General features: G+C 42.1%; 1 protein-coding gene across 4 annotated transcripts; it reads left to right on the top strand.

Moving 5' to 3' along the window:
- Nucleotides 1-16,075: 16,075 nt before the first annotated feature.
- On the top strand, nt 16,076-51,581 carry LOC103720162 (transglycosylase). 4 transcript variants are annotated; one of them, XM_026809642.4, is made up of 14 exons: nt 16,076-16,269; nt 17,219-17,423; nt 21,765-21,815; nt 24,677-24,807; nt 24,909-25,025; nt 25,202-25,324; nt 40,951-41,015; nt 43,779-43,948; nt 47,454-47,507; nt 48,837-48,946; nt 49,180-49,293; nt 49,622-49,747; nt 49,986-50,052; nt 51,275-51,390. In XM_026809642.4, the coding sequence occupies exons 2-13, from the start codon at nt 17,247-17,249 to the stop codon at nt 50,011-50,013; spliced, it is 1,266 nt and encodes a 421-aa protein (XP_026665443.4). In that variant the 5' UTR covers nt 16,076-16,269; nt 17,219-17,246; the 3' UTR covers nt 50,014-50,052; nt 51,275-51,390. The 4 variants fall into 4 exon arrangements, with proteins under 4 accessions (XP_026665443.4, XP_008807971.4, XP_089785248.1 ...); XM_008809749.6 differs by having other exon boundaries at nt 16,077-16,269; nt 51,230-51,581; XM_089929121.1 differs by lacking the exon at nt 16,076-16,269 and adding an exon at nt 16,290-16,327 and having other exon boundaries at nt 51,230-51,581.
- Nucleotides 51,582-68,571: the final 16,990 nt, after the last annotated feature.

Below are 68,571 nucleotides of genomic sequence, written 5' to 3'. Positions count from 1 at the left end.
TGATTATCATCTCTCCTCCTCCAATCTCCTCTGACTTGACCGTCGGAGGGCCATCACCACCCTGGTGGTGGTGCAAGGCTTGTTTGCAGGTTCCTTGGCGGAAGGTGGAGCGCAACCAGCACCAACCAAGACAACTCAGGCGGAACCCCGTTCACACCGTCGTGTCAATCGTTCTCGGTTTGGACCACCAGCAACAGTTGGCGCTAGAGGAAGGGACGAATCTCAGAACGATCGTAATGGCACGGCGAGGTGGTCGCGGAGCTTCCAATGCTTCCGGTCGCGGAGCCTCTCGCGCCTCTGGCCGGGAGGCTGCTGCGTCCCCAACACACTCTCAGCAGCATTCCACCGCTTCTCCTCCCATTCAGACGGTCGAACCTGCTCAGTTCGACCAGCTAGCCCAGCAGGTTCGCACCCTCGCGGAGGCAGTGCAGAATCTGCAGGGTGTGATCTCTCGGGTGCCGCAGCGGGCTCAGGAGCCGCTGCTCCCCGAGCACTCGCCTCTTCCTCACAACCCGCGCTCCTTCCTCTCCCATGGAGAGGAGCGCCGGCGCGGGGAGGATTCTCGAGTGCGGTCCATTCTGCCAGGACCTTCTCATCGGAGCTGCGCGGGGTACGAGAGGCGGACCCGGGCGCGTTCTCAGACACCCCAGTCCTCGAGGGGCCCGCACTCCAGTCGGTCCCCCTCGCGCCGCTCCTTGTCTCCCACCCACCGGTCGCGCTCCCTGGACCGGCGGGTGGACGATCTCCACAGACAGCTCCAGGTCCTGAAGGGCCACTCCAAAGATCCCTTCGCCGACTTGGAAATCTCCTCCCAGCCGGCGCTTGCCTCAAGGATCCTGCGAACCCTAAACCCGCCGGGGTTCAAAATGCCGGCGATCGAACCCTACGACGGGGCGGCGGACCCACGGGACCACGTGGAGAGTTTCAGGACTCTTATGCTCCTCCATGGAGCATCGGATCCTCTCCTCTGCAAGGCCTTCCCGGCGACCCTCCGCGGCCCGGCAAGGGCGTGGTTCGCCGGCCTGGAGGCTAATTCCATCCAGTCCTTCCACCAGTTCACCCGTCTCTTCATCAGCCATTTCGCCGTCAGTAGCCGGCGAAGACTGGTCTCCGACTCCCTCTTCGATGTCCGGCAGAACGAGGGAGAGAGCCTGCGGGATTATCTCACCCGCTTCAACAAGGCAACACTGGAGGTCCGGAATTTGAGCCAGGAGGTGGCTCTCTCAGCCCTGAAGCGAGGCTTCCGGAAGGGCAGACTCACCTTCTCCCTGGACAAACGCCTGCCGCGGAGCTTCCCGGAGCTGTTGTCTCGGGCAAACCAGTATGCAGACGCCGAGGAGGCAGCCTCCCACCGGAACAAGGAGGCCGCCGAGGCCCCTCTAAAGCCCGGGAAGAAAAGGCGAAAAGAGGCACCCCAGAGGAGGAGCCCGACGCCTCAACGCCGGCGCAGAAGCCCGTCACCAGCAAGGAACCACGGCGCCACACGCCCTCGTTCTCCGCACCGACGCTTCAACCGGTACACCCCACTCCTGGCCCCCCGGGCCCAGATCCTCATGGAGGTCAAGGGGCGGGAGGACCTCCCGGTCCCGAGGCAGATGAAGAAGATCCCTGGGAGGAAGCCTTCTCGGGCGTACTGTGAGTACCACCGAGACCACGGCCACGATACCGAAGACTGCTTCCAGCTTCGGGACGAGATCGAGGCTCTCATTCGCCGAGGGCGTCTCGGTCGATATGTAAACGACCGACGTCCCCCCGCAGACCCGCGTCCAGCCGACCCGGCCCCTCAGGAGCCTCGGGAGCAGAATCGACCCGTTGCGGGAGTGATCCACACCATCACTGGGGGCTGCTCTCGGCCCGTGAGGAACGCAGGGGGCTCGGCGGAAGTATCAGGAGTGGCCGTCGCGAAGAGGCAGCGGGTCGGAAATGTAATCACTTTTTGTGATGAAGATGTAAAGGGGGTTCAGACTCCCCACGATGACGCCATGGTGATCTCTCTCACTATGGCGGACTATGATGTAAGGCGTGTTCTTGTGGATAGTGGAAGCTCAGCTGATATTTTGTATTACGAGGCCTTCCAAAAGATGGGCTTTTCCCGACAATTGTTGCACAAAACATCCACCCCCCTCATAGGATTCACTGGAGACGCTATCTCGGCCGAAGGTGTCATCGAGCTGCCTGTGACTGCGGGCATTGCACCCGCAGAAGCCACGGTGCGGCTCGGGTTCTTGGTCGTCCGTGTCCCCTCGGCCTACAACGCTATCCTCGGACGACCCGGACTGAACGCCCTTCGCGCGGTGGTTTCTACCTACCATTTGCTCATGCGGTTCCCCACAGCGGCCGGGATTGGAGAGGTCCGAGGTGACCAGCCGACCGCACGGCAGTGTTTCCTAGCAACTCTCAAAGGGAAGAAGCCCATGGAGGCCCTAAGCGTCGAGTCACTTGACGCCAGAGACGAAGTGGCCTTGCGGCACGGGGAGCCGGCCGAGGGCGTAATCGAAGTTCCCCTCGAAGAAGGCCGCCCGGACCGCACGGTCCGGGTCGGTGCCAACCTCGACTTGGAAGCTCGGCTCCGGTTAGTGGAATTCCTCCGAGCCAATGCAGATGTGTTTGCCTGGTCGGCGGCCGATGTACCTGGGATCGACCCGGAGGTCGTTTCTCACGCCCTCAACGTCGACCCGACCCGCCGACCAGTAAAGCAAAAGAAGAGACACTGTGCCCCGGATCGGATCCGGGTGGTCGACCAGGAGGTAGACAAACTCTTGGAGGCAGGTTTCATAAGAGAGGTGAGCTACCCCGAGTGGCTGGCAAACGTCGTACTTGTCCGAAAGGCGAGCGGGAAGTGGAGGATGTGCGTCGACTACACCGACCTGAACAAGGCGTGCCCCAAGGATAGCTTTCCGCTTCCACGGATAGACCAACTGGTCGACGCGACTTCCGGATATCAGCTACTGTCTTTTATGGACGCCTTCTCCGGCTACAACCAAATAATGATGGCTCCACAGGACGAGGAGAAAACTGCCTTCATAACAGACCGGGGGCTGTACTGTTACAAGGTAATGCCCTTCGGTCTGAAGAACGCTGGCGCCACTTACCAGCGCCTCGTCAATAAAATCTTCAAGGAGCAGATCGGCCGGAATATGGAGGTGTACGTGGACGATATGCTGGTAAAAAGCCGCCATGCAGACCAGCACATTGCAGATCTGGAGGAGACTTTCACCACCTTGCGAAAGTTTCGCATGAAGCTAAACCCAGCGAAGTGCGCTTTTGGTGCTTCGGCCGGGAGGTTCCTCGGTTTCATTGTCAACCAGCGCGGGATCGAGGCCAACCCGGACAAGATCAAAGCCATCCAAGATATGTCCCCTCCGACCAAAGTGAAGGAGGTTCAGGAGCTCGCTGGAAGGGTCGCCGCGCTCGGACGATTTGTGGCAAAGTCGGCCGAACGCTGCCAACCATTCTTCAAGGTGTTGAAGCGCCCAAAAGACTTCCTCTGGACGGCCGAATGTCATGCGGCGTTCGACCAGCTCAAGGAGTACATGGCGTCTCCTCCCCTGCTGTCCAAGCCGCAAGAGGGGGAGATGCTCTACCTTTACCTGGCGGTCTCCCCAACCGCAGTCAGCGCAGTACTGGTTCGGGAAGAGGCAAGACTTCAGAAGCCTGTATACTACATCAGCCGAGTCCTCCGGGATGCCGAGACGCGGTACACGAAGGCTGAGAAGATCGCCTTCGCGCTGCTGACTGCGACCAGGAGGCTTCGCCCCTATTTCCAGGCTCATTCTGCCACCCTTTTGACCGATCAACCACTGCGGCAGATTCTCAGCAATCCAGAGAATGCGGGACGGCTGGTGAAGTGGGCAGTAGAACTTGGTGAGTTCGACATCCGCTACCAGCCCCGACCAGCCATCAAGGCCCAGGTGCTCGCGGACTTTCTCGCTGAGTGCACTGTGCAGGAGGCGGAACCTAAGCCGCCGGAGACACCCAGCCTCGATCTCCCGATCTGGACGCTCCACATTGACGGGTCGTCGAACCCTGAAGGTGGAGGGGCTGGGCTGGTCCTCACCAATCCCGATGGAGTGATAGCCGAGTATGCCTTGAGGTTCGGATTTCCAGTGACCAACAATGAGGCGGAGTACGAGGCCCTAGTCGCGGGACTCAAACTCGCCAAGGAGCTCGGCATCCGGCGTCTGAAAGTCTTCACCGACTCCCAGCTGGTGGTCGGGCAGGTTCGAGGGGAGTTCGAGGCGCGGAGCCCGACCATGCAGAGCTACGTCCGGAAGGTGCAAACACTCATTCCCGACCTCGGCAGTGTTGACATTCAGCAGGTCCCGAGGAGCGAAAATGCCAGGGCCGACAGGTTGTCCCGCCTAGTGGACGCAGACGCGCACAACTTGTCGAGGGCAATCTACCTGGAGACCCTGGATGCCCCGAGCATTGACGGGGCTGGAGCGGTGATGGCAATTGATCCGGAGCCGTCTTGGATGGACCCGCTCGTCGCCTACCTCGCCGAAGGAATCCTCCCTGAAGACGAAGATCAGGCCCGGCGGCTTGTAAAGAAGTCCGCCCACTACGTACTTTATGAAGGGAGGCTGTATCGGACCTCGTTTACCGCCCCCCTCTTAAGGTGCCTCCGCCCCGCGGAAGCGGCCTACGCCCTCGGCGAAGTCCACGAAGGCATCTGCGGATCGCACTTGGGGGCTAGGTCCTTGGCGCATAAGATCATGAGGCAAGGCTACTATTGGCCGACCTTGTTGGAGGACTCGAAGGACCACGTGCGGAAATGCGACGCCTGCCAGCGCCACGCCAACGTCCAGAGAGTCCCCTCTGTCCCCTTGGCGCCAATCACCGCGCCCTGGCCCTTCGCACAGTGGGGAATGGATATCCTCGGACCATTCCCCGTCGCTTCGGCCCAGCGGAAATTTTTGATTGTCGCCATCGACTACTTCACCAAGTGGGTGGAGGCAGAGCCACTGGCCACCATCACGGAGGCACAAGTCCGGAAGTTCGTGAAGAAGAACATCATTGTCCGATTTGGAGTACCTCGGGTCCTCATCTCGGATAACGGTCGACAGTTTGATAACAAGCACTTCCGGGACTTCTGCGAGGAATTCGGGATCGAGCATCGGTTCACATCCGTGTCGCATCCCCAAACCAACGGCGAGGCCGAGGTCACAAATCGGACAATCCTCCAAGGTATCAAAGCGCGGATCGGCCGGACGGGGCAAGCTTGGGTCGAGGAACTCGAGAATGTCCTTTGGGCGTATCGGACCACACAACGGACTCCTACTGGAGAGACGCCTTTCAGCCTAACCTATGGCACGGAAGCCGTTGCCCCCGTGGAGCTCGGACTCCCCTCGCCTCGGGTGGCCGCGCACCGACCCGAGGCCAATTCAGAGCAACTCCGAGGGAACTTGGATCTCTTGGAAGAGGCAAGGGAAATGGCTCAGGTACGGATGGCAATGTATCAGCAGAGGGTGGCCCGATATTACAACTCCAAAGTCCGACCGAAGCTTTTCAGAATTGGAGATCTGGTGCTGAGGTGAGCTAAGGCATCTCAACCTACGGAAGGTGGGAAGCTAGCGCCAAATTGGGAAGGCCCGTATAAAGTTCGTTGGGTAAACCGACCTGGCTCCTACCAGTTGGAAGCCCTAGATGGCCGAGGAATTCCAAGGGGCTGGAATTCCGCTAACCTGCGGATGTATTACCAGTAGAACAACAAGGCCAGAAAGACAATTTAAAAAGGTGCAATACTTTTCATTTCAATAATTTCTGGTTACAGTGGCGTGCTCGTGTGATTACAAGGAATTCCCAGAGGGGAATTAGGGAGTAAAGAAAGTAAAGAAGAGGTGGGGACCCAAACCCTCAACCCAGGGCGGCTGCAGTCCCACCAGAAGTGGGTGCTTCTAACCGGAGGCGCCATCCAGCACCTCACCAAAAAGAGGAGGAGCCGCCGCAGAAGAAGCTCCCGCTGCCCCCAGGGGAACGCCGCCTCCAAAGGATATTCCCATCTTCCCCAGTGGTAGGGAAGAGAAGGGATTCAAGGGGGAAGAGTATATGGAGGCGCGGTCCCGGATTGAGCGTCCGGCGCAGAGCTCAACCGGGAGGCTGAACTTCAAGGAGGGGAGATGTGATCCCGGATGAAACGCCTAGAGCGGAGTTCCGCCGGGGAGACCCTCCTTGTTGATCCCAGATGAAACGGCTAGTTGGCTGAAGTTGTAAGGGGAGCGCCTCCCCTTTCCTTCGACAGGAGTCTCTCAGTCATATGCCAAGGAGGAGGTCCGCGATCCATGGCAACCTGCAGCTCCGGCTTGGCAAATTCCATCGTACCTGCACCTGTATTTATAGCCAAGCTGCGGCCCCCTGGTAGTTCCGATACGGGTGGCTCCAATAAATGCAGGCGCACTGAATCCGGAGCCGTTCCGGCTCCCGAGGCGTATCTCCCCGCGATTTCCTAAGCGTCATTCTCCTTAAATCGCATTCTTTGTGCAGGACGATCCGGGTGACGTATACCCCTAGGTCCACGTGTCTCCGCTCGCGCCCAGGCCGCATCCTCCTCGAAGAACCCGCGTATCGCGGCCGCTCAACTAACACTCCTCACCAGCAGCAACTGGCGATCCGATTTCCCAGGTAACGCATTAATTAGCGTTTAATACCCTTCTCGTGTTCCCCCCAGGCAACGCTTGGAGGAGAGGAGAAACACGGTCGCGGCTGGGCACAGAGAAACCCCGATGGGCGGCGAGCGACAAGTGGCCGACCAACGAGTGGAATGTCCCGAGGCTCGGCCCTCGGATGCCTGGCTAACCCGATGATCATCCCGGGAGCAGACTAGCCGGAAGCCCCGACCGGTCGCCTCGGCTTGCGCCAGCCTTGGCCGACCAACGAGCGGAATTTCCCTGAGGCTTGACAACCCTCAGATGCCTGGCTAACCCGATGATCATCCCGGGAGCAGACTAGCCGGAAGCCCCGACCGGTCGCCTCGGCTTGCGCCAGCCTTGGCCGACCAACGAGCGGAATTTCCCTGAGGCTTGACAACCCTCAGATGCCTGGCTAACCCGATGATCATCCCGGGAGCAGACTAGCCGGAAGCCCCGACCGGTCGCCTCGGCTTGCGCCAGCCTTGGCCGACCAACGAGCGGAATTTCCCTGAGGCTTGACAACCCTCAGATGCCTGGCTAACCCGATGATCATCCCGGGAGCAGACTAGCCGGAAGCCCCGACCGGTCGCCTCGGCTTGCGCCAGCCTAGGCCGACCAACGAGTGGAATCTCCCGAGGCTCGGCCCTCGGATGCCTGGCTAACCCGATGATCATCCCGGGAGCAGACTAGCCGGAAGCCCCGACCGGTCGCCTCGGCTTGCGCCAGCCTTGGCCGACCAATGAGCGGAATTTCCCTGAGGCTTGACAACCCTCAGATGCCTGGCTAACCCGATGATCATCCCGGGAGCAGACTAGCCGGAAGCCCCGACCGGTCGCCTCGGCTTGCGCCAGCCTTGGCCGACCAACGAGCGGAATTTCCCTGAGGCTTGACAACCCTCAGATGCCTGGCTAACCCGATGATCATCCCGGGAGCAGACTAGCCGGAAGCCCCGACCGGTCGCCTCGGCTTGCGCCAGCCTAGGCCGACCAACGAGTGGAATCTCCCGAGGCTCGGCCCTCGGATGCCTGGCTAACCCGATGATCATCCCGGGAGCAGACTAGCCGGAAGCCCCGACCGGTCGCCTCGGCTTGCGCCAGCCTTGGCCGACCAACGAGCGGAATTTCCCTGAGGCTTGACAACCCTCAGATGCCTGGCTAACCCGATGATCATCCCGGGAGCAGACTAGCCGGAAGCCCCGACCGGTCGCTTCGGCTTGCGCCAGCCTTGGCCGACCAGCGAGCGGAAGAATTTCCTGAGGCCTAACCCTCGGATGCCTGGCTTAGCGCCGGAAGAATTTCCTGAGGACTAACCCTCGGATGCCTGGCTTAGCGCCGGAAGAATTTCCTGAGGCCTAACCCTCGGATGCCTGGCCTAGCGCCGGAAGAATTTCCTGAGGCCTAACCCTCGGATGCCTGGCTTAGCGCCGGAAGAATTTCCTGAGGACTAACCCTCGGATGCCTGGCCTAGCGCCGGAAGAGTTTCCTGAGGCCTAACCCTCGGATGCCTGGCTCAGCGCCGGAAGAGTTTCCTGAGGCCTAACCCTCGGATGCCTGGCTTAGCGCCGGAAGAATTTCCTGAGGCCTAACCCTCGGATGCCTGGCTTAGCGCCGGAAGAGTTTCCTGAGGCCTAACCCTCGGATGCCTGGCCTAGCGCCGGAAGAGTTTCCTGAGGCCTAACCCTCGGATGCCTGGCTCAGCGCCGGAAGAGTTTCCTGAGGCCTAACCCTCGGATGCCTGGCTTAGCGCCGGAAGAATTTCCTGAGGCCTAACCCTCGGATGCCTGGCTTAGCGCCGGAAGAATTTCCTGAGGCCTAACCCTCGGATGCCTGGCTTAGCGCCGGAAGAGTTTCCTGAGGTTTAACCCTCGGATGCCTGGCCTAGCGCCGGAAGAACTTCGGGAATCAAAAGTCAGCAAGAAGCAACCAAGAGCTAAAAAAAAAAAAAAAGAAAAAAAAAGAGGACGAGGGCGAGATGAAGAAATATTCAACGTGCATTAATTTTCAGGGCCGAGGCCCATACAATTGGGCAAAACGCCGACATACAAAAATAAAAAAGACAATGAAAGGTACAAGAGGTCAGCTTGGAGGAACTCCCGGGTCGGGAACGCCGGGCTCGTCCGCGGGAGGTAGGGAAGCAGCAGGAGAACCAGCAGGCGATGGCGCCGGAGAGGAGTCCAGGAGGGAGATCTCGCTCAGGTCAACTTCGGGATACTTAGCCGACACCCTTGCCAGGCCCTCCTCGAAGCCCAAGGTGAAGGCTTCGGCCCCCGCGTCCGACGCGTCATGGACAAACTCGTCAGACTGGCGATAGGTCCGCACTGCCTCCGACATATCATGGGCGAACTCGGCGGACTGGCGATAAGCCTCTACCGCCTGACGCCCGATTTCCGCCCTCTTCTCGGCCAGCTCCGCCTCAGCTCGCTCCATAATCTGAGCCTTGGCCTCCAAGACCTTCGCCACAATCCGGCCTTCGGCCTCAGAGGAGACCCTCAGCAGATCAGCCTGAGCCTCTTTATGCTTCACCTCGGTAGCAACCCGAGCGGCCTCGGCTTCCTTCAGGCGCGAACGGAGCTCTTGGACGTCCGTGCATGACTTCTCCAGGGCCGACTCCAGTTCGCCTAGTTTGGCTTCAAAAGAGCGGATTCGGTCGCAGGCGTTGTCGGCAGACCGCTGGGCCTTCTCCCACCGCTCTCGATAGTCCGCGATCTTCCGGGACTGCTTTTCAGCCCGTTCCTCCGCCTTCTTGACCCTGCTTTCGAGGCCCGAGGCGGCTTTGAGTTGCTCCCGAGCCTCTGACAGTTGCTCCTCCAGGGCGGCGAAGCCGAGTGCCCGCTCTTCGGCCTCCCGGAGCCTCGCCTCGAGGTCCCCGGTCGTCCTGCCTGCCGCAGCCCGGCCTCCCTCTTCCATTGCTTTCAGCCGGTCCTCGGCCTTCGCCAAAAGCCCCGCCTGTTCCTTGTAGCACTCCTCCAGACGGATCATGTACTGGGCGAGCTAAGAAATAGGAAAAATAAGGGAGTCAGGCGGAGAACAACAAAGCCAATAAATGGTGAAAGACGGCCAGAAGAACACTCACCGACATGAGACAGACGCAGCTGGCGGCCCCAACGTCAGAGACATCCAACTCCCGGACCCGCCGACGGTCCTTCTCCAGCAACACTGTTTCGATGAGATTTCGGGCGCCATCGGTAGTGAAGGCAGACCCCGATTTCTCCCCGGAGCCGGATGGTGGTTCTGCAGCCTTACCCTTATCCATCGCCTGGGGAAGAGTCCGGCTGATCGCGCTCGGGGCGGGGGTCGCCCCAGGAATTGATAGGGTCCCGCTCGGCCGGGGCCTCGGCGCGTCCCTCCTCGAGTCATCAGGAGCCGACCGAGTCGAAGGCCGGGTCGGGGACCGATCACGTCCGACCCGTCCGTCTTGAGCAGGCTCAGGTGGCACCTCCGGAGTAGCGGCAACCTTACCACCGGAGGGCTGATACAGCGTCAGCTGCCGGTCGGTGCCCACGACATCTCCCTGACCGGTGGGCCCGGACTCGTCGGTCGGCATCGGAGGTATCTCCTTACGGGACTTCTTCGCCGGTGGGGCCCCGCTCGGAAGAGCTCGTTTCCTCCTCCGGACTGCTTCCAGCAGGGACGCCCTACCAACAGCCTTCGACTTCACCGACCGCATGACGTCGTCGACCTCTGCAAGAAGGACGGGATGGTCAGGGACTGAGAAACCGAAAGGAAGAAGGAACGAAAGAGAAGAAAAGAGCTAAAGAAACGATGGCGGACTCACGGTCGGTGGGGACCGAGCTCAAACCGACGTTCACCAAGGTATCCTCAGAAATAAGGCGGCCCACCGGGGGAAGCTGGCCCTCGGCGACCAACCCCTTCAAGGCGGCGACGCCCTCGGATTCCTCCCTCGACAACTTCGACAGGCCAATTGGGGACTTCACCGGCGTCCCCCAGATTGCCCTGATTTCCCAGGAGGGGTCTGCATCAACGAAAAAGAAGCGCTCCTTCCAGTGGTGAATGGAGGTAGGACCCTCCTTGACAAGGCCGCACCCTCGCCGCGCTGCGAAGCACCACCACCCTTTGTCCTGGGGGTGGCCGCTCAGGCCGTAGAGCTCCCAGAAAACGTTCAAGGTGGCGGGAATCGCATGCAAGCGACAGAGAACCTGGAAGACCGTCAGAGCACGCCACGAGTTCGGCACCAGTTGCGTCGGTGCCATTCCTAAACCCCGGAGCACCTGTAAGACTAGGTCTGAAGGGGGAAAGCGGAACCCGGCCTGGAGGATGCCCTCATTGATGGCGATCTTCCCTCGAGGAGGATGAGACATCCTCTCCTCAGGCCCTGGGAGCGTGACATTGCAGGCCTCGGGAAGGTGGTACCGAGCCACAAATCCGTCTAAGTCCTCGGCGACCAGTTTTGACTTGATGCTATCTGCTCCCACTTCGCCCATCCCTAATGGCCAATCTACGGTCAGGACGGGGTCAAGAAGGAGGGAAAGGCCGGAACGACTGGGGTGCACTAGTACAAAAAGAAAAAGTATGAAGAGCTCAAAGTAGAAGAGTGGGAAACTCACTTGAAGAGGAGGAAGAACGGCTCCGAGAGCGTCAAAGGAAAAGCAAGCGAACGTTTCGGCGGCAACAATGGTAGCGCAAAGGAGAAACTCGAAAATGTCCGTAAAGAAGAAGACGGACGGGGGAGGGCCCCCGATTAAATAGGCGAAAGGGCAAGTGACACCTCGATGACGCCAGAAGACGCCTGGCCGCCGAAGGGTCGCTCGCACCCCAAAGGCGAATCGACACCATTAAGGAAGGATGTCCGCCGAAATCCTCAGGTTGCCAGGTCAGCAGCAACCGCCATACGCCATAAAGAAGGCGGGAAGCTTGAAGCGCGCGCGCCTCTCCGAAGGATGGCGGCAATCTCGAAACATCACTCCCTTCACCTGTTCCCCTTCTGGTTCCAGGCTCGGAAGCGGGGGGCTACTGTTATGGGGGAATTGAGCCGCCATGCCCCACGTGATCGGCACGCGTATCCAGGAAAGCTACAGCTGCCCTATGATCCAGCACTCCGACCCCGAGTCGGACCTCCTCGGCTCCGCAGCCCGACCCCGGGTCGGCTGCCCTATGATCCAGCACTCCGACCCCGAGTCGGACCTCCTCGGCTTCGCAGCCCGACCCCGGGTCGGCTGCCCTATGATCCAGCATTCCGACCCCGAGTCGGAGATCTTTTGATAACGACAGGCTATTCTCCAGAGGCACGCCGCGGCCTCCTGCTCCACTACTCCCTGCAACGGCTGTACCCGATGCTGCCCACGATCTCCTGTATCAACCGTACAAAGCGGAGCTCCACTACGCCCTGCCATGACCGTACCCAGCGCTGCTCCACGACGCCCCGTAACGGCCATGTCAGTGGCCATTCTATCGTGCCCCACGACGACAAACCCCCCTGAGAGACCTCCCAGCCAGGTATATATGCGGCTGGGGGGAGAAGGGGGGGGTAAGCAATACCTCCCAGAGCACTCTCTCCCACTTGTGATTATCATCTCTCCTCCTCCAATCTCCTCTGACTTGACCGTCGGAGGGCCATCACCACCCTGGTGGTGGTGCAAGGCTTGTTTGCAGGTTCCTTGGCGGAAGGTGGAGCGCAACCAGCACCAACCAAGACAACTCAGGCGGAACCCCGTTCACACCGTCGTGTCAATCGTTCTCGGTTTGGACCACCAGCAACAATATGTATATATATATATATACATATATGTATATATGTATATATATATGTATATATATGTATATATGTATATATATATGTATATATATATATATATATATGTATATACATATGTATGTATATGCGTGTGTGTGTATATATATATATATATGTGTGTGTGTACATATATATATATATACATATATATATATATATATATCTATAATATATATATATATGTATATATATACATATGTATATGTATGTACATACATACATATGTATATGTATGTACATACATACATATGTATATGTATGTACATACATATGTATGTATATGTATGTACATACATATGTATGTATATGTATGTACATACATATGTATGTATATGTATGTACATACATATGTATGTATATGTATGTACATACATATGTATGTATATGTATGTACATACATATGTATGTATATGTATGTATGTACATACATATGTATGTATATGTATGTATGTACATACATATGTATGTATACATATGTATGTATATACATATGTATGTATACATATGTATATATATATATATATATATATATATGTATGTATGTGTGTGTGTGTGTGTGTGTGTGTGTGTGTGTGTGTGTGTATGCAAATAGTGATCCTTGAAGGTTAAATTACACAAAAAGCCATCTTTATAGGAATTTACATATATGCGCGTGTGCGTGTGTAAATTTTAATTTTTTATTAAAAAAAGCCTTTTCCATTCGTTACTGAACTAACCTCCTACAATTGGGAATATAGATAGTATTTAGTTAGAGAATAAAAGAAGGGAAAAAATTGGAATAAGCTTTGTGCCTATCAAATAGCTTTTATAATATATGCATAAGTATGGAATAATTAGATTGGCAGATATTTTTTATGCCGAGCATATTTCAAAGTCGTTATCATAAGCCACTCCTGGTACAAGAACATTGTCTATGCATATTTTTGTAGATATTAAAAAAAAAAAAAGCTTTTGCATAGAAGTTATCTTTTAAGTTGTAGCCAACAAATAAAATGATAACCCATTGCATAATTATTCCACTAAGCATGAGTTTTCCTATTCATGTTTTCAAACCAACATACTTTTCAAGTTCAAAAGCCCTTATAGATGAATTTTAATCATAATGCCACTAGTAAAAGAGAAGAATTGGTTCCCAACTTCACATCTCTCTCCTTCTTCTCTATTTCCCACAATTACATGGATCACATGTGTCCGGTTTAGTAGTAAAAATTATAAGATATTATACTTTTTGAGAACTGCGCCCAAACCAAATCTCTGATCGAGCTTTAAGAAAAAGGGCCTTGTAATTAATAGTTCATAACATTTGTTTACTCTATGAAAGCTAGTGGCTTCATTTCTCCTAGTTTTATTTCTCAAACGCTAATATTGTTTTCACTCAAGTCAAGTTGCAAATGAGTAACATAGAGAAAGTCGAATCAAATCGAACCAAATATTCCTAACCCCAACTAGATATGTAAAAGCCTTGGCCAAGTAAGAGATGGTTTTTAGAAGCGGACAATACCTTCTGTGGGGACGCAGTCTTCTTTTTCTGTTCTAGTTCAGTGGGGGCTAAGGTTTGAGGTCGGAGGAACTGCGACATCAACAATGGCGCGCCAGATAAGGACCCATGACCTCGGCACAGACCTTCCCACTGTGGGAGCTGATGTTGTAGGAATAAAGGGTCTCGGACTTAGTCTCACATCGACTAAATAGCGAAAAGGTCTGTGTCTTAAATGGAGGGCTCGATTATCCTTTCCTCAGGAGACGCCTTTTAAAGGACAAAATCGTGAGGGTGGCGCCCTCCAGCGAGCCCACTGGGCCCAGAGCTACCGATCTCCAAAGCGGACAATACTTTCCGTGGGGATGCAGTTTTTTTTTTCTGTTCTAGTAGTGGAGGCTAAGATCTGAGATTGGAGGAACTCGACCACAACACAAATAAATATCTTTCCTCCGACCTCAACACAAATAAATATCTAGAATGAAATATCATATATTATAGTTGTCTCAAACTAATGCAACTTTTGAAAGACTAAACCCGGGCTCGAGCTTAGCGGACAGCAAACCAACAAAAGGAAAAGACCCCAGCGATACCGACAACTGAACCCCCTCACCTTGCCTGCTTACTTCTCTCGGTCTAAACGGGCCCCCGTGAGGACGACGACGACAGGAGGTCTCGTCATCGACGTTGCCATCCAATCAAGGGCCCCTCTCGCACATTTTCACAAACATCAATTAAATAAATTCAGGTTGGGTTCCTTGGAGTTTTAATCAAGAAAAAAATAAATTTTTTCATCTCCAACAGGTAGTTGTTTTAAATATTTTAAAATATCAGATCATAACTCTTTCCCATGGTTTCCAAAAAAAACACATCGCATCTTTTTGGTATCTTCCAATCCCTTTCTCATACTCTGTCTAGAGTTTCTGCTACGGATAGGGTTTTTTTTAATAATAATATATTTTTACTATAATTTAAAATTATTATATGAGTAATAATATGATAATAATATGATTAATAAAATATTACAATATAATATATCATAAATATAATATATTAATATCGATATAATATAATATATAATATTGATATACCATATTAATGGTATACCGATATACCAATTTTTTCGGCTGAACTGAGAGATATTTTTATTCTCAATTTTCAACCCAAGATCTCTACCTTGTGGTGATTTTGGATTTCCGACCTGAAGGATGGATATCCAATCACTGAATTAGGCGATGATTTGAGGAATGGGGATAATTTAGAATCACTGTCACGAAGAATTACTCTGGTGCAACCAAATATGGTAATCTTATCACCTCCATGCACATCATCCTTGATCTTTAAATGATCATCCTATTTTTAAATATATATTAAAAATCAATAAATTTTAATATTTATATTAAGCGACATAAGGTCTCACATCATTTTAACTACTTATTTTTAAACTTATTCAATGCTAGATTAGAAATCACTAAAACAAATGATTTTCTACTTATAAGTATTTTTAGTGATACAGATCAGGACTAATGGCATTAATCTTCAATTTGGACATTCTATTATTGATTTAAAAATCAAGAAGAGGAAATAATCTCTCTTCCAAAGATGAGTAAGGTCAACATCTAATTATTTTTTTTATTATTTAGCTTTATTAATTAAACGTATATTTTTTATTATCACTATTCCACCACTATTATTGTCGTCTATCACTATTGCCACAACCACCCTGCCTCCTTCGCCATTTATTCAGCATATTGTTGGCATCATCTCTCTACTATTGCCACCCATACTGTTGCTGCAATCATTGTTGTCTTCACCATATTATTGACACCCCTCGCTGTCATCATTATTGTCGTTGCCTGCACCACACCACCACCGCTATCATCATTGGTTTCCCCGCTATAACAACTATCATTATCTTTGCTATTATTATTATTATTATTGTTATATATTTTAAAAATATTTGATTATACTAAACATACCAATATTTCTAAAATATAAAAAATAATTTTTTTTATATTTTTTTAATTTTGAAATTAGAAAACTGAAGGTGGATGCAGAGTCGTCTTGCCTTTGGATGGCTGTAGCCCCAGACCGTTCATCAGCGGGCCCCCTGGGTCCGCTCGCATCGAACATCCCTCTCAGCCACCGTGGAGCAGCAGAACAACCTCGGCGGCCTCCGGTCTCCCTCCTTTTAAGTTTACGCCAGCAGCAAGGAGCCCATCGATCATGCTCCTCCCCGGCCCAAAACTTGCCACGTGTCTCCCAACGTTCAAAACTCTCATGTCTATACATCCCTTTCTCCGCCCATTCGCCTGCGATCTCTCAACTGCCTCCCAACCTTCTCTCTCTCTCTCTCTCTCTCTCTCTCCAATACATCGCTGACGCCATCGACCCCCCTTATCTCCCCCCGGGGTATGAGATCCTCTCTCTCTGTCCTTTCTTTTCGCTACTACTTGAAATCTTTCGATTTGTATGAATCTCTATCTCCGATTTTCTTGGACTTTTTAGGGTTCTGCATCATTTGAATTTCATATGCAATCATGCATTTTATCGGGACATGATGATCATTTCCTTTCAAACTTTATGCAAACAAGCAATTATAATCATCGATTCTTTCATATAGTTGGTTATTTTAGTACTTGCCAAGCCACATTAATCGTTTGTCCACCAAAATTTCGCACTCAGATTTCTCTATTTGTTGCCTCAAGAGCGTTTCTTGATCGTCACATTAGGGTTTGTTACGTGCGAACCTGTTTAAAAATTCATACACGTTATTCTTTCGTTGTGTTTTTTTAAATTTCTTTGATGAGTGACTTAAAGTGTGTAACTTGTATTTTAGGGAGATGATTTTAGGGCTTAACTGTGTTTGACCGTCGCAGTTGTTGGATTCTGCTTTTGTCGTTATGTTGGTCATGTAATGACTGCTGGCGTCGTTCTTTGTCCGTTTTGCATCGGTTGGTAGGTTGGCAGTACTGGGCAAAACCTGTGGTTAGGGGGCACTAAGCTCGGCTCATTTGTTACTCAAGGAAGCCCTTATTTTCTGAATTTTGATCTGCGCACCAGATGCTCTTGAATTGTCACTCATTTGTCCGAACTATTTCTTGGACATCAATTACCTACTGTTCTAGGATTCTGATGTCTCTATAAGTGCCTCCTGTGGCAAGCTTTACACCCCCCCCCCCCCCCCCCCACTGAAGTATCTGAATTCATCATGCTTGCTCATTTTGTTTCATTTAAATAACATAACCATTCCTCATATCCTTATGTTTATCTGTGCGTCTGTACCATTTGAAATTTTTGATAGCTGTTGTATACTTGTTTACTGTCTTTACACATTATCTGTTTGCTCTTCTGCTACTAGGTTATCAGAATATCCTGATAATCTTAGAATGTCTGTGAGCTACAAATATTGGGATGATTGTGTGGAGCCAGAGGATATGGAATCAATGTGGATGGATGCTGAGGTGAGAAAAGAATGGAACGACGTTGGAGAAATGATGGGACAGAAAGTTCACCTCTCACGGGATCCAGACGGTGAGCCTTATGTCACGCAAGTGGAAATGAAGGTGAGTAATAATTCTATGTTAAATAATGGTACACTCAGATACCAAAATTATGCATCGCTAAGTTAACACCATTTGATGTACAGAGTTTGTAATGAGGCCATTCAACAGTATAAACATGTGTTCATCTTCAACTTTTTTAACACCTTGCTTGTTTTTATTTAGCGATGCTAGAGGTTTGATTTTAAACTTACTATCTGTTTCTTTACTGTAGTATTAAAAAATTTTTAAATAGATGCAACGTATATCTATGGCTGTCTGGCTCACTACTGGATTGGGAACTTCAAACACTTTGTAGTCTTCAGTTATGTCATTGATTGATTAGGAAGCTTGTAGGAGAATTTTATGAGAAATATGTAGGGTAAATATCATTGTTCTTTTTTTGCAAAAGTTAAGTCCAATGCCTCTCAGTAGATTCAAGATTTTAGCTAAGATGCTATCTTATAAAATTATCAAATCATGCGGTACCGATAACCATCAAGCTATTATTGTCCACTTGGGCCTGTACTTTTTTCCTTATGCAATTATACTTTTCTTCATACCCTGTTGGCTACTTTTTCTTCTCCTTATTTTACTATATAGTTCTGTACATCCTGTAAACTGGATAATAGTTACTCTTTGCTTTCCTTCTGCTTCTATTATTGGTTTAGTGCATTTTCATGTAATTTGTCCCATTCTTATCTGAGTGATTGATTCTTAACCGGAAAATAAACATTGTTTCCTGACTGCTGTTTGATGTTTTTTCCCACTTTACTAGATGTACACAATCATCTTCTTAATTATCATTGCTTTAACATTTTGATTGCCACTTAATTTTTAGCCATCACTTAATTTTGTAAATGATATTGTTTCTGTTTCAAGTTTGGGGATGACTAATTGTCTCATAGTTTTGTACATTTCTTCTCACTTAAGGTCCCATTCCTCAGCTTTTTACCCTTTACTGCTCGAGTAGAATGTTATTGTTGATCAGAAGCATTATCACATTCTTGAAGTGGCTCGGTTCATCAATGGTACTTCTGTCTTCAGTTTGTTCTGAGCTGAGATCATTCATATGCCATGTACATAATAAACTGTAGATGCTTTCTCTGTCCTCACTGGCACCACTCTCAGTTAGTGCTCTCTATATATATTCTTATTTTAATTTTTGAGTCTTTGGGCGCATGCGGTTCATTCATATTTGCACCTGTAAATGCAAAACGTTTGTTTCTTGTTTTATTACATGTTCCTGTTTGCGCTTTAATTGCAAAAATAAGGGTTATTTGGTTATGTTTACTCATAAGCACAGAACAAGGGTATCAAACATCATGTCATTTTCTTTGATCACCTTCCCCATCTTGCTGACAGTGGTCTGCCACTTCTATATGTTCTGTAGTCTCACATTTCTTGATATTTGCCCTCTTCTCGTTTCTTCTCATGTTGATCTGATTGAAACTCCCCTATTCATCTTGCTACTGCTAAGTCCTGTGTCATTCTTCTTCTTTTATTTGTGCTTATGGTTTACTATATCCTGTAGCTGTGTTAGCCACATCCTTTGGTTCTTCCATCATGCCTTCAACTGTTGATCTTCTTACTTTGGTTGCACCATGACTTTTGTCAACTTGATAGGCTAGTGTCTCTTGCTATTAACAACTTCCTCTATAGTTCTTTAGAAAGAACTATGAATTTATTTTCAGGTTGCAATTATCTCAAAGAGGCAATAAGCTATATTTGTGGAGGCTGATGTGCAATAGGATCCCCAATTACGGGCTTCTAATTTTTGTTGTTCTGTCTATAAGATCCATACCTGATTTGATGGTTCCTTGGAGTGTAATACAGGCTTTTGGACACTCACGGTCTCAAGAGCATGACAATTTTCTCTTTTGAGAAGAAAGGGTATGAAGTATGACATTTGTTACAAAATGACATTCATTTTCCTTGCCAAGATGTTGCCATAATAACCTAATTGTTGTGGCATAGTTATCAATGGGCACGTTGTCAACTAAACATGAAAAATAGATTTGTCCATAGGGATCTTTAGAAGGTTAGCTCATGCAACCTTCTCCAATTCTTTTCATGCAGATCTTTCCGGAGGCCTTTTTTGCTGCTTTTTTTTTTGTAATATGCATGACCAGGTTCTGTTTGTTCACACCTATCCTGGATGAACTGTCCATGGGTTGCTCTTCTTCAGCCGATCATTCATGCTTTTAAATTCAACCCATCGATAAGAACCTTTGAGATAAAGGATCTCAGCCACTTTGAGGTAAAGGACTGTGGCCATCTCCACTACTTATGTTGGTGTTCTTGTTTACCTCACTACAATCATTGCTTGCGATTGCCAATGCAGTGCACCTTGTTAGTCCGATTGTCATTGCCCTTGATATTTCTTGCTGTTTGACAATTATTCATATGATACTGTAATGTTTGCTCATGTGCACTGGCATTCCCTTCCATTTTCTACCTTCAGGTGGACATTGATGTTGGTTACCAAGCATGTCAGAGATTGTTGCTTTATCACTGGTTATTGTATCTTTCTTGAAGGACCAAGAAGCATGATATTGTTTTATGTTTGGCTGCAGAGATAGAGTACATTTCTGAGATCATTTGCCTTTCATATCTTTCATGGAGAGTGGAGGCATATGGACTGGCATCACTTTACCAAGGGATGCAAGCAGCCAGATGACTACTCAGGCCTGATATTGTCTTGTTTCAATATGTCCTTATTTGGATTTTGGATATGCTTGGCCTATGTCTGCTCCGTGTGCATCTCTTCTTCCACTCCATTCTTCTGTTTAACCAGAGTTTGTCTACAATACCAAAAATACGGTACCAAAAATATGGTGTTTCACCGGTCACCATCCCCAAATAGTTGGGAAAAGGGCGGTGGTTATGATTATGGTATTTCACTAGTTGGCCAAGGACATCAAGGTCTATTGTGACTGGCCATCATCACTGAACTGCCCAGACACTCTAAGGGCTCGTTTGGTTCGTGGGAAGCATTTTTCCTCCTAGGAATATGATTCCTGGGAAGAAGATTCCTGGGAAGAAGATTCCTAGGAAGAGAATGTCTGGGAATGTACTTTTGGCATATTTGGTTAAACATAGGAAAGCGACAGATTTTCAGAGTGCTTATGCTTGGTTGAACATCCACTTTTCTGAAAAAGTTATGTGTAACTCCTATTATACTCTTAATAAAAATTAGGTCCTTAATGCCTCTTTAATGCTGAAGGGCCTCTTTGGGAAAAAATAAAGACGGAGTGATTTTCACCTCATGGGAAAGTAACTTTCTCATGTTTCTAATGGGAAAGACTTTTCCATGAAATGTGGGAATCATATTCCCGTGGGAATACATCTTTTCCATCTCTCTCCTTTGAAAACTCTAACCAAACAAGAGGCATCTCATTACTTTCTCGTTGACCACACTTTTCCCCCTTCTTTTCCCGTGAACCAAACGAGCCCTAAGGATCATGCATATCTTTCAGGGCTTTAGTTCTTCATGAGGACCCCACCTGCATTTCTCATTCAAAATCCTTGTGTATGATCCATTGATAAATTCAGTGCTGTTGGATATGTAAATCATTTATCTACAGGTATTGCCTCATGCTAGATTGTATTATTTTTTCACTATATGAAATTCTTATTGTCATATTGTGTTGGTAATTGTGTATATATTTTGGGCTTGCTTTAATGAGGGGTTTATTCTGCATTTTCTTGATTGGTTCCCAAGTTATCCATGTGATTGTGACTGTTGGGTATGCTTCTCCTTCAAGAGATTTCTTCTCTTGGCTGCTTGTTTTAAGTCCATTGTTTGTGGAGCCTTCAATAGTCCGAGGTTATCCCGTTGTGGTTTCGTGGGAGAAAGAAATTGCCTTATTTCTCCATCTAAAAATCCTGATACGGTGCATTTGGAGATGCATTATCTCTTGGATTTAGTATAAATTGAAGAGGAGACTTGTTTGGAAGAGAATTTTCCTGCATTTTCTTTATTATTATTATTTTTTTGTATTTTATATTGATGAATCCTTGAAGCTTTGCTATGTTTTCCCTTGTTTAGTAAGTTTCTATTGATACAAAAGAAGGGAAAGAATAAAAAGAAAGATTGAAAATGAGAAGCCTACATGAATTAGTAAAGTTATTGTTGTGACAGTGGTGCCAAGTTGTGCCTGTTTATGAGATTAGAGATTGAAGAGTTGAAGTATTCATTATAACAATATTGCTAACAATGTCATAGTTTATATGGAACATCGAAGATTTAAAGGAAACTAATTCACTAGCAAATAATCCTCATTGACAACTCTTTGATGCCTGTAGTCACTTCTAATATTCACATTTTTTTATCTTAATTAATAGGATATTTTGTCTTTTCAGGCTGTGGCTAAAATTGTGGTCCATCGGCACTTCAATTCACAACTAGACCCGGTATTGTGTATATCTTTTTTTTGGTGGTCTGTAAAATGTAGTGCTTCTATGATTTGCTATCTTTTGCCAACTGTAGCATCATATGCATTTTAATCAATTTTGCTTTCCTTCACGACAATGCATGTCCATATCTGCTGATGATGGTTTTTCTTGGTTTTCAATATCTGCTCAAAAATGTATAGCTTACTGATACTTCCAGAGATTGATGTTGCATTCTTCTACTTCAGATTTCTTCTTGTCGTATGGTTCTCTATTTCTACTCCAACACAACTTTTTCTTCATTTATGTTTCAATATGTCAGACACCCCATGTGGGTAACATCATTTCTCTTTTCTTGTTTCCTTATAAATGAATAAGAAAACATTATACTGATGAATCAACCATCTTTTCTCAGACCTTTGCTGTCATGGCGTAATTAGTTTGATTTCAAATTGAAAAATGTTTGGAGAAAAGAAATCCTTATTTAAATTGCAAAAAAAAGCATGATTATTTAGTGAAATCTGAAGCAGCAATTTGATACCTAACCACATAAAGAGAATATTCCTATCTACGTTGCATTACTTATTACATCATTAAATTCAGCATAGATTATATGTCTGTAGTATATGCTTATTAGGCTAAATTCAAAGAAGCAACAAAATCTTGGAGTAGGAATGGTAGACTAAGTGGAAAATCAAGTATGATGTGATTGATCTAGTCATAAGAAGCCAAATTGCTATTAATTTAATTGCCATATGGTTATTGTAGTAGAGTAACCAAAGTGCACGTGGCAGTAGAGTAAGTGACTTTGTATGTCCGATAATCTTTATATTGTTTTAAGCCATGGCATGATATTCAACCTCGGTGCAGGTTCAGGTGGTTATACATTGTTTTTTTAGCTCTTTTAGAATACCATGTGGTCCTTTAACTCTTTTAGTATACTATGTAGTCTACCAAGAAGATATCGGCTTTTGTATGACCATGGATCTGATTAATAATCCAATTAGCTTGTTAAATGCATTGAACTTTAGTAGGAAGGAGTGTAAGAAGCAAGCAGATAATGATGAAGGTAATAAGGCATGTGATATATGGTAAAAGAGTGGTTAACTATGGGAATATTGGTATGTGGTAGACTAGCTTATCATGCAGATTCCATGACTGATATTTGGGAGAGATTGACTATTTATGTCAACTGCTGGTTACTTGAGTTAAAATTTGGTAGTGGTTGCAGTAACGATGCAGGTGCAAGAGAGGGCACATTGGGCTTTTCGAATATTTGACTTAAGGGAGTATTTGGGAAGTGGGTGGAAGACTGAGGATTTTAACTAAGGAGTTTTTGAAGCATAGTTTAGGTTCTTGCTATTAAGGCAAAGCTTATGATACTAGGTGGATCCTGGAGGATCTCATCATTGGTGTCTCTAAGCTTTAGATAAATCGTTTAGCATTTGTATAAAAACCCACCATATTTTATAATTTGCGCCGTTGGGCTGCTTTAATTTTTTTCAAATATCCAGGTTGATTTTTCTTTTTGATGGACAAAGTTGACCATGATTTTTTCTTAGTTTCACCTTCAATTTTTGTTCTCCACATGGAGCTTTTAGATTTCTTACATGATGACAATATAGGTAAGTTGTATACTAGAGCTTAACTGTGTACCATAATGATTTACCAATGGTTAACCTATCCTTCAGAAAAAAATGTTGACCTTGGATAGCTTGGCCACTAAATAACAACAAGTGGAAAGAAAAAGAGACAAGGAAAGAGAAAGCAAGGGAACCTCACTCTTTGTTCCATAACCACTGCCATTTCACTTGTGGTGCTGTCTTCCACTGTCATTCCATTGCTAGAAAGCATGAAATGGGAGTCAGATGGGACTAGATTCCATGTCAATATCTTTCTCACTAACATCTACCATCCCTGATACAAATGTAACCATCTCCATGGTATGTATCCCTCATCCTTCTCGTTATTATCTACCGATTTCTCTGCCATTCTATTTCTGGAACAAGAAAGAGGTGGGGAGTCGAGATATGTTCTAATTCATCTCCATCTTATCTCCATTCACTACGAAAGCCATCTCTCCCCACCACATAATTTCTGAAAAATGGAAGGAGAACTAAAACATTTTTTGCTGTTGCCACTAAATTATCAAAGAGAGAAGCAGTAAGGCGACCTTGGTAGATTTGATTGTTCTAATTCATCTCCATCTTATCTCCATCCGCTATGAATGCTATCTCTTGCCATCACATCATTGCCGGAAAATGGAATATGAGTTACAGCGTTATTTGCTGTTGCCACTTTGTTATCAGAGTGGGCGAAGCAGTATGGTGACCTTGGTGGATTTGCTTGTTGATGCCACCACCTTAGTAGAAGGAAAAAGATGAGAGTGCGGTACCAGGAAGGGTTTCATGATATTCTCTTTATTATCCCTATCCATCATTATGCAGAACCATGGTGGGTTGCCGCCTGGTGCCACCACTGCCATTTCATTAACAGAGAGAAAGGAACGAGAACACTTTCGTTGCCACTTTTGGAACTCACCTAAGCCCTCAAAATTGAGATTAGATATTCTAAACTCAGTGATACACTGAAAACAATCGCCTAGAACAACAGAATAAAGGCTCCAAGCTGAAAGTAAAGTCTAATAAACTGAAAAAAGATTGGATTAAAGTAATTTGATGTTTTAAAATCCCAATTACAGCACTTCAGCTGACCGTGATTAATAATCTAAGCAATTTATTCAGATAATTTTAGTTGTGTGACATGGAAAATTATCTATCTATCTATATATATTTTATGTTATATCTTTTTGTTATTTGTTAATCACTAACTATATTTTTGTTTTGTTTTCTTGAACTTTTAATTCTTACCATCTGTCACAGGATATGATTTGTGCTATTGCTGAAATTTCAAGTGGCAGACAAATTGTTGCACAGCAGTATGATCAGAAGAATAAGGAGATAAGAATCGGGATCATGCAGGTTGTTCCGGAAATTGCAGAATGGCTAGTAAGGTGTTACATTGTCAAATATCATGGCCCAAGTAGTATAGTTGAACTATTTCATATGTGGAATTCATGTAATTTTCTTGGTGGATAACTGGCAACTTTTGCAGGGAATTGGGCTACAGGAATTTTAATATTGAGGGAAACCCAGCTCTGCTCTACAGGCCTTTTATAAATGTATACTTTGGTGCGGCTTATATAAAGTGGCTGTCCTGTTGTGATGGGAAGTATGTTTATGATCATAATTTGTTATTAAAAAAGCTCTAACACAATTGCTTATGAATTTGATTGGTGTCTTTTGCATAGTACCATACTAGATAATGATGCATATTTCATTTAGTTGATTTCTTTTATATTTTAATACGTCAAGTAAAATATCTGACATTGAAACTGGTATTTACAGAGAAAGAAGTGAAGAATTTGTTATTAGATCTTACAAAGGGGGCATAAAGAAGGCAAGTCACAAATCAACAAGGGACTACTTCCAACGCTATCTATCTGTCAGAGAGAGTTTGACACCCAAGAGGTTTCTGTGACTCACTGAGCCCTTAATTTAGCACAAACACAGAAAAATTATACATATTGCTCTAATAGCACTCTAGTTCTATCATTGGTGAAAAAAATGTGTGCTAACTTTATGTAATGTAGTTTTCTTGCTGAACAAGGATTTTTTCCCATTTAACAGATGTTTGAACTTCCAATTGACATTAACTTTAATTATCCTTAACTTCTTTTGATAATGTATATAGTAATGAAGTATTATGAACTTGTTCCACTAATTTGTGAAGATTAGGAACCCCTCCCTCTTTGTGAAATTGTGGTTACAAGACTTTTCCCAAGCTTTGAATCTTGTGTTTATTATGTTATGGAGTATCAAGATTATCATCTAGTGGACAATCAATAAGAGGGAAACACATACTTTTAGTTTCTCCCATGGTTCGCACACTGATCCGTACCACCCGGTACCGGATGTATGATGGAAACCCCCAAAAACCGCACAGCCATGGCACTCAGCTAGGCGAGGTCTAGACAACATTCTGGGACCCAATCGGACAACTAGTGAGCCTAGAGGTTGACCAAGCCTTAGGCGGCCAAAAGGGCGCAGGACCAGCCCGCGCGCTAGAATACGCCCCATCAGCACAACGGGCGCCAACTGAGCAAGGCAGAGGCCGAGCGCGCTACGCATCAGTGTCTGCGCGCCCGACTAGCCGAGCGCGCTACGCATCAGTGTCTGCGCGCCCGACTAGCCGAGCGCGCTATGCGCCAGTGTCTGCGCACTCGACCAGCCGAGCGCGCTATGCACCAGTGTCTACGCGCTCGACTAGCCGAGCGCGCCAGCCAAGCGAGGCAACAGCCGCACGCTCTACGCACCAATGCTTGCGTGCCCGGCCAGCCACGCGTACCAACTAAACGAGGCAACAGCCGAGCGCACAACTCACAAGCTTCTGCACGTCCAACCAACCGAGCGCGCCCTTGCGCGCGCTTTTACCCAAGCATACAACCCACAAGCCTTGGCATGCTCATCCAGCCGCGCGCGCAAGGGCGCGCACTCATGTCCGACCCCAACGGGCAATACTTTCCTACTACCCCAGCAGGACATCCGGCCAAAGCTCACACCGAGGGTTCCAAAGTACTGAGGAACATTGCAAATGAATCTGGCCCGAGCCAAATCGCTCCGTGGCCTTGGCCGCGTGCGAGGGCTCATGGCTGTGTGCGAGGGCCCGTGGTCGTGGCCTTGCGCGGGCGCACCGCCGTAGCGGCCTTCTACTAATCCAGCAAGGCATCCGTCCAAAGCCCACCCCAAGGGTTCCAAAGTCTGAGGAGCATTGCAAATTGATTTGGCTGAGCAGTGGCCTTGGCCGTGCGCGGGCGCCCGTGGCCATGTGTTGGAGGGCGGCTCTCGGCCCCGAGTCGCCACACCAAACCTTGCACCTTGGCTCCTTGCGGATGCCTTAGAAATGTAGGAATACAGGCCAAACGGGTAACGCCGTGGTGGATCGAGCTTGTGCCGCGGTGTGCCAAGCTCTTAAGTGACCGTGGGAACCAAGGCAAGGGGAGGGCCTACTGGCTGCAGCTTGACCCGACCCTTGACTTGAGAAGAAGACAATCACTCACAAGAAGATATGTAGAGGAAAGTTTAAAGGATTGATTCTATTCCCAAATGAAGCTACAAGCATAAATCTAGAGGAAACTATGATTGGTCTTCCCTAGCCCAAGTCCAAGAGCAAGCTCAAGGACCGAATACAATAGGGCAAAGCCCTCCCAAGCCTAAAGCCGAAAATACAAGACTCTCAAGATGACAAAAGACCCCTAAAGATGTCCCTTTATGGCTTATTTATAGCCTTACAAGTCTTCATATGGATGCCCAAAGGGATGGCTAAGGCATGGCTTCATAGGGCCTAGGCATGGCCAAGGCCTAGGTGAAATGTGGCACAAGGCTGCAGCCTTGGCATGGTGGCTGCAACATTGGCCCTTGGCTAGGCTGTCGCATGGGTTGGCAGCATGGCTGGCAAGGCTGTCATGGCTGGCAGCAGGCATGGCTGGGCTGGCATGGCCTTTGGCAAGGCTGTGGCAGGGCTGCTGCAGGGCTGGCAGGGCATTGCTGCAGGGCTAGGCAGCAGGCTGGGCAAGGCATGGCTGTGGCAAGGCCTTGGCAGGCGGCTGGGGCAGCTGGCTGGTTGGCAGCAGACTGGACAGGGCGCTGGGCACGGCAGCAGGGCGGCCAGGGGCTGAGCACAGGCTGGCAGGGCGCCTGGGTGCGTGACAGGGGTGTGGCTGGGCGTTGGGGCGCGGCAGGGCACGACAGGAGGCGCTGGGGCACGGCAGGGGGCACGCTAGGGCGCTGGCAGGGCGCCTGAGAGCATGGTAGGCCGTCTGGGCATGCGGCAGGGGGCGCTGGGGCGTGGCAGGATGCGGCAGGGGCGCTGGCAGGGCGCGGCAGGGGCGCTGAGGCGCGGCAAGGTGCGGGCGGCGGGCGCAGGCGGCGTGCGCAGGCCACTGTCGGGCGGGCGCGGTCTTCGGCGAGGTTCGCTGGCCCAAACCTCGTCCGGTGCGCTGGCAGGGGCTTGGCGCGCGTGGGCTTGCCGAAGCGCGGCAAGGTGCGGGTGGCGGGCGCAGGCGGCGCGCGCAGGCTGCTGTCGGGCGGGCGCGGTCTTCGGCGAGGTTCGCTGGCCCGAACCTCGCCCGGTGCGCTGGCAGGGGCTTGGCGCGCGTGCAGGCTGCTGTCTGGTGGGCGCGCGTAGGCCGATGTCGGCGGGCGTGGCCTGCGGCGAGGTTCGCTGGTCCAAACCTCGCCCGGTCGTGCTGGTGCGGCCACGCGGCGCGCAGGCGGGCGCGCGGGCGGGGCCTAGCGCGGGCTGCGGCGAGGTTCACTGGGGTGAACCTCGCCCGGGGCGCTGGGCACGGGCGCGCACGGTCGGGCGGGCGTGCGCGGGCTGGTTGGTGCGCAGCACTGTAGCAGGCGAGGTTGGGCATGTTGAACCTACCTGGTGCACTGTAGCTGGCGAGGTTCCTGTCTCTTCTCCTGGGTGCGCCTGGCACTGTAGCTGGCGAGGTTCTTCACCCAGAACCTCGCTCAAAGCACTGTAGCTTGCGAGGTTGGCCTGGCCAAGCCAGGCCCTGCGGTGGCCGTGGGCGCGTGCTGTCTTGGGTGCGGTCGCCGTGGGTGCCCGGCACAAATGTCAAGCATGTGTGCCCACGGTCTTGCTGATGATGCCCCCTCTCTAGGCCAACCTTGGGTATGCGTGCGGTGGGCTCGGCCGAGGTTGGGCGTGCTCGGCCAAGGCTTGTCATGTATGGGTACGGTGCGCGCGGGCGATGTCGGGCACGCGGCGGGCGCGGACGACCGCAAATACATGGTGGCTAGCGCAGGCGTCGTCGTGCGCGCGGCGGGCCGAATGTGGAGGTGCTTGGCCAAGGTTCGGCCAAGTGTGAAGATGCTCGGCCGAGGCTTGGCCAAGCGTGAAGGGGCTTGGCCAAGGCTCGGCCATCCCTCCGAGCAAGTAATTGGCTCGATCCTTGATCTTGGTCTTGGTAGGACCCTCATTCGGTAGCTTCCGGGCCCGGACCTCTCCTTGGTGGTGGGATCCAACGGTGGTGTATATGGGGGGTCTGCAACACCATGGCCATGCACGGGCGCGCCGCAGCAGCGGCCCCCTACTATACCAGTAGGGCATCCACCCAAATCTCACCCCAAGGGTTCAAAAGACTGAGGAGCATTGCAAAGAACCTCGTCTGGGTGCGCGGCCCGGTCAACCAGATTTTGCGAGTCAACTGCAGCCAACCCACCAACTACAGCCAATTGCAGCCAACCCACCAACTACAACCAACTGCAGCCAATCGCAGCCAAGGGCAATTGCATTCCAGTAACTGTATCTAACCTTTTAGTTTATAAATATTCTTGAAGGGCAGAAGTGCGGAAATCCATCCAGATTGTGAAGAAAATTGTGGAGAGTCCACTTGTGTAATTCGGCCTTAGGGCTTGGGCTAGGGAGAATCACATCAAGTTCTCACTAGATTAGGCTAGACAGAGGAATGTCTACCTCTGCTAGATTGGGCTATAAGGGATTCCTTCCGAGTCCTTAGTAGATTGAGCTAGTGCGGAAACCTTGTATACCCCACTAGATTTATTTCTTTGTACTTGTACTTGTATTCTTCATTTTAGTTCAAATGAGTAGCCACTGTGCAATCAATTTTGATCCATCCGACTATGTGTTCCAACTAATTTGGGCGTAGGAATTTGCTGCCACTTCCAATTCCTACGAGCAAACCCTTGGCGTTTACCTTCCAATCGGTCCACGGCAGCATTGCAACTCAGCAAGAAGCCAAGAGGCAAGGGAAGGCAATGGTGTGGGGCTTGGGGACTGAGAGCGCCCCCCATTAGTGTACCATATCCTGTTGGTACTATATTGAGGTTCGATACAATGTAGGGGCTGAACTGGCCTGTTCCGGGTGGAACCAATTGGTTCCGCATTTTTTTTTTCTTGTATCGCCCTGTACCAAACGATTTTGGGCCATAGTCTTTTATAACTTTATACTATTTTTTGATGCCCTTTACTGCATTAATTTTTGGAGAGCAATATTTGATAAAGGAGATTTATTGGCATGTGATGACATCTTTATTTATGTCTATAGATACTGAAAGACCTATAGTGTGTGGCAACAACATTATTCTTTAATGGTGATAGTTCTTTGCTGTTTTAAAGGCTGAACTTTAGCAAACAATTCCTTTTGTAAAGTTTGTTAGCATTTATCTTTTTGGACATCAAGGTGGTCAAGAGTTAGATGGGTATCGTTGATAGTTAATGCTTAATATTCCTAAATTAAGAACTATTTGACCCTTCTTTTGAATATCTATATGTAGTTGGACTTGGATCCTCACTAGTAGAACCTAGGTTTGCAAGACCAGTATCGGGTGCTATACTAGCTAGGAGCCAAGTCAGTATGGTACGGTGCCATATCATACCTACATATGGTACGCTGTGAAGGGTTCTATCATGCTATAATGGGCAGCGGAAGCTAGGAATTTTAAAAATTTCTTAATAAAGTCCCTATGCATGAAACCCTTTTAAGCCTAGATCACCTTAATGATTACAATCAAATGATATAAAATAAATGCAGAATTAGTAGAATACCTCAAACGCTAATCCAAAGTATACAATCTCCACGAGGCGTCCAAGTGTCCGCCCTCCAATGGTGATCCACACGAAAACTTGATCAAGACTTTAGCTCCAAAGACTTTTGATCCTTAATGCAGAATTCTTCTAAAGAACTCTAATGGCTTGCTTTCCTTTCTTTCTATTTTCCTTTAGCCTTCTAAAATCACTTCTAATCCTTTTGTCCTAAAGAAGACCACCTTGTCTTGGCTTAGGACACACTAGAAGCAATGCTAGAAAGAAAGAAACTAATGTAAGAAAGAAAGAAGAGAGGAGTGGGGTGGAATTGGAATGATGAAACCCATGGAGTGCTAACCTATTTATAATAGGTGTAGGGATGCATCTCCAAGGGATGCATCCCATCCACACATCCTCTCATGAAAGGGCATCATCTAAAGGGCCATATCAAATAAGAGGAGGTGCAGATCAAGTGAGGAGGTGTATCAAATGATATGTCCTTTCATGTGGTGCCATATTTTGACCAAGTCAACATCACATGCTAATCACATGTCCATCACGCCTCACCTCTTGATCTTTCATGATGATGATCCAAGGGCTCCAATGCAAGGCGCCATTCACTTGACCCATTATGTCTTCATCCAATGGTGGGATTAAGATCCAATGGTCAATTATGGTAGCCATCCTCTAACCCAATCCAATTGGGTTAAACCAACTCTCCATTATGTCTTCATCCAACGGTAGATCAAGATCTAACGGTCTAGATTGAATGATTTATTAAATCTAATCCAATTAGACTCAAACCAAGCCAATTAGGTGCCAACTCTTGGCTAACCCATATTAGAATATGATCTAATCAAATTAGATCAATTAAGAATCAGATTCGAATCCAATTCGAATCAGATTCGAATCCAATTCGAATCAGGAGCTAAGGTTTGCAACACCTGCTAGGATGTTTATCTTGCAAACATGATCTAATCCAATTAGACCCTTGATAAGTTTTCTTGTGTGTGACCCATTGGGTTCCATATTTAGCCAGCAATAGGTGTGAGTGCGAGTTGACCCAACTTGATTAGAACTCTTCTAATCGATTTAAGTCCAAACTGCACGAACCCGAACTTAACAATTAGAATCCTTTCTAATTGGTGATCGAATTAAACTCTTTAATTTGATCAAACCTATAAAACAAGATTGACGTCTAGCAACGTATCATGTCTACCCAGAAAATATGGAATTTGGTGGAAATACCAAAAATACCCTTCAGTGGCAAGTTACCATGCAATTCAATCCTTTAATCAAACTGCATCCCAAATATGTATATGAGTATGAATATATATCAAACTCAATTTCATATTCATATTTTTCTCAATCTTTTAATGATAATTCAAATAATGAAACATTAGAAACTCTTTCTAATTTTCATTCTGCTTTGATCAAAGGCTTCCTGAATTATCATATGATTAGAATAAATAGGATGCTATCTTCTCTTACTAGAAGTGATTAATTCCTTGTTGACCTACTCATAATCTTCGTACACAATTCACCATATCCAGAAGACCTCGTACATAACTTATTGTCATGAATGAGTGTAAACCAAAATATGGGTTCATGTGTACAAGATACCATGGTGATCTCAGGTCATAGGATCAGTTGCACAACTCCCACTAAGAGAATCATCTTTTGACATGTAAGTAAGACTTCATAAGATTTCTCTTTGTAGGTCAATTCAGTGAACTCATTCCTCTAATGAGCACCCACATCTTTGTATTAGTATCTCCACACAAATGATTGTGAGATCAATCATCCTCTGCATCGAGCATACATAAGACATGCCAGTCTTTCCGGTAATCATTGATCCCCGACTCAATGTACCAATGACTGAGAATATTTAAGATTAGGATTTTAGGATTTTAAGTCTCACTAGTATGATCTCATCATAGTCTTAAAAACATTGCCCTAATCTAAGGAGTTTATCATAAATATAATCAACAGCATATGATAAAACATAACGCCTTTATTCATATTTAAATGTCATGTACATGATTTGGACAAATCAAAAGAAAAAACCTTTCGCAATACATATTGCGATTGGCTTGTAGGGCATCTACTCTTTCAATCTCCCACTTGCACTAAAGCCAATCGCTCTTATATTTTATCCCCATACAATCGAGGTGGCGATCGAACTGCTGTTGTGGTAGAGCTTTAGTGAACGGGTCTGCTAAGTTGTTCTTTGTGTCTACTCGTTCAATGACTATGTCTTGTCTCTCGACGATCTCTCGAACGAGGTGGAAGCGTCTTAGAATGTGCTTGGATTTGTGATGAGATCTTGGTTCCTTTGCTTGAGCAACAGCTCCAGTGTTGTCACAATAAACTAAAACTGGTCCAGCAATCTCAGGAACTACTCCCAACTCAGCGATGAACTTCTTCATCCAGACAGCTTCCTTAGCGGCTTCACTTACAGCGATGTATTCTGCCTCAGTAGTTGAGTCAGCTACAGTTTGCTGCTTGGAACTCTTCCAGCTCACTGCACCACCATTTAGGGTAAAGACATACCCTGAAGTGGACTTACTATCATCTGGATCTGATTGAAAACTAGAATCGGAAAATCCTTCTAGTTTCAACTCAGATCCTCCATAAACTAGAAAAATATCTTTAGTCCTTCTTAAGTACTTAAGAATATTTTTCACAGCTATCCAATGATTTTCTCCTGGATCAGCCTGGAATCTGCTTGTTATGCCTAAGGCATAAGCAACATCAGGCCTAGTACATAGCATAGCATACATAATTGATCCTACTGCCGAAGCTGAATTCTATTCCTCTCTTCAGATGTCTTAGGAGACATCTTCTTAGAGAGACGTATGCCATGACTCATAGGTAAGTAACCTCTTTTACTTCCTTCCATGCTGAATCTTTTCAGCACACGATCTATGTACTTAGATTGGGACAAGCCTAGCATCCTTTTAGATCTATCTCTATAGATCTTTATACCAAGTATATAGGATGCTTCTCCCAAGTCTTTCATGGAAAAGCTTTTTGATAGCCAAGTCTTGACCGATTGTAACATTGGAATATCATTTCCAATGATTAGTATGTCATCTACATACAATATTAAGAAGACAACGACACTCCCACTAGTCTTCTTGTACACACATGGTTCATCCACATTTTTGATAAAACCAAACTCTTTGACTGTTGTATCAAAACGGATGTTCCAACTCCTCGATGCTTGCTTTAATCCATAAATGGATCTCTTAAGCTTGCATACTTGATTTGCTCTCCCACTTGAGACAAATCCTTCTGGCTGTGTCATGTAAACCTCTTCCTCAAGATAACCATTAAGGAAGGCGGTTTTGACATCCATCTGCCAAATTTCATAATCATAGTATGCAGCTATTGCAAGCAAAATCCGAATAGATTTAAGCATGGCAACTGGTGAAAAAGTTTCATCATAGTCAATTTCTTGCTTTTGCCTGAAACCTTTTGCCACCAATCTAGCCTTGTAGGTTTCTACTTGGCCATCTGCTCCAATCTTCTTCTTATAGACCCATTTGCAACCTATAGGGTTTACACCTTCTGGTGCATCAACCAAAGTCCATACTTGGTTGGTATACATAGAGTCTATTTCGGATTTCATAGCTTCTAACCATTTGTTAGAGTCATTACTCATGATAGCTTCCGAATAGGTCAGAGGATCATCATTTTCGACGATGTGGGCTTCATCATTCTCAATGATAAACCCATACCTCTTAGGTGCATTTCGCACTCTATCTGACCTTTGGAGAGGAGATGTATGTTGTGGTTGTACTTCATCAATGGGTACATCTGGTTGAAGAATTTCTTGTGTTTCTATTTGTAGGTCTTGAACTTCATTAAGTTCAATTCTTCTTTCACTGCCCTTTTCTAAGATAAATTCTTTTTCTAAGAAAGTGACATGCCTACTAACAAATACCTTTTGTTCAGTAGGGTGATAGAAGAGATATCCAATACTTTCTTTGGAATAACCTATAAATGTACATTTATCTGATCTAGCACTTAGCTTATGTCCAAAATTTCTTTTGACATATGCTTGGCAGCCCCATATTTTAAAATATTTAAGATTGGGCTTTCTACCTCTCCATATCTCATATGGAGTACTAGATACAGATTTTGAAGGTATCCTGTTTAACACATATGTAGCAGTTTCTAAGGCATAACCCCAGAAGGAAATAGGAAGATCTGTAAAGCACATTATGGATCTTACCATATCTAATAGAGTACGATTCCTCCGTTCAGCTACACCATTTAGTTGTGGCGTATACGGAGGTGTCCATTCAGAGAGAATACCCTTTTCTTTAAAATGATTTAAAAATTCACTAGAAAGGTATTCACCTCCTCGATCAGATCGAAGGATTTTAATACACTTTACGGTTTGTTTTTCAACCATACTTTGATACTCTTTAAACTTATCAAAGGCTTCGGATTTATGTTTCATAAGATACACAAATCCGAACCTTGATAAATCATCAGTGAATGTGATGAAGTAAGAGTATCCACCTCTAGCTGGAGTTATCATAGGACCACATACATCTGTATGTATAAGTCCTAATAACTCACTTGCCCTTTCTCCATGTCCAGTGAATGGAGACTTGGTCATTTTTCCCATAAGACAAGATTCACAAGTTCCTAATGATTCATAATCATAAGGATCAAAGAACTCTTCTTTGTATAACTTGTTGATTCTTGATTCACTTATGTGACCAAGTCGGCAATGCCAAAGGAGGGTATTATTCACTTTCTCTCTCTTTTTTTTATTGCTTTTATTAATATGAAAGACATTGTCATTAAGTAATAAAACTAGAAGACCATTTTCCATAATGCCATTGCAAAGATGCTTATTAGAAAAATAAATAGAGCAACCATTGCCCTTTCCATTAATTTCAAAACATTTCTTTAACAACAAAGGAATGGAAATTACATTTCTAATAATTTTGGGCATATAATAACAATCTTCTAATTGTAGGAGCTTTTCCGAAGGCAATTCCAAGTTGTAGGTTCCAACAGCTTCAGCCTGGATGGACTCTCCTCCAGCGCCATATAGCTCGAAGTCACCTTTCTTCAAAATTTTAATTTTCTGTAGTCCATGCAAAGATTTGCAAATGTGAAAACCACAGCCGGTATCCAATACCCATGAATTTGAATTTGAAGAACTTAATGACAAGTTGGCATGTAACATAAACATACCTTTTGATGCAACTCTTGCATCGGTCTTCATACTTGCAAGAAAACTCTTGCAATTCCTTTTCCAGTGGCCAGCTTTGCCGCAATGAAAACAGATACTTGATCCGGAGTTTTTCTTTCCTTTTTTCTTTTTGATGCTACTCTTGGGGTTCAATCGTTTCTTAGAACCCTTATTTCCCGATTTCCTCATAGAGGTGCTATTTATAAGAAGGAGTGGACCTTTTTCCTTCTTAATATGCCCTTCAGCTGTTTTGAGCATATTTAACAGCTCGGGCAGGGAGGTGTTCAGCTTGTTCATGTGAAAATTCACAACAAACTGAGAGAATGAATCAGGCAGTGATTGCAGGATCAAATCCTGACTGAGCTCACTATCCATAGCAAAACCTAATTGACTTAATCTGGTGATCAAGTCTATAACCATAAGAACATGGTTTTGCACTGGAGTTCCTTCATTCATTCTAGCACGGAACAACTGCTTAGATATCTCATACCTAGTAGTCCTGCTTTGTTCTCCATACAACTCTTTTAAATTGAGAAGTATGGATTGAGTGTCCATGCCTTCATGTTGCCTCTGTAATTCATTGTTCATAGAGGCAAGTATGATACATTTGACAGTCACACTGTCATTTTTCCACATCTTATGTGTGGCAACCTCCTCTTCTGTAGCATCATCCCCTAGATCTCCAAGATCAGGGGTTTCAAGTATATAGGAAATTTTCTCCTGAGTGAGTACTATCTTTAAATTCCTCAACCAGTCCACATAGTTTGGTCCGGTCAACTTGTTGGCATCTAAGATGCCTCTTAGTGAAAGTGAAGAAGCCATTTAATAATTCTACATATGCAAGAACAAAACTAATATAAGCAGACCAATCATGATGACATGTTTACAACTAGATAAGGACTTTAATCTAATTTGTCTCCTACTATTTTTATCAAATATCATAGCCCTCTCCTATGATAAACGTGAAAATATAATTTTTCTTAGTAGGGTTGAGATCCTAATTCATCATAAAAAGCCTTGTGTTTACACAACAAACTCTTATGAGTTCAAAGGTAGGAAACTCTTTCCAATTGCATCTCATGCAATTCTCAACTTTATCTTGTCCTCTTAAAATACTTATTGCCTTATGTTAGCACAACAAACAATAATATTTTAGTTAAGTCAAACCCTTCATTTCCATATAGTCATATTCGAATAATATTGCCTTTGTGGTTGCACAACAAGGCAATATATTAAAATATGCCATAAGCATCTTAATGCACCAAGACAGTATAACATCAGTCCCCATTGCAAGTCTTGTGTTAGCACAACAAACTAGCATGGATCTTGACATAATAATATCGAGGCATGAAGGAAGGCTATCAATAGTGTTATATCAATATTAAGCTTATCCATAATAGGCAATCAAACAATTGGCCAGGTAAACAGGTGGGAGGCTCCCCTTACTCAGAGAGTAAGGTCCTAATTAAGTAACCACCTTTAGTGCTTTCCTTAGACACCAATTAGATTAATTGTTCTAGAATGGGTTAGCTCAAAGTTTTTCAACACTATGACTTAATATAATTTTTATTGAGGGCTTACTAGTCTCTAGCACATTCTTTAATTGTAACATATATTTAACATGTCTAAAATAAACTATTATGCATCATGGCTATCTCATAGCATGTATAAATCATAAGCAATTAATTAATATGCTTCAACATATTTTCATATGGAAAATTTCATATCATGATATTTTATTACATAACATATCATATATGAATCATATATTTCAGCATTTCATTAAGCATATGACATTACTATCTCATAGTAAATTAATAATCATACATCATGCATTATTATTTGATTGAACCAATTAAGGATGGCTCTGATACCACTGAAGGGTTCTATCATGCTATAAGGGGCAGCGGAAGCTAGGAATTTTAAAAATTTCTTAATAAAGTCCCTATGCATGAAACCCTTTTAAGCCTAGATCACCTTAATGATTACAATCAAATGATATAAAATAAATGCAGAATTAGTAGAATACCTCAAACGCTAATCCAAAGTATACAATCTCCACGAGGCGTCCAAGTGTCCGCCCTCCAATGGTGATCCACACGAAAACTTGATCAAGACTTTAGCTCCAAAGACTTTTGATCCTTAATGCAGAATTCTTCTAAAGAACTCTAATGGCTTGCTTTCCTTTCTTTCTATTTTTCTTTAGCCTTCTAAAATCACTTCTAATCCTTTTGTCCTAAAGAAGACCACCTTGTCTTGGCTTAGGACACACTAGAAGCAATGCTAGAAAGAAAGAAACTAATGTAAGAAAGAAAGAAGAGAGGAGTGGGGTGGAATTGGAATGATGAAACCCATGGAGTGCTAACCTATTTATAATAGGTGTAGGGATGCATCTCCAAGGGATGCATCCCATCCACACATCCTCTCATGAAAGGGCATCATCTAAAGGGCCATATCAAATAAGAGGAGGTGCAGATCAAGTGAGGAGGTGTATCAAATGATATGTCCTTTCATGTGGTGCCATATTTTGACCAAGTCAACATCACATGCTAATCACATTTCCATCACGCCTCACCTCTTGATCTTTCATGATGATGATCCAAGGGCTCCAATGCAAGGCGCCATTCACTTGACCCATTATGTCTTCATCCAATGGTGGGATTAAGATCCAATGGTCAATTATGGTAGCCATCCTCTAACCCAATCCAATTGGGTTAAACCAACTCTCCATTATGTCTTCATCCAACGGTAGATCAAGATCTAACGGTCTAGATTGAATGATTTATTAAATCTAATCCAATTAGACTCAAACCAAGCCAATTAGGTACCAACTCTTGGCTAACCTATATTAGAATATGATCTAATCAAATTAGATCAATTAAGAATCAGATTCGAATCCAATTCGAATCAGATTCGAATCCAATTCGAATCAGGAGCTAAGGTTTGCAACACCTGCTAGGATGTTTATCTTGCAAACATGATCTAATCCAATTAGACCCTTGATAAGTTTTCTTGTGTGTGACCCATTGGGTTCCATATTTAGCCAGCAATAGGTGTGAGTGCGAGTTGACCCAACTTGATTAGAACTCTTCTAATCGATTTAAGTCCAAACTGCGCGAACCCGAACTTAACAATTAGAATCCTTTCTAATTGGTGATCGAATTAAACTCTTTAATTTGATCAAACCTATAAAACAAGATTGACGTCTAGCAACGTATCATGTCTACCCAGAAAATATGGAATTTGGTAGAAATACCAAAAATACCCTTCAGTGGCAAGTTACCATGCAATTCAATTCTTTAATCAAACTGCATCCCAAATATGTATATGAGTATGAATATATGTCAAACTCAATTTCATATTCATATTTTTCTCAATCTTTTAATGATAATTCAAATAATAAAACATTAGAAACTCTTTCTAATTTTCATTCTGCTTTGATCAAAGGCTTCCTGAATTATCATATGATTAGAATAAATAGGATGCTATCTTCTCTTACTAGAAGTGATTAATTCCTTGTTGACCTACTCATAATCTTCGTACACAATTCACCATATCCAGAAGACCTCGTACATAACTTATTGTCATGAATGAGTGTAAACCAAAATATGGGTTCATGTGTACAAGATACCATGGTGATCTCAGGTCATAGGATCAGTTGCACGACTCCCACTAAGAGAATCATCTTTTGACATGTAAGTAAGACTTCATAAGATTTCTCTTTGTAGGTCAATTCAGTGAACTCATTCCTCTAATGAGCACCCACATCTTTGTATTAGTGTCTCCACACAAATGATTGTGAGATCAATCATCCTCTGCATCGAGCATACATAAGACATGCCAGTCTTTCCGGTAATCATTGATCCCCGACTCAATGTACCAATGACTGGGAATATTTAAGATTAGGATTTTAGGATTTTAAGTCTCACTAGTATGATCTCATCATAGTCTTAAAAACATTGCCCTAATCTAAGGAGTTGATCATAAATATAATCAACAGCATATGATAAAACATAACGCCTTTATTCATATTTAAATGTCATGTACATGATTTGGACAAATCAAAAGAAAAACCCTTTCGCAATACATATTGCGATTGGCTTGTAGGGCATCTACTCTTTCACGCTGGTAAGGTGCCAATACCCTTATCAAGAGAGAGAGGAGGAAGGAGGTAGGGAAAGGAGATTGGTGGAGTGACTAGGTGGGTGTTCAGTGAGGGTGATCAATTGGGGTAATCGATAAGGGTCTTCGTGATGGCAATGGACTAAGGCATTCGACAAAGATCAATGGAGGAGCTACTCAAGGACTCATGACGAGGGGAATTGTATGTTACGATACTGGTTCGACTGTTATGAACTAGATAGAACCGAGTGCTTTCGCAACTAGTTCATGTAAGGCAGTAGTCTCTGGTCTTGCAGTTGGGGAGGGGCTGGTTGCGATCCAGACTGAGTGAAACTGACTGCTTCTGCTTGGTTTAGATCGGATTTGATGGGTTCTAGCTCCACCCCAAACCAAAGCTGGACATTGATCCGATTGTGCATTGGTTCGGTCCGGTATGCCCGAACCAGCTATTTGGATCAATATTACAAATCCTGAGTAGAACAATCCTTTATAACCTTATACCATTTTTTGATGCCCCTTACTCCATTAATTTTTGGAGAGCAATATTTGTTAAGGGATATCATTTTAAAAATAGAAATTTATTAGCATGCAACAAACATCTTTATTTATGACCATAGAAATGGGAAGACCTCTAGTGTGTGGCAACAACATTATTCCAAATCCATCATGCCTTAATGGTGATAGTTTCTAGCAAATTTGTAGCCTAGAACACTATGATCTGGATAATGATCGTTCAAAAATTTCTCACCTCTAGACCCCCACAAAGTAGCTTTCCAAAACCCATGAACAATGTTTACCTTATTGTTATGTGGCATGAACAAATGATCCATGGGCTTCACCGAGACTTGGCAAACACGTTGGCTGAAATCTGGCTATTTGAGTCCAAGGACAATTTGATATCTCTATACAACTACAGACTGTTTTCTTTGAATTGCTGTAATCCTTGTGCTCAAATAGGATTAGCTATGATACATGTTTTCAATCTTAAGCAGGCTTAGTTTAAAATACATCTTAAATATAATGTCTGAGACTCCGAGTAGCAACCACATGTTTAACGTTGCATGCTCGAGTCTGAATTGTAAATATTAGAAGATACTAATGATATGCTCTTAAGTCTTAATTATTTTATGTGATAGCAAGTATTGTTTTATAAGTCTGAAAGTGTTCAGAATCACTTAATATATCCTCTCTTTTTTGCAGAGAACAAGGAATGTATGATAACAATTCCTTTTCTCGGGAGACTTTGAGTACTCGTACAATTGCAGGTTGTGTATTTCCCACTATTGTAATAACCCTTACAGATTTACCACTAGAATCTTTAGTTGTTGACATTTATGCAAAATTTATTTTGGCCCATCCACTACCATGAATGTAATCTTTTCTTGATTGGGATGGAAGTTAAAAAGAAGAAAATCTTATGCTCCAATATTAAATTTGTCATTCTTAGCTAGCCCTTTTAGTTGCTAGTTTTAGATAGCTGTTTTAATCATTTGAAAAGGAAAATCTCGGAAGAATATTACCGAATAATTTGTTGCTGAAGCAGTGCCGTAAGTGTTCAACCTATATGACAAATTGATGTTTTATTTAAGACATCAATCGAAGCGGACTGGCTTCATTCTACAATAAGCTTTAATAGAAAAGAAAGGCATATGCTTGAACGTAAGGGTCCAAATTCTGAATCGAACTTGATGCGTAGATATAGGAGTTAATATCATTGTCTATCACGGCATTAAGCCAATAGATACAATTGTGAGTTTCACCTGATGTGCATGTCACTGCACCTAGGATGCATGTGTTCCTGCACGCGCACACACACCCACTCTCTGTGGTCTGTAGAGTCCACACATGTGCTAATTCAAAAGATAAATGAGTACATCAATTAGCGATACACTAATCATATAATTGCTGTAATGTATATACAATTTAATAGGCTATTGCTTCCTCCCCCTTCCCTCTCAAGCTAAATGTTAATCATATATTGACTGAAGTTGCACAAGAGTTATGCTAATAGGGAGTGCCCAAGGTAGTATAGTAACCAAAGAACAATTTAAGTTCGATCTGGAGCTACCGAGGTACTGGATTTTTGGAAGGAAATAAGGTAATGCTCATGTTTGCACAACAAAGGAGGTTTATGAGCAGAAGAATGCACCTATACGGCTGATGGGTCAGAGCAGTGAAGGTGTAATTCTGATGACAAGTGAAGTCTGCATGTGATGGCTTCAATTAATCGATCAACCTTGAACTCGGCACTTGATTCCAGAGGTGATTGGAGAAAAGGTTCCAACCATTTTGAAAAAACTTAAGCTGCATTGTTAATGTCTAAGGAACTAATGACTAGGAGGTCCATCAGAGCAATGACTTTGGCACCAGAGAAATACAAATTTTAATAAGGTAAGATGATGGTCAAATGAGCTCTCTGAGAAAACTAAGAATGGCTGAATGAAGTGATAAAGCAACATTGTAAGCTTGTGACGTTAAGGATCTGTAGGTTGGTGTTAATTATGTGAGACCAGCGAGGAAAGCAAGCAAGACAAGTGGGAGATGTCTCTTGAAATGTGCTAATGCCAAATTAAGGAGACAAAAGCTAAGATTTATATAGTTTCCATCTAAAAGGGCTGGAGAAGATTTAGGACAAGCAAATAAGTTGGGTCCCATGGATTTATATTCGACTCATAAAGTCTATAAAGCAAGTCAGGGAGGGCCTCAATCACAAAATTAGGCGATTTGGTCCTGAAAATTTACTAAAACCACTATGTGCAATTAGTTTAACATGCAAGGTCTAATGGAAAATTTACATGCCTAATGCAGTCCCATATAGAAAAGAGAAAAAAGAAACTGAATCCTGAATCTTGCAAAAGAAGCCTACAATGCAAAAAAACAATAAACATGCCCAGTATATATTGTAAAAGTTGACTCGTTAGGATCAAGGAATGACCCATATCTGTTACCATAATTTTTGGAACTATTGAACGGGTTCCCTTGTTCATGGAAAAGGAAAGGCTTTGTCTTTGGAGAGATGTGGCAGAGCTTCCAGTAAGGTCCAAGATGTGAATTAGGTCTAATTAGATGGAATTAAGCAGACAAAATGGTAAGGGAATTGGTTATAATATCTTATGTTAGACTCTAAAACCCTTGGAGGCCTGCAAAGGGTGAATAGGTGGTCAAAACAACCTTTTTTTTTGTGGTAAAAAACTATTGAGTGACTAATGGAGGAAAGAATGCCAGAGCATGTGCCTCAAAGCATTAGTCTAGCTGATAAAAGGACTTAATGATGTCTCACTTCTTGAATGAACATCTAATGATTGGAGACCAGATTTTGAAAGCACATGCTGCATAGAAGCCCTAAAGATAAAGTGACCTTTTCTGGTGGTTCGTGGTGATTGGTTCCTAGTAGTAAATGTTTATAGTGGAGTTCTTCATCACCTTATTTTACTAGCACTCTTCTCTGTCTTTTTCCTTTTTTCCCTTTATAGTAACATTGGCCTTGCTAGAATTAACTTGTTCGATAGTTACTGTTAAGCTCTAGTACGATTGCAGGCTTGGCTCTGCACCATTTATGTTGTCCTATATCTTATTATCTAAGTAAATTGTTTATACAATGAACCCAGCTGTTATCTCAACTCCTCTTGTATCTTGACTTGTTATTCCCTCCATGTGCATGCCTCAGGCTGTATAGTTGTAAGCTTGATATTCATTGTTTACATATTCTGTAGTAAATTAAGAAGTGGTTAATTAAAGATATGACTTCTAAAAACCAATAAATTTGTTCTAATGATAAAGAATCAAGTAGCATCAAGCTTTATGAACTTGTGCAAGCTGCTATGCAATCTGCTGTGCCAGTATTGGAATGCAATGGAGGTTAAAACCGACAATTGCATAGCACATGAGTGAGACATCATGAAGAATAATTCCTATACTAGTCTCATTTATAAATCAGATTTTGTATTTTTGAATCCCTTCAATTTTTATTAATCATTTGAGAGAAATTTTCTTTTAACATCATATCATTTTTTTCGATATGGAGTCAGGTGAAGAATGGAGTTATTGGGACTCAAGAGTATCTCCTCCGGACATGGAAGAACTGTGGAATAATCCTAATGTTCTAATGGAGTGGTCAAAATCTGGCGAGAGGCGCGGCAAAGTACGTTTTTCACATAACAGGGAAAATAAACCGTATCTTTCTCGAGTTGAGGTGAAGGTATGATTAAACATAAAGAAACAGATTCTTGATCAGTTTGTAGGGTACATTACATTGCTATACTCTTTAGTTCCAATAATGTATTCTCCATGATATCACTTTTATTTTTGCATATCTATCAAGCAACATTGTCCTATGGTTACCAAGTGTATCCAAATTGGTTTATCAATGCCTTTTCCCATTGTATGCATGTTCATGATTTTTTTTTTAATTTTTTTTTAAGTGAAGGAGAATATGCTGGAGGTTGTTATAGTGTTGCACATGTAAACTGACCACTATATTTCAGTATGGTTGATCAGTCAGTATTCCCAAAACAAGCACTAGGGGTGACATTTTTTACATATGCAATCTGGTGTATAACATATGCATATAGTTACCATGCCAGAGCATTAATGTACCAATTAACACCCAGTGCTCTTTTCTTTCTCACAGTCTCACCTTCCTACAAGTCACAGCTTTCCCTGCTGACATACTGATGTAGAGTGTGTATCTTCATCCTCCTAATCCTTCTCCCTCTCTTCTTCAGATGTTTGAGATGAGGGGGAACTGTGCACCCAGACTTTAGATCTATGAACTATAGTTATTGTTTACTCTTATTATAGTCATCCCTTTTAGTTTCTTAGGTTTTGTCAATTTTAATTTGGGAATATTGAAGAGCCAAGGTTTTTACTACCCTTTGGATCTCTTAGATTTATGATGCTTTTTGAAGACTTTAGGGTTGCAAAATTTGTTCACCTAGGTCTTTGTTAGATGTTGTTGAAGTTTTTTGGATTGAATGCAAATATGCCAATTTTGTTTGTTGATGTGACATGTTCTAAATTGATCTTTCTTTTATTTTTTAGACTTTACTTTTAGTAATTTTCTTAGTGAACTAAATGGCTATGAGCTTTTTAGTCAGCTGTAACTTGTATGAAGAATTATTTATTCCTTTTCTCTTTATAGTTTAAAGGAGCAAGTTGCGTATTTTATTGATATATACTAATCTAAAAATGTTGCTGTGCAAAAGTTTTTGAATTACAACATATATTATTTAGCAATTTGATATGTTTGCAGACTACAATTGATAATGGACTTTTGCTAGATTGAGAGGTTGGTTGTTTCATCTTTGCATTCTTGTTCATGTTGGAATTATAAGTTAGACATGCAATTCCAAACACGACCTTGTTGCATGTGCCTTGATTTTACCTATTTAATGAACGAGTTGGATTCATGTCTGAGTTGTTGACCTATTTGTTAAATAGATTTTATATTCAAGTACTTGCATCTTAATGCTACCTGATTAAACACATTGCCACACTAGTTGTAGTGGTCAGAAGGGGCCGAGGTTGCAGCAGCAACATGAACAAGGAGTTCTTTGGTCATGGTTAATTCTATTTTGGTATATGCGATACTAGTTGACTTGAACTGGGGGCTTGGACTTGACTTGAACCCAGTCATACCGAGCGGAATTGAGTGGTTCTGCTCGGTTCAGATCACTTCCCACTGAGTCCTAAACCGAACTTGCAAACCAACCCAGTTTTGCACCAGTTTGATATGGTATTGCCCCCAATTGGGCGGTTCAAGTCGGTTTTACGAGTCTTGAATTCAGCAATACATTAGGGTTTAGTGTTGGAAATGAGTTGGCTTGTGGTCGTAGCCCAATCCAGGTAAACTTGATCTGACTTTCTAGTAGGTCAATCTTTTCTAACTTGAACCATTGTGGGTTAGCAGGCTGAGCCAGATTGGGAGCCTAGAGCTTTTGGGTAGAGGTGAAGGATGTTCTTAGGTTATGGTTTTACCATATCACTATTAGTCCTAGCCATACATTCAAATGTATGGTCAGAATTCTCAATATATCATATATATAAGATATACTTACTGCAGTATCTTGATATATTATATATTTTCATGCTTAGAGCTAGGCATTGGGCTGCTCAAAACCAAGGCCAAAATTTTGGCCTTAAATTTTTAGGCCTAGACCCAACCATAACCCTAATCTTGGCTTGGGCCAATTTCTATCCTTATGGGTTTGTCTTGAATGGTGGTTCAAAGACCCAATGAGTGTGGAATAAAAAAATAAGCTTCATATAGTTTGAGAAAGAATTAGACAAGATTGTTGATGATTGCATTATAATGGTAGGAAAATTGGAAAATTTGGTAAGGCAATAGTAAACTGTGCAATATTGCATGATTTAGATTGTTGGGCAAGAGAGAGTTGAGGCACATGAACGTGATAGAGATCAGAATGGTCAGATATGCCTGATGTAAAACTAAAATGGTTCAGACTAGAAATGAACATCAATGAAATGCAGTAGGACAACTTGAGATAGTGTTTTATTGTCTAGTTTAAATGTGATGATCATGGAGATTGAAGAGCTAAGGAGACTGTGTAAGTAGAGGGGCTTGGATTAGTGTTGCACCCGAGCCACTTAAGTTGTGACTGGAGTATTTGAAGGGCTTTTGTTGAGAGATCGATATTTTAATTTTTAAAAGGTTCGGGTCAAATTGAGTCATAATATCAGACTTAACAAAAGTATTGATATTTGCATGTACAACAGAACTATGTTAATTCTACTAATCATGAAAGAAACATGGTAATCAGTATAAGTAATATTTTTCTTTTCCTTGAATTTTTTTTATTGAGATTGTGACACTTCCAGTTTGCATTCTAGTGTATTTTAGAAAATGTGTACCTACATGCGCACATATGCATGTACACATATTTGCTTGCAAACAATGGAAGTAGGTTTCCATAGCTATATAGAGCTGCTTTTGCTTGCCTTCATATAATTAAATTCTCCACCATCAACTGGACAATCAAAGAGTAGTTCATGTCTTAAGCAAAGTTTATTTACTTTGGATGATATATGCCAAACAAGATCTAATACAAACCACAAATTGTAAGTGCTCTAAAATATTTTTTTCATCAAAAAAGGAAGGTTTAAAATTTTCTTTTCTTGACATATAATGATTTGCAATGCTGACTCCAAGTAACCGGGACGAGGCATGTTGGTTATGTTACACAACTGGTTCATGCTCTGACATCCACCGGGACAGGCACATATACATAGAAACATGCCATTAGCATAAAGAAACAGTCTTCCCATTTATGCGACAATATTATGGATCTAGGTAAGAATGACTCGCTTTGAGAATATTACAAGAGTGTTTTTTTTGGGGGGTAAAATACAACGAGTGTCTTTAAACCTGGCTTCACCTGTCAACTTATGTAGAATTCCTGGTCAGGCAATTTAGGCAGGAAAATGACCACATTGTTCCTTGAAAGTTAAAAAGATCAGCTGTCTCTGGTTCAATATTTATCTTTATAACCACATTGATTTCTGCCCATTGAGCTAAATGTTATTTTATTTTTTAAGTTTGTAAGATGCTGCATGAACACTTCCGCAGAATCACCAAGTTGGTAAAACTCCTTCTCTAATGATGATCACATGTCATTAGCATCTTATATATAACTCTACTACAGACCTTGCCTTGAAATTTTATTTATATGAACTCCATTTTGTAGGCTGTTGCAGAAATCATTATTTCACGGTATTTCAGTTCAAGAGGAGTACAATCTGTAAGTTATTTATTTCTGTGTGAAAAAATGATTTTTGTTCTGGAAGTGGATTGATTTTCTTACTTCATGTTTCAATATCTTGTTTTAAATGTGTCCTTTGGAATTACCCATATCAGCAAATGTTTGTTTTGGTCTCGGTAGCATGTTTACTGTCAATATAAGTGACAAGAAGGAAAGGATAAATAAATGATAGATTAGCTTGTGGGTCAGGAATCATCAACAAACCCTAACTTATGTATTTTGGTTCTGGTTTATAAACCCTAGCCTAGCCAAATGATTTTAGTTTGATCTCGTTTTTGGCTTTGCACAGCTTTTTTACAGCATACATTTTTTGTCATTCTTTTCCATTAATTCTCTGAGAGCAATATATATGGTATTTCTCTAAACAAGATTCCATTCTTAGCTGTTCCTTGTCTCTGATCTGTTGTTGTAGTATTATATTTCTATCCTATTGCTCTCTTCCAAGAAAATGAGTCTTCCTATCTTTAATCTCAACCTAACAAAGTTTTGGTTATGGAAATAAACTTGTTTAGTTATTCAACAATTTTCTTAATTAGTTGCTTTCTAATTACAATACAGTAAATTTTCTTTTACATAATAGGGACTATAATTATTGCTTTCAAAATTGCAATACACTTTTCTTTATTTTTATAATTTCCGATGTTTTCTCTAATTTTCTACATTTAACTAAACTTTTCTCTAAGAATATTTCATTTATTTCATTTTATAACTAATTTAAGCAAGAAAAAAAACCATGTGAGCATATTCTATTATGTTCGGTTTTAATAATCCATAAAAACAAGAAAAGATCCATCTAGATAAAAAACTCATTTTATTTCCCTATTACATTTTAATATTATTTTATGCTCAAAATAAAAAAAAATTTAAATGAGAAAAAAAATTAAAGGAATACATAATGCTTTCTAATTAATAAAACACACATCAAGATTGCATCTTGCCTACTATAATAACAAAGGTTTGACAAAAATAATATAAATTACATCATTAGAGGCTGAGATAAATGTTGTATTGAATAATATTAAACATCTATACTTGTTAAATGAGAAAAAATCTAGACATATCAATTTTTCTTAGTTTTGGCTGAAACTGCCAAAACCGTCAAAATTCAGCCTGAACTGACCAAACATGTAAACAATCTCAGCCAAAACCGATCCATTATAGCTGAAACAGGTGTTTTTGGCCGAAACTTTGAATCTTGAATTTCCGTCATATATGCGATGCTAGTATTTTCTGAAAACCTTGGCTTTTGATTAACCTGTTGTTTGTATATGTATAGTTTTGTGTTTCTAACAATTCTTCTCTGCACAGACAGCTTTAGCTGCCCTTGCTGAGGTAGTTGGCATGCGCTTTGTGAATGGTGTACGTGCACGTACAGGTTTAATGGGAATTGACTATGCTACTGCTGCTTGGCTATACAAGTTAGTCCATAATCTGTTCCAATCCTTTTATGTTACAAATAGAAATTCGTGTAGAAATTATTGTCATACTAAAGTGTGATATCCTCTATCTCTAAGATTTTTCTGATTTTTCATTCTTTGTTTTGTCATTTGCTTTTAGATTGCCATGTTGTAATTGAATTTTTCTGAAGCATTTTTGTCTGAAGATCTACATTTGCTTGACATTGCCATCTTTTGGCTTTTCTCTCATGCAGGGATCTTGGCTATAGGGCATATGAAGTCAAATCTGTGGATGACCTATACAATCCATTTGTGTCTATGTACTTTGGTGCAGCCTACCTGTCCTGGTTGTCAGAATACGAAGGGAGGTAAGTGCCTAATAATACGAAGGAGAAGTTTGGCCATGGCTAAGATTATCTCCCTTGTTATCTGGTAATGATGAGTACTGGGATATGACTAGTTAGAAAAGAATATGTACCATTAGATTTGGATGTTCCTGGGCCCTCTCCATGTTCATCATCTTATCATGATTGGAGAAAGCATTTGGTGATTATGCTTTAATTGTATGTGCAAAGCTGGCATGTATCTTTTGTTCAAGTAAAATTCTTTTGTTCTAGTAAAATTCATATTTATTATGTTACTATCATTTCATTACATTTTCTTTTCACTTTTTCTGTACCCAATCTTGTAATACAGGCAAAGAAGTCACAATTTTATTATTCAAGCTTATCTGGGAGGTCCGGAGAAGGTTAATCTTCAGGAAACAGGCCCATTTTGGACCAAGTTTCAGGAGGCCTTAAGCTACTATGATGACCCAAAAAAGTAGGTACATTGGCCTTTTGTATTCTAGATACCAAATTGTTTTTCTACTTTTTGAAAATGGTTCTAGACTTTTAGCCATCCACATGAATTTTTATTCTGGATTATATGCCACTCTTAAACATTGCCTTCTGTCTCAGAAGTGCTGTCACTTGGTTCAGGCAGAATTTGGGCTTCCACATTTGTCACCAATAGCTCCTATTCTATTTGTCTGCTAATCCATCGACCTGTTCCTCTGCAGGGATTCTGGGAGTTGCTACATTTTATGAGACATCTGGTTGTTGTTTCTACTGTAAATTGGGCAGAGGGTATGTGATTTAGTTACACTTAAAATTTTCTTCATACCTGAACATGCTTCTTTAAGCTTGATTTATACTAGCTAATGCAGTTCTTATTATCCCTTGCTGCTGATATAATTGACTTGGTGGAGTCTGGAGTGTTTATTTTCCTTTTTTTGTCACTCATATGTTGTAAAGACGTGTATTGCATAAATAATGATATTTTTCTCAAGACATACATTGAATGGTAGAGAAATTATAATGCATAAGAATCCTGTGTGCTGTCCTGGTGAATGGCTGATCCGTGCTTGTGTGAGCAAATATATTCGCAATTCCTTTGTGTTTGGTCCCACTCGTTTAGAAAACATGATAGTCATATTCCAAATCCACCTAATCATTTTAGTGAAAGCATGTTCTTGACCAAAAGGCTTTTGGATCAAGCTTGCATATTTTCTTGAAGAAAAGACTAATCTCGCATAAATGTAGTTTAGCATCTGTGCATTTTGTAGGTAAATGTGTTTGAGATGGAAGTTCCAGAAACTTGTAGAATGAGAAGTATATGGTGTTAACCTCCAACTAGTTCGTTTAGTAAAGTTGCTGAGAATTATTCAGGGGAACGGGCTAAGTAGGACACCTGATCAATTTTTGAATAGATTTATATGGAAAAATGTCAGTCATCTCCTTTCTGCTCACCACGATATGCATCATTAACATGCTCGAATCCCCATGAGTCCCCCTGGCCACATTGTGTGATGTGTTTGAGATCAATGCCAGAATTCTTGATCAAGATGGCTGATCCAAATCCAATTCGAACTAGAATATACATGATGACCGCTTGGACAGATTCAGTTATGCCTGTTGCAAGGGGAAAATATAATTACAATGATCAACGTTACCTTAAAAACTTAAAGCACCTTTAAGGTCATATGATGTCTAAGGACTTGTTTCATAAATGATTAAATTGAAAAAAACCTTTGAATGGTCTAATCTTGGAAATCAGCAACTTGCTACTAGTAAGGGATAGCAAAGGTGTGGATCATTTGATCAGGGTCGTCCATATGCTGTATTATAGAGGACTGTGTATAGCATTTCTATTTTCCAGGCCCATTGGAACCCTATCCAAATTATGTATTTACTTCTCCAATAAATCCAAGTCAAAAATATTTACCTGATTAGAATTTTGATCCTTTTTTTCTTTTATTGTCAGAATTGTACTGTGGAAATTCACAAATTGGCTGACTTGAGGTTGCAGGATCAAAAATTGAGGGCCCCTCTCACTCTTTCCCTTGGAGAGAGGGATACGGTTTTATTGGGTGCCAGTGCCCGATTTCTCGAAGAATGTTTATTGCTAGTTAGTACAGCTCTCTCTCTCTCTCTCTCTCTCTCTCTCTCTCTCTCTCTCTCTCTCTCGTTGCCTCAAAACCAATGAAGTTGTCTGTTTTTTCTGTTGTAAAATATAGTTGAAATAAAACCAATTGTACAGGCTTACACAATATGCTTCTTATGATTTATTAACCTTTATCATCAATTAAAGAAATTTTCTTTATTGTGATAGAAAATTCTTTTGCCTCCAAGAAAAAAAGGTATGGCGATCTCTACACTCACTAGGATATTACTGCTTATAAAAACAGTGGTTGATAAATAGTGAGAACTAAGACTACGTAAAGAATTTATTACTTTTTTTTTTTGAAAAAGAATGCTGTACAAACATGGAACTACTTTCTGTAGGAAGCATTCCAAAGTTCTCACTTCTCAGACTCTTGAGATAAAACAATATCAGCGGCGTTGGATCGGAACCGTCAAGTTTGTAGTAAATCTAGGTTTTGAATTAAATAGTTAGGGACATCTATCTCAAGGCCCTCTCACATTCTATATGAATTATTTAATTGAACCTGTAGTGATTAGAGTTATCATACGATAGATCTAATGCACCTCTCCATTCATTGCCTGACACTGCATTTGCCCTTTTGTTGTCTCAAAACCACAGGAACGATGCTGACTAAATACCACTGTTTTGGAAGTTACCACATAGCTTCAAAATTTATTTCAGAATTAGCTCTACAGTGACTTCACTCCTAGATGTTTGGTTAATGGTGGGTTAAGTGAAATAAAATCTCCTTCTTTACCAACAATAAAAGATCCTTTACTGCACTTACATTTCAACAGTGGTCTTGTTATTTTAAAAATAAATTCGATACTTAAAAATAAATAAAGGTATTTTTATTAATAAACTTCTTTGCTCTACAGTGTGAAGTAATATAATCGAGAGTAGAGTTAGCACTTGTTCCCTTTTGTATGGTCCAATCATCATGCAGCATCCATTCAAGTGGGATGCACATCAGATGATTGGTTTCTGAATAAAAACCATGGACCAACACGAAGAGATTTTTGAATCGGACAATGCTATGGGGTGCCATGGAATTGTTGATAAATAAATGCTGAGTTGCCAAGCCAACAAATGGTCCTAAAGAACTTGCAGGGTCTGAAAAATATTTTTGGGTGTGCTACCTTGGGCCCCAAAGCATTTTCCTTTTGAACTAAGGAGGATCAAAAGTTCCACACTATTTATTTCCAAATCTTGTGTCGAGGAGATAGTTTTTGGTGGCGGATTCTTGACCCTGGTGGGAACTAGAGCAAGTTAAACAAGAAATTTAAGCTGAGTCAGAGCCAATTAAAGCTCCATAAGTAATTACCGCCAACAAAAGAATTCAAGTTAAAGTCTGGATTTAGTAAAGGTTAATGTACATTTTATTTTTCAAGTTGGATCAGGATCAATGTCAAACGCCATTATGTTTTTTTAAAAATTATATATGGTAATTACTGTCACAGATGAGCTAATAAAATATGGGATGGTTATGGAACGAATCTTTGGACTCAACTTATATCTAGTCAAGCTTGACTTAGGCTAAATTAAGACCGCCGATGCCCATAGAAACATCAAATTGTTCCATGATTGGTTGATGATCATACTGTTTAACTAGAATGTAGTCACGATCGAAATAAAGAATTGAATCTGACGAGCTTATAGAATCAGGTTTTGATCCTGCATGCTTGACCTAATGTGCTAAGGTATATAGCTTGAACAAACATGTACGCGACAACACAATTGATCGACTTGATTAAGGCAGAGACCGAAACATGTGGAATAGAAATAGCTCTTAGAAGTATGGTTTGTGGCATCTCTTAGTTGGATTGCTTTTGGAGCATCTTAGAAACATTAATGTTCTTGTAGCTGGTAATTGGCACCCCTTTCCTCAATGCCTGGATTTGGGGTAAGCTTTCGAACTTTGGTTTTTCTGAAAAGGTGATACATATTTCATTCAATTTTGTCATCTAATTCATAGCCTGAACATTTAAGCTATGCTTCTTGATATCAACAGAGCTCGCTTATTTTTATATTATAAGAACGTGACATGCATGTGGTGGACTTACCATTAACCATGGAGAATCCAAGGCTTACATTCTACAATCTATTTAAAAGAAAAAGAGCCAACTATATAGATAGATAATAATAATCTTGAGAGATGTGATACTGACTCATCAGTGTACTAATAATGAAACATAACAATCTTGTCTGGAACTTTTGTCTAGACATTAATAATTATTGAAGTTTACTTACGGGAACCTTTGTTCTATATGATAACTTGCACATGGAGATGCATCAAGTCACCTATATATTAATATCACAAGCATAGGGGTTTGTAGCTGCCTCCCTCACCATCCAGTTGATCACTGGCAACATGGCAGCATCCAAGAAATTATTGCTCAAGAGTTAGAGATGAACTTAGGAGAATGCGATTTAAGCATCTAAAGGTTTGGTTAAAAGTCTTATGCTTGTTGACCAATGTCAAACTATAGCAACTAAAAAAAATATCATCATGAATGCACAACCGATTAAACAATCATCAAGGTTGCAAATTTCTTTTGGAGTCAAGTTTAGGTGGCCTTTTAGATATGTGTCACTGCATGTTTGGCTGTCTATATACAGTATAATGACAGTAGTTAATCTAATATCTTAAACTATGTTACGTAAAGCTAATCCCCTTCACATGGCAAGCGGGAGAGGAGGAAGGAGGCCCCTCCTTTGACCACAAAGAAAAGGATGTCGGTATTGGGAAGGGACATCACATGCTCCACCTTGTAAGTGTTGGAGTTTTAACTTTAGAAAAAAAAAAAATTAATTTTAAAAAATAAATATACTAGCTTTATTTCCAAAATTTTAGATGTTTAAAAATTTTAAAATTTTTATTTTTTTTCTTCGGACGCTTCTTTCAGAAGAGTTGTGACTCTTCTGAAAATAGCGTTGGTTTCGGTTTCCGTAGGGATACGATGTTTTTGAAACATTGTATCTTTAGAAAAGCTGATCGTTTCGGTCATCGGACAGAGTTTAAAATTTATAAATAATCTCTCCATCTAGTGTTTTGAATAACTTAAATCCAAATTACTACTTCTCTACTTTCTGAGACGAAACAGAGAATTCTTCTTTCTTTTTCCTTTGTCTCTTCTTTCAAACTTCTTTCAAGTTTTTCTTTTCATCTAGGCATCTAAAAAAGTTGGTCGGGTCAAGCTTCTTCGACGTTCGTGCTCATTAGAGAAGGATCAGGCTGAGCCGTATTGTTGTATTTTGGGAACGAGATCGCTGTAAATCTATACGTAGGAGGCGAAACACATTCTTAGGATAGTGTATATCACACGTCTCGATTCAAACAAGCTCTTTTCAATATTATAATTTTTTTTAGTAAATTATTTTTTATAATACTTTTATAAAATAAATATATAGCAGCCTTTAGGCAAAACATTTTTTTCATCACCAAGATGGACGCAAGGAAGGGTGGTGGGGTTTGGAGGGGGCACTCAAACATGTGAGAAACTTGAAAACATTGATTCAAAAATAGATGAATTCGCTCGGTGGTTGTCGGTTTCTTTCTCATCAGAGAAAGCTTCAATGTATTTGACCAGGAGTCACTGGCGTGCATGAGTTCTAGGTGGTTGGTCTCCAAGGCCATGTGTTGGCACATGGCGAGTCCATCCTAACAACCTCTTCGTACAATACAAGAGGCTCATCTTTTGACCACATGGCCATCAATATTGGAATCATGTGTCAGGATACATGTCTGATACATTTGTATGGACTCGAGACAACCTGCAATATAAGAATCGGGTTAGGCCAGGCCAGATCAGATCAGGTCAGATCAGGTTTTAAATTGAGTCAATGATTCATATCATGGCTTACGGGCTATAACATTGAAAACTCAATCAGCTAACAAGTCAGTGTTTCCTAACCTACGACACCTATTAGCAGCTTGGACCTTAGATTGCGGTGGAGAGATTCTAAGCTAACTACATAATTTACTTGATGTGCAAACTTGTATACTATTATTAATGTCTCATTTAAGATCTGTTTGGATAATCCAGAAAGATTTGGACCGAATTTCTTCTTGGATTATCAGTGCATATTTTAGTGCATATTGTTCAGTTTATAATTTAGCGGTGTGTCAGAAAAGTTTACCTGAACTCCCTATGCTGATCATGTAGATTTAGACCCGTTACTTATAATCTATTACCTCATTCCCTATGTAATAAGAACTCTCTCTCTCTCTCTCTAACTGCCAATGCAGTTTCACCATTTAAACTTAGGGTGATATTTTCGTTTGAGTCCCTTTAGTAGAGATAGAGATCAGAAGCGGCTCAATGCATCTAGGGCTTAAGGCAAACTCAAAGACCCAACATAAATGTATTTGGGGGTCTCAATGCATAAATAAGAAAAAAATAATGATTTCTTTAGATAAGAAATACATTCCAACATAAATGCATTTGGAGGACTCAATGCATATATAGCTATAAAGATAAGTAGCATTTGAGGTCTCCAAATACATTGAGGCTCTTAGTGCATTTGGACGCTCACCTAGTAACTCACAATAATAAATGTATTTGGGGGCCGGGATCTTAAGCGATCGCCTCAGTCGCCTAAGAGTTGAGCCGGCCCTAATAGAGGTTTGACGTAATAATTGTTTTTTTTATTTTATTTTATTAACTAAGATCCGTTTCTTTTTGTGCCTTGCTTCAAAAACGCTTTTTTATGGTTCCAATACAAAAGCTCACTAAAACATAAAACGAGCAAGCACTAAACACAGTCGGCTCCCAACACATGGCTTGCAAGTGGCACGACCATCGTTTCACATACCCGTTTCTCATAGTTCACGGCAATCGAATCCAAGTTGTAACGTTATAAAAGAGAGCAGGATTCCTCTCCATCTCTCAGGTAGGGAGAGATGGCACACATGAGCCTCTTCTGGTGCCAGAAGCAAGGCTCCACCACCACCACCACCACCTCCGGCAGCAGCAGAGGTGGCGAAGCAACCCCCACCACCACCGCGACCGCCGCCGACCGCCATTGCCGGAGCTGCGGCATCGGCAGGCTCATGAGGATGCTGAGGAAGCAGAGCAGGCTGCTGTGCATGGCCTCAAGGCCTACCGCATTCCACTGCCAATATGACCCCTTGAGCTACTCTCGCAACTTCGATCGTGGCTCCGGGACGGCTCTCGACGACGACTCAGCTCACTTTTACTACACATTCTCGTCAAGGTTCGTCGCCAACTCTTCAGGCATCTCTCGGGGTCTAACAACCAACCATTAGGTCAGGGAATATCTTCTTTCTTTCTCTTTTTTTTTTTTTTTCCACTTGGTTAGCTTAGGTTTTTATTTTCTTTCAAGAGATGTAGTGGAGAAATCAGGATGTGTTTATACGCGAGTTGTATTAGGTGGAGGGTTGCAAACTTCTTCCAACTTCATTTTCTCTCCTTTTCGTCAATTTAATTTACTATTGGCATTTTGGAAGATGAATGATGGACTCTGTTTTGGGACGGATCAATGCTATGATATCATTTTTTTTTCCCCTGTTTCTCCTCTAGCATTTAGAAACATTTTTAGCAAGGAATGCGGGCTTGAGATTTCAGGAAGATTACAAGATGTGTTCATCATTATATAATTTTAAGAATTTTTTTTTTGTAAAATATGTCTCTGACATCGGGTCAGACTAAGCCAATAAGCATCCTGTTGAAAGCAAGGAACACAACCCTCATAAATCCAGAAAAAAATGTCACATGTTTGAAGCACAATGAACATTGCTTGGTCAAAGCTTGGTTACCTGTTTTAGGGGTGCAAATGGGTCGGGTCGGGTCGGGTCCTAGGTGACCCCGATCCGACCCGGTTTTTTGTTCGGGTCCCAATTTTGGACCCGGACCCGACCCGGTTGAAGATCGGGTTGGGTCGGGTCGGGTCCGAGTCGGGTTCGGATCGGATCCGGGTCTGATTCGGGTCGGGTTCGGGTCCGATCGGGTCCAATTTTTTTGTGCTTTTGGGAAAAAATTTGGGCAAATCAATGCTTCCCAATTAACTGGTTTTACTAAGCTATCCCAACTTATTAAGTGTTAGAGTGGCTGCCATGGAAAAAGCGCTGTACGTTGGCATTAATTTTGGTAGTGCACGTGAGATTGGGATGTTATAAAGTGAATGTATTCAATTAATCTCTTAGAGGGGCTTATGCATCTCACAAAAAATGCAGTATGGTAGGTGTTTTAGAAAGAATTAACAAAACATAAAGAAACAAAGGAACTGGGTCTGGTGTTTAAATGGCAATTTACCAGTTAAACATTGCTTGGCATGACTTTGAGTGAAAGGGCCCATGGTTGAAAACACAATGTGCTATGAATTTTTGTTGAGCATTAAAAAAAATACACTTCCACAGATGTTAAGTGCCTTGCATGTGCATATTTAAACTTTCAACTTAAATGGAGCAATACTAAGAATCATCATTGCCCTGTCAGCAAGTGATGGTAAGTTAGCAAATGATCATTTCAATGTCTTCTACACAATGAAGTATGGCAGGAAACACATCTGCCGAGCTGTGAAAGGTTACAGACAGTAATTTTTCTGATGATAGAAAGGATTCATAAAAGTGTTTTGGAGTTAAATTCATAAAAGAAAAAGAAAAAAAAAAACTTTCTTTTGCTTTTCCTCTCTCTCTTCGGGTCCATTCGGGTCGGGTCGGGTCCGTTTGGTAAACCCAGACCCGACCCAGAAAATGATTCGGGTCCAATTTTAGGACCCGACCCGGACCCGCGGGTCCTAAAATTCGGGTCGGGTCGGGTCTACGCGGGTCGGGTCGGGTCGGGTCACGGGTCGACCCGACCCATTTGCAGCCTTACCTGTTTATGAGCAGGTCTGGGAGCAATGACTGAATTTTTTACAAAAACTAGAGCAATGAAGCGATCAGTTATAGGATAGAGGCTGTTTCTTTCATGCGAAAGAATGATTCACCAATGGATCCTGCAAACGTCGCTTTGAGATCTATGCAGGCTGATAGATAAGAGAGTTTGGAGTGCTTTGAGAGCTGTGTGGGGCATGATCCAACGGACGACGTCGCGAAAAAAGATCAATTATTCTTTCATGCCGAAGATAATTCTCAATTACGGATGGTGAGCATGGTACCGAGGTAGAAGATTTTTGCTATTACGGGCCTAAAAGCTATATCGAAGGCATGACAAGGCTTATTTTGCATTTTGTCGAGCAATGTCTCATATCAAATGGGATTAAGCCATCGATGATGACATTCTTTGGAAGATGTTCATCACAATATACATATAAAGCAAAAGAGCCGTGATGACATTTTTGGGTAGTTTAACTTTAGCTCAGGTAAATCCATACAAGACATGCACATAGAAGAATTGTTCCCTAAGCTCCAACAACTTCTAGCCATCAAGATCTTTCTTGTAATGCCTATTATTATGTACAAGGAGTGTAACCATTAAAACATTCCAACAACTGTTACTTCAAACTTTAGACAAAATTATAGATTTAATTTTCGGTCAGGCTGGGTTTGGGTTGCCCTGACATATCAGTATATCACTCAAGGATTACAATGTCTTGGGCAAGGGATATGTGAAGTCATGATTTTCCATTGTCCAAATTTCACATAATTTAATGTGGATTACCATGCAATATTTCATCAGGACACTTTATTTGCCACACCTTAATTATATATATATATATATATGATATCTTTTTAAGCAAATATATTTAGTATTCAAGTAACTTGACAAATAGCAATATTTACAATAATTAAATGCATGAATAATTGAAAATGCACTCACACATTTCTCTCTTTGTGCATGTATGAGAGAGAGAGAGACCGATGTTTGATCATGAGCGCCCATCAAATAATTATGATCAATGTTTGATCTGTAATTATAAAGAATAATTAAACATCTTATTTGGTTAAAATATACACATTCCAATTCATAATTAGTTGAAATAACAACATATTATCTATAACCATTCTTCATCTTCATAATCAAAACCTAAAAAAATATGAAACTGTAAATAAAAGATAAGGCATTAGATAATATTTTAGTGAAGATTTTTTTAATGTGCAACTTGGTGTTAGGCAGCCCCTTTTCTATTCATTTCACTATATCGAGAATGACATATTCAACTACCATACCAATCCATCAACGGGACTACTGAAACACAGTTCATACTCATCCATTAATTGGCCTAGAAAAATACCGGATGGTGCTGCTGAATCTATCTAGATCTAATATGAGCGCAACTTTGATCTTTCTCTGCACTTCAAAAAAAAAAAAAGAAGAAAAAAAAGAAAAGAAACTTTGATCTTTCTCTTGGATGGATTCAAGAAGGAAAATTAAAGGGTTCAACTATCATCTCATCCAGATGTTTCGTCGCATGGGCCATGAAATCAGCAGCACTATTCCCTTCTTTCAAGATGTGAAAATTTTTCACTCATCCAACACTCTAATGCTTCTTGCAATGCTATGCCCAACCTTGGCCATTTGCCAAGGGATCTTAGTTTGTCTTGTAAAGCATCTAATTACTCTCATGCTATCCACCTCAAGCTAAACTCACTTGAAGCCTTCAGTAAGAGCTTGCTTCAACCTCTTTCTACTGCTCTCAACTCTATGAAAATGAATCAGCCTCGGTGATGTTTTGACACCACAAGCCTTAAATGAGTTTTCCATCAGAGTCTCATGTAACAACACTTTATCCTCCATTGGGTTGCAAGGAACCATCACATTTCATTTTTGCTTACCCAAATAGGAGATAGCGTCCATTTTAAACTTTGATACGCAACAATCTTGCGATTTTTATTGGTACGGAATAATCTTTGAGTTAATAGTAATTCCAAATGGATCCAAAATATCCTAGTTCTAATTTTAGTGAACATTCGTGATAACAGCTTTTCATATAGGCACTAGAACAAAGGTGATAAAGGACCAAATTTAAACAAATGATGACCATCTTCGAAGAAATTAACAAGTGTCGGTCTAAGTATCTACTTGATATTTTGTTCAAACCTTCAAAGCACCATTAAGCTAATTTAATCATGAATCCAAAACTTTTTCATATTGTCTTTCAAATTTTTTATTTGAAGGTAAGTCCAAATATCAAGTTCATGATTGGAGTCTTCCAAATCCACTTAGAGTTTAAGAAATTAAAAAATAGTGGATTGGTACAAAATACTACGACTTCCAAAATACTAGTTTTTTCTTTCTCAGTTTGCAGCACCAAGCAAAAGATTTCAATGATATAAATCTTTACCATGGAATGCTCATTACTTAGCTAGTTCGTCCTTAAATCAAATTTTCTTCATTATACTGTCACACTCCAAACTCATCACTTGGGTCGGCCACACGACACGGCTGCACACTCTTTAGAGCAGGGCCCTAGAGAATGTGTTAGTCCTGAAAAATTTATTTTAACCGCTATATCCGTGAACAAAAAAATGAACTCATTTCATAATAAATAACAAACTTGTACAAAATTACAAAATTCATTCATCCAATAGGTAACAAGAATGCTTTATCTATTCATTTCTTCCATCTGTGATCTCAACCATAGTCAAGTACTACACAACTTTCAACTCTTAAAAAAAAAAGAAATAGAAGGTTGTAAGCTTTACAACCCAGTAAAAATTTCTACACATTTACACCAATATAATAATATAGTTGAAAATAGCCATAAGCAACACCAAAATGAAAACATAAATTATGAAATCTCTTTTCAAACATTCAGTATAACTCAATTAACTAACAAATATCTGCATACACATACATCAAATATCCAGCTTATTAAAAGAGATATATATCACAAATACCAGCACGTAAAATATTTTATTCAACATTGGTTTTATGTGTCTTAACATCCATTTCTCATTAATTCAATTTCATGTTTAATAGCAATATTCTCCAGCTTTGGACTAACCAAGATCATGACCCAATCCAAGACTCTTAAACAAAATTTCATGCGTAAGCCCATGGAGGCTATTCCATGTATAAGCTCCCATACAGAAACTCGCGGAGGCTATCCCACACATAAACTCGTGGAGGCTATCCCACACGTAATCTCATGGAGGCTATCTTGTGATGAAGTTAGTCCAAACAATATCTTATCCATTTGATTTGCATGTTATTCTTGTCAAATCACATTCTATTTACGCAATGTATTTATCACAAATTCAAGATATCATTGTTTATATAATCATATTTTCAATATCTGATACATATAATAATTTTACAAGATTGTTCATATCGAAAATCATATAAAATATACCATCCATACCAAACCAAATCTATCGATATGAATCTCACAATATAAATCTTACGATACAAGTCTCACGATGCAAATCTCATAATGCAAATCCAGTGGTACAAATCAATAAATATGTATATATATTGGTGATCAATTATAGGGATTCTTACCTCTACCGCAATCCAATGCAGTTACAACGCTACTAATCCACACCTAATATACCCAGTCAATTTAATATCAATATCAAACTAACTTATCCTTATCAATCATTCGCAATATTAATGAATCAATTATTCAATAATTACCTAATTTTAGAGTTCTAATATTTGAATTACCTATATTATCTATCTTAATTTAATTAAAAATTAAAAATAAATAAAAGGTCAAGGCCTTACCTCGATTCAAAAATTAGAGTATAAGATATCGTTGGGCATCTTCTTGTCCAGATGACTGTAGCCCCCAATACAAAATAGGGTCGACAACGAAAATAGATTTTCATAGAATAAAGTATGAGGCCAGCTAGATGACAATGCCCAATTGTACAAATCGGTCAGCACAATATAACTTAATCCATTTGATAAAAAAACATATACTCAATCAAGAAAAAAATAATAGATCAAGGGTTATCAATTATGAGTTCAATGGTAGTCGATAAAAATAGGAGTAAAGAAAGGATAGGGTCGACTTGGTAGCAGTGTCCGATGATCCGGGTCGAACCATTCTGACCAATCCAACCAGTCAACTCATGAAATAAAAACTAGACCATGGCATAGATAATACAATAGAGATTAGAGATGATCAAGTCCAGCAGTGCCCGATCGCCCAAATCAGTCAAAATAGTATTTTTCAAATTATCAGATCAAGGAATAGGTATCAAATACGACAAGGATAACATGCCAGGTTGTTGATGGTGGGGGTCCAAGGAGTGCTAATGAATACCAGAGTGAAGGTTAGCATAACAGGTAGTCACAGTAATACTAATCTAAAACCCTCTACTAGGGTCAACTTGGGTCTATAAAGAAAATATCTGGTACCCTCCTGCTAGTTCATTGAACCATGTAGAGAGAGAGAAAGTTAGGAAGCAAAAACAGAAAGAGAGAAAAGAGAGAGAGAGAGAGAGAGGAGAGAGAAATAAGAGAGGGCTCTCGTTTTTTTTTTTCCAAAATAGAGGAGAGGCCATCTCTCTTTTCCTCTTTGAATTAGAGGGGGTGGTAGCCCAAGATGGCTTAGCCTTGGTGATGGCAGCCATGGGCAACTCTTCAGTCGCAGCATCGCCGGTGATGGTGGTTGGTCGGTACAAGAAAGAAGAGAGGAAGAAGATTAACAAAGATAAATCAATCAAACTTTAACTTAGATTATGGCTGCCCCCACCCCCTCACCCCCCCAATCGACGGCCACACGATCACAAAGGGGTCCAAGAGACGATGAAGGTCGGCCAAATCCAGCTACCGGTGGCGATGCGCATGGGAGAAAGAGTCTGAAACAGAGCATCCATGTTTGGGATTAAATTTCGGCGATTTGCCAGCCCAAATCAATGTAAATAGTGGCTAAACGACCAAAAACGAAAGAGAAGATAATGTGGAACACTTACCTCGGTCTAGTGAGGCTGCCCGACGGCTTATCCGACGAAGATCCAAGGAAGAGATTAGGAGAAGAACCGTCGAGTTTGGGGGCAATTATTAGAGTTATCATGGACGGTGTTCGACAAAGGAGGAGCAGAACCTTAAATAGATGAAGTCCCTAGGTTTATTTGGTGTTTAGATCATCTTAGGACTCTCGAAGTTCGACAATATTGATAAGGAAGAAGACTGCCAACCAGAGTCTTCTCCTTCTAATAACAAGAAGATATGTAAAGATCATTTAAGCTTGATTCTTTAGGATCTGCAACAACCAAATGATATCTCCACAACAATCCTCTGATTTTTTGGCTCTATATTTTTTGAATTGCAATCTTCTGAATATGTTGTAACCAACTCCATTATATATACAAGCATAGCCCCACCTATTAGAGATAACTGAGAGCATTGCCAAAATCCCAACCGAGCCTATTCATCTTTATGGTATCAAAGCCTTTGACAAAGGTCAGATCCTATGTCCACTGCTTCCTCCAACTCTGCCATGTCAACCACCACCCCAAACACACAACCAAACTCCACATCCTTATCATCTACCATGGTGAACTTGCATCATGTGGCGACAGTTCGGCTTACAAAGGACAATTATGTCCTTTGGAAAGCTCAAATTGTTCCATACTTTAGAGGGCAGAAAGTTTTTCGTTATGTTGATGGTAGCTTCCCTTGTCCTCCTCTATTCCTCACCATTGACAGCTCCTCTTTAGAGCCTGCTACCCATGTACCTAACCCAGCCTTTGAACTCTAGGTTGATCAAGATCAGGCTGTTCTTAGCTCTGTCATGTCCTCTCTTTCGGAAGAAGTTCTTGCCAAGGTGGTTGGTCTTACTACTTCCCTTGAGGTGCGGTCGGATCTAAAGAGGATGTTCTCATCCTACTCCCATGCTCGTCTGCTGCACATCAGAATACAACTATCAACTATCAAGAAGGGATGCTCTTCTATATCAGATTACTTCCAAAAAGTGAAGTCTTTATCTGATGTTCTTGCTGCCATTGGCTAGCCGATGCAGGAACTTGAGATTATCTCCTATCTGCTTGCTAGTCTTGACTCCTCCTATGATGCTTTAGTCACTTCCATCTCCACCCGGGTAGATCCTATGTCCCTTGACAAAATTTTTGGGCATCTTCTCAACCATGAGCTACGATAAGAGTAGCAGAATTTCACTGTTGAAATCTTAGTAGGTTCTGCCAATGTTGCTACTCTCCATGAGAGTGCACGCAATAAGAACTTCCGTAGTATTTCACAGCAGCGATTTCCTCAGCAACATTTCAACCGCAGCCGTGGGCGTGGTTGGTGTTGTGGTATTTTCAACAGTAGCTCTCCACGCCCCGCCCGTTAGCTTTGTGGGCACACGGGTCATGCAGTACCAGCATGCTACCACCGCTATGATTAGACCTATCAAGGCACTTGTTGCCCAGTAAATACAACCCAAGAGGGGGGGGTGAATTGGGTCTTTTAAAACTTTTAAGCTTCTTTTGAAACTTTTTGATTAATTATGCTAAGTTGTATAGATGCACAGTGGAATTTAAACTTAGCAACAGTTTGATTTATTGAATGAGACTTGATTACGTAAATTGAATATGCTTGCAACTAAAGGATGCACGGATAAGAGTTAAGCAAGCAATTTATCTAAGTAAGTAGGTGAGCAAGTTAGACAATGACAAAAAGCATCACAAACACAACAAACATATAGTGGTTCGGTGCACCCCAGCACCTACATCCACTCCCCAAGACCTCTTGGAAATTTCACTATAATCCTACAGATTACAGCCGGTTGTTTTACAAGCTCACAACCCAACTTGTTGTTTTACGAGATCACAATGAACTCGGTCGGTTTTCACAGGCTCACCGACTCAAACCAACCAATTGTTTTCACGGGCTCACAATCCAACCCGATTGGTTTTCCCAAAGGCTCACCAACCACAACCTTACAACGTTGGTTTTTCCCTTTGGCTCACCAACAAACCTTAACCCCTTGATTCAATCCCTTGATTGAATCAAGTTACAAGATATTAGAATAAAGATTTAAAACAAATCAAAGCTTCTTAAACAAGCAAATATAACAATATAAACAATAGAACCCGCAAGAACCCTTTTAGCCGTTGGAAGCGTGGGAGATGATGGTTCTTCCGATGTGGATCGCGTTGGCTTGAATGTGAGCTTTGGATGCCAAACGGGAGAGAGTAGTTGAGCACGAAATCTGTTGGAAAACTTGAAGGCGCTTGATTTCTTCACTTGAATGCACTAACTCTCTTGAACCTCTTTTTCTCTCTTCTCTCTTGAATGATCTTGTATTGGGTTGGTAAGAAGATGTTGAGAAGCACTTAAGAGGTCCCTTTTATAGCCCCAAAAGCAAATATAGCCGTTAGACACAAAAAAGAGACGTTTGAAATTCAAATCAAACCTGAAAAAGTTGTTAGTCGCGTCCCAGGCGCTCCGGGGACGTCTCCGCGCTTTACGGGGACGTCTCCGCTTGTTTGCGCTTTTTGCATGGGGACGACTCCGCTTCTTCGGGGACGACTCCGCGCTCCGGGGACGTCTCCGCGCTTTACGGGGACGTCTCCGCCGTTATATCTCCGAAAAACAAGTCTTCTGGAATTCTCTGAGAGAGTCGACTCCGCTTTTTCAGGGGACGTCTCCGCGCTTTACGGGGACGTCTCCGCCGTTATATCTCCGAAAAACAAGTCTTCTGGAATTCTCTGAGAGAGCCGTCTCCGCTATCTAGGGGACGACTCCGCTGGTCTGCTTTTTACTTGCGGGGACGACTCCGCAGGTACCGGGGACGTCTCCAGACGTGCCAGTTCTTCCTGTTTGTGCCAGAGACGTCTCGGAGACAACCCGGAGACGTCTCGGCTGTCCCTGAACTTTTTCTTTCATCTCAAAAATTCTTCAATAAGTTCTTAAAAATCATGGGAACTTGCCTAGACATTTCTTAACAATATTCTTAATTAACCAACTAAAATCCTCAAATAACTTGTTAAGATAAAGGGAATTATGCTCTAGTGTTTTGTATTCATCAAAATCCATTAGAGGGTCAACAATCTCCCCCTTTTTGATGATGACAAAACTTGGAGTATGTGCAATATAAAATATACTGTGTTCTAGGACTAATGCATAGCTAAGTTGCATGAAGTAGAAAACATAAATATTTAAAACATACTTCATGATAATGCTTTAGATTTAATCAGCTTAACACAATCAACCTATTTCAGTTTAAGCTGAGTTGGTATTCAATATAAAATACAAAGCATTATGAGCATATACTTAGATATTTCTTCCCCTTTTTGACAACATCAAAAAGATAGTGAAACATTAAGCACAAAGATCAGAGCAGAACACATCGAGTGTGAATTCAAGAGATTTTCTAATTTGATACCACAGATAGTTTTCTAATCAAGTGTAGGTGGAATCTTCCTTAGGTTAATTCAAGAAGTACCACAGATGATATTCAAGGAAAAACATGAGTGGAAATCTAACCTCTCTTCACTAAGTATGAAAGCTTGTTCATTTAAGACCTTTTGCCCAATCTATTAAGTATTTTATCAACATGAGAGCAATTTAATTAATTTTCATCATGTGTAAAAGAGTATGATAATTAAGTCCAAAGTAAAAGATCAAAACTTACATACTTGGAAAACATATCATCATGTTGGATCATTAATTCTTAATGACTTCAAGGTTCTTTTTTGATAATAAGAGCATTGGAGCACAAATACCAAAATATGAAATCATGCAATTTTTGATACATCTTTGAGCTCTTTTAAAGACTTTCTTTTATTCCTTTAGAAAATGAGCACAATTTGATACATAAAATAATGAATTGGCAAAAATTGAAGTTCTAAAAAGCAAGCCAATTAGGACTCATTAGTGAGGTTCAAAATAGATTTTCTAAGAGATACTCAAGAAAATTTAATACATTGTTCTCCCCCTGTTTCATTAAATTAGAGGCTCTTAAGATTTGTAATTTGGTTCATGAGTGATGCATAAGATATACTAACCAAATAACACGCCTCAAGGTGTATCATAAAGATTTTCAGATTTAAGTTTCAGATGATACATATTGGAGAGTATTAGGATTACTTTTCATTTAGTATTCTTTCTCTCTCCTTTAGCTATAGATTTATGCAATTAAGTCCAATAAGACCTCTCCTTCTGAAATTTTCTTTCTCCCCCTCAATTGATCATTCCATTTAAGAGTTTAGAATCCTAAGATAATGTTCAACAAAATTGTCAATCTCAAAAATATATTTTCTATAAGTTTCAGTTTTTTTTTTTCATAAGACTCAAGGTTTGAGATAAGACAACCTTTATAGAACTCATCTCAAGGTAATTAAAGCATGTCTTGCAATATAAGGAGGTTCATCAAAATCAATCCATAAAATTCAAAGCATGCATCAAAATAAAGTGTCTTTGGGATAGGATACTGAATATCTAAAGCTCCCCCTCAAAAGATGCATTCTTCTTTAATCATTTTTAATTGTTGAATTTTAGATTTTAGTGATAAACGTGAATAACACTGAAATTCTATAATATCGAGAATGTAGAGTAATCTAGTATTATTCCAAAATTTGTAGTAATTACTCTTTCTAATCCTTTACGAACAAGTTATGCTTTCTCTTAATCTTAGAGAAAATGTATAGAAATATTAATCAGAAAATGATTCATTTGAAGCTTAGTTTCTTTCAACCACATTTACATTTTCTTTCTTTTAGAATCATTTGAGTGAGCTGAAATATTTCTAGCTTTAAGATCATTCACTCTATTGATAGAAGTGTTTAATAATGTAGGAGAGAAACATATAGATGATTATTGAAATATATATATTTATAGAACTCAATTTCTTAATCATAGTTTTTCAGCAATGTATTCATGAAGCACAATAAATCTTTTTAATATCAAAATAAAATCATATATTTAGAAATTTTTGTTTGCAATCAAGATCATCGAAAGACACATCATTTGAACCAATATTAGTATACTTTGAAGATAAGAAATGATATGTTCCGGATGCGTATCGGAGCAATCACCAAAGGCATCAAAATTAATTCTGTTTTTCAAAATCATACTTTGAGATATGTATCTTCCACATTATAGCTCATCTTAAATGATTACGATTGAAAATACATATTTCAAACATATAAGAGCATATTCAGAATCTTTGTATTAAATGTTGAGTTTTGGTACGAATTTGAACATTATATACCAAATTTAGGCAAGTTGAAGGATAGAACAAAATCAATTTATTTTCCCTAAATAGAGATATCCTTCTCTTCTCCTTTATTCAACTTTCAGGTTTTAATGATGATTGTT

Source organism: Phoenix dactylifera, chromosome 2, assembly GCF_051530095.1.
Source record: "Phoenix dactylifera cultivar Ajwa chromosome 2, Ajwa_hap1_PhDact_Kaust_v1.1, whole genome shotgun sequence".
NCBI classification, from domain to species: domain Eukaryota; kingdom Viridiplantae; phylum Streptophyta; class Magnoliopsida; order Arecales; family Arecaceae; genus Phoenix; species Phoenix dactylifera.
This window is presented reverse-complemented; position numbering and strand designations above follow the sequence as displayed.

Excerpts from the sequence above, each read along its gene's own strand:
- LOC103720162 (XM_089929122.1), top strand. The coding sequence starts at position 16,272 with ATGAGATCCTCTCTCTCTGTCCTTTCTTTTCGCTACTACTTGAAATCT. Across the intron at positions 21,816-24,676 it reads TCAATTCACAACTAGACCCG|GATATGATTTGTGCTATTGC; the intron begins GTATTGTGTATA and ends CATCTGTCACAG. Across the intron at positions 49,748-49,985 it reads TACTATGATGACCCAAAAAA|GGATTCTGGGAGTTGCTACA; the intron begins GTAGGTACATTG and ends GTTCCTCTGCAG.